Source organism: Benincasa hispida, chromosome 5 (genome assembly GCF_027475165.1).
Source record: "Benincasa hispida cultivar pf3 chromosome 5, pf3_genome.v1.1, whole genome shotgun sequence".
Classification (NCBI taxonomy): Eukaryota; Viridiplantae; Streptophyta; class Magnoliopsida; order Cucurbitales; family Cucurbitaceae; genus Benincasa; species Benincasa hispida.
In genome coordinates, this window is record NC_143482.1 from 66,162,303 (window position 1) to 66,234,391 (window position 72,089).

At 34.9% G+C, this 72,089-nt stretch overlaps 1 protein-coding gene and 2 pseudogenes across 4 annotated transcripts; all 3 read left to right on the forward strand.

The window, feature by feature from the left end:
* Positions 1-17,525: 17,525 nt before the first annotated feature.
* On the forward strand, positions 17,526-18,520 carry LOC150036349 (uncharacterized; annotated as a pseudogene).
* Positions 18,521-23,197: 4,677 nt separating this feature from the next.
* LOC150036350 (wax ester synthase/diacylglycerol acyltransferase 11-like) lies at positions 23,198-34,716 on the forward strand. 4 transcript variants are annotated; one of them, XM_090313769.1, is made up of 6 exons: positions 23,198-23,214; positions 23,845-24,073; positions 24,767-25,354; positions 26,336-26,695; positions 26,786-26,923; positions 34,373-34,716. In XM_090313769.1, the coding sequence occupies exons 2-6, from the start codon at positions 23,888-23,890 to the stop codon at positions 34,520-34,522; spliced, it is 1,422 nt and encodes a 473-aa protein (XP_090169895.1). In that variant the 5' UTR covers positions 23,198-23,214; positions 23,845-23,887; the 3' UTR covers positions 34,523-34,716. The 4 variants fall into 4 exon arrangements, with proteins under 4 accessions (XP_090169895.1, XP_090169894.1, XP_090169896.1 ...); XM_090313768.1 differs by having other exon boundaries at positions 23,200-23,263; XM_090313770.1 differs by lacking the exon at positions 34,373-34,716 and adding an exon at positions 27,448-27,903 and having other exon boundaries at positions 23,200-23,263.
* Positions 34,717-69,333: 34,617 nt separating this feature from the next.
* Positions 69,334-72,089, forward strand: part of LOC150036351 (uncharacterized) — a 6,841-nt pseudogene continuing 4,085 nt past the window's right edge.

The following is a 72,089-nucleotide window of genomic DNA, read 5'->3' on the forward strand; positions in this document are numbered from 1 at the left end:
TAGTTACATGAAATCAATTAACTCTATGATAGAATTAGGTTAATCTATATAAATCCCCAAGATCATATTTCCATTGAAATTCTTACATAATTTCTTGCATACTCTCTCTCATTAATCTCATTGCCAAAATTTCATATCAATCCTTGTTTTACTTTTACTTTGTTTCTTAATAACCAAAGAGGTACCGTATGGATCGACCTCATACTCACTATTTCCACTTGTTTGAGAAAGTTGTTGTACGTGTTTAGAAATTTTATTTGTTTAGGGCTAAGCTTGAAACTAACGTCGTCATTCCTTGTTCAAACAAATTGGCACCGTTGCTGGGAAACCATGCAATTGGCTTATTTGAATTTTGAATTCCTTTCAAAAAAATATATATAAGAGAAATAATAAACCTAAAAAATAGCTAGTGTGATTAAATTCCTTTTGTGCATGACTTGCTCTTCTCGGAGTATACTTAGTGATTTGATTATAGACATGGACCACGAGGAAAGGTGATTTCGAAGGAAAAGAATAAGAAGAGAAGAAGAACAATTTGAAGAGATAAGACAAGAAGAAGAAGAACCAACTCAATCAAATATTATGGGAGAAGCAAGGGAACAAACCTTGTGTGAGCTTATAGAGTCGAATTACAACCAACAATGATTGTGCATAGTGTACCCAGAGACTACCTTTCCATTCGAACTTAAACTGGGACTTATGCATCTCGTGCCTACATTTAGAGGTCAACCTGGGAAGGATTCGCATAAACATATGAAATAATTCCATCTAGTATGTGTTAGAATGCGCCCATATAAGGTAACCCAAGAACAACTTAATCTTAGGGCCTTTCCCTTCTCTTTGAAAGATGTGGCCAAAGATTAGTTGTACTATTTGCTGGCAGAATCCATCACTACATAGAATGGGTTGAAAAAGAAGTTCTTGGAAAAATTTTCCCTGCATCTAAGGCACATAATATTGTAAAAGAAATCTATGACATTAAGCAAGTTGTAGGAGAGTCACTTTAAGAATATTGGGAAAGATATAAACAACTTTATGCTTCACTCCCTCATCATAAATTTTTTTAACAATATCTTATCCAATATTTCTATTTAGGTTTGCTTTCATCGGAGAGGAGCAATATCGATGCTACCGCAGGAGGAGCTCTAGCTGAAAAGACGCCCACCAAAACTAGTCAGCTCATATCCACCATGGTGGAAAATTCTCGGAATGTCGAATCAAGGACTCTCGACCACAAAATTTCTCAATCCAAAGAGGTAAATGAACTTAGAACTCAAGTCTCTAATCTTGTGTCTCTTTTTACACAGGTTGCTCAAGGTGGTCTTCCTCAAGTTAAGACATGTAGAGTGGCCGGACATATTTCGAAGCTTCTCCACAAGATCAAGTGAATCAATAGGAGGCTTCTAAAGGAAGTATGATCCACATGTGTAAACCTACAATCAAGAGTGGAGAGATCACCCTAACTTCAAATGGGGATCTCAAGGAAAATTTGAAAATTGAAACCAATATTCCTTATCATCTTCCTCGGGTATGTCTTTAGAGGATGTTGTTGAAAGAAATCAGATATGAGGATTTCCATGAGCAGTGGAATGATCGTTCCAAATTTCATTCGAAATTGAACACAAGCCATTACAGTCAAGAAACAGAAACTTACAGGTCATGCACAATATGAAATTACAACTTGCTTAACAATAAGATCAAGGTAAAGATCATACATACCTTTGAAGACTCATGCTTCAAACTCTCTCAATCACGAATGCTCATTTAATCTCCAAAACTACAACACATGAACGCTCAAACACAGCGACTTCCAAGAACACGAACCCAACAAACGGCCTCCAAAAACCTCAACCTCAGTCGAGTTGAGTAAGACACCACCACAATGGCTACCTTGGTATTCTCGGTGTGAGAATCCAGAAGTGTGGGTTCTGTGTGGACTTAGATAGAGGAAAAGTCGAGAGGAGTAACAATCATGTACACGATTGAGCAAGTGGGAGATGACAAGAGTCTATCGTGTAGACGAATGTTCAATCGTATACCAAATGCTCCGTGATCGTATAAAAAATGCTTTGCAATCGTTTAGCTACGATCAGCTGATTGAACTATCGTGTAGTATCACTCACGATCGTTTAATCTCTCTTTCAACTATCATTTAGTGAATCCAATTCATTTGACAACGATCCATGAGTTATTTCCAAGAATAGCAACTCTTGCAAATCTCAAATCTACTAAATTTAGGAAAACATTTTTTCTTTTATCTCACAGTTACCATGAAACCACCGATAACCTCCCACTTCATTGGTTATTAGAGAAAAAGATATAATTATCCAATAATTAATATTATTATAAATATATATGATAACCAACTTACCATATTATATTTATAACCTATAGTTTTAATATTTCATCTCATGAAACATATAAACCATAGTTCTTTTTCTATTTCATGGTACTTAATATAAATCTTATTTACATTAATCCTCCACTTGATGTATCTCATACACCACACCAATCATATCATATATATGTTGGGGTTTGTGCCTTAAATTCTCAAGTCTTATAGTTTGTAAACAATTTTGTACGAACGCTTGTGATGTATAACATATATGATATTTACTTCACTTCTTGACTTTGCACATTTAGATGTTTTTATTTTACCACAAACCAATAAACTTAACATCCTTGGTTGTCTTTATGTAACTTAATCATGTATGTAGTGACATACAAGTGGATCATGTCTTAAGTGACAACGAAAATGGTCTGTAGTATATGGATATAGGAGGGAAACCTTATCCTGGTAACACTATGGACATAGCCCGATTTGTGGATTAGTTACAAGTGTTGTGACTTTTTACAAATGGTCTGATCCTAATCATTCGTGTAAGGGACATGCGAGCGGGGGCATCCTATACAAAGAGTTTGTATAAGATCTGACCTCAAAGTGTTAACGTCTCGTCATATAACTCTGTTAATGACAGAAAGTTCACTTCACTAGGATGACCATAGGTAACATGACTTCAATTCTGAGTGAGTTGGGAACTCCTATCATTAAGAGTGGTCCTTTTATTTGCATGGGTGCAAGTGACCAGAGCGCTAACTCATACCTACCACTTTGGGGATTCGTCTGATTTGGGAGCTGGGAACTTAGTTTTACAAGATCGTTCACTCCTTCCCTCAAGTAGGGGTAAGTAGATAGATTGCTCTCTTAAGGGCTGATCCCGGGGCTTGAACGATGTGGCATCACATACCTTCTCATGGCTCGAGAGGTGTTCACTCATAGTAGGACTATGTTGTATTGTTCATTGGAGGGATCAATGGTACATAAGGAGTAAGATGTAACTACAGGGGCAAAATGGTAAATTGGTCAGCTGTACTTACGAGCATCTATGAAGGGTCATCGCACTGATGATTGGTTATATCCAATGAACATAGAAATATATCTATGGTAAAAAGAGTTCAACTATCGGTTTTTAGTGGAATGCCTGGTAGTTAACGGATGCTAGATATCGTAGCTAAAGAGTCTAGTAAGTTATTCACGTACCGTTGGAGCTTCGAGCCATAGGTCCATAAGGTCCCCTTGGTAGCTTGGATACAAGTTGAGAATCACTTTTTGGGTCAGCTTGAAATGTTCAAATTGACAAGAGTGAGTTTGATTATATATGATATAATTAACTTTATGTATGAGATACATTAATTTGGAGAAAGTTGGATATAGATATGATTTATATCTAGTGGAGGAAAAATACTATGATTAATATATGATATTAATCCATAGGTTATGAATATAATGTGATTATATTCATTGTCTATTAATTGGACGGTTAAGGGATAATAAGTCAGCGTCTCTTCTGTTTTCATAATAGCATAGTAAGGTGAAGAATCGCTTTGAGACGTTTAAATAGCTCACAGTGTGTTAAGCATTGGAGGCACGCGAACATTATGTTGAAGTGTGTCATCACGTAATAAAACCAATGCCTATATGATAGTGCTGAACGATCGCTTACCTATACGATAATGCTGAGCAATCGCTTAATGCTTACACTCGTGCACACTATTTACTAAATGATCGTTTACCTTTTTCTAAATGATCGTTTAGCACCCGATATTTACTAAACGATTGTATAGATGATTGTTTAGCTTATCCTACACGATCGTTTAGACGATCGGTTACCTTTTCCTACACGATCGTATACTTCACTTAAACGATCAAGCATTTTGTCTATACGATAGATGAGTCCATCTCCCACTTGCTTGATCGTTGTATACGATCTCCCTTCCTCCTCCGCTCTATCAAATCCGAACAAAACCCACCCTTTGGATTTTCACTCCAAGAATACTGAGGGCTCTGAGTGGTGGTGTCGTTCCCATTTCTTTCTATTCGTGTGTAGACTGTTTGAGGTAGACAATTGGGATTTGCTGAACAATAGCTTATTGTTTCAGCGAAAGTGAGATTTGCTTTGAAGAATAAGTCTTCAACTGATATGATCTCTCGATCTCTTATTTATTGTTCCTTTGAGCATGCCAGTAATTTAGCATTATGAATGCATATTAGTATGTTAGAATGTATATGTGGAAATTCTGTCACAATGAATTGAAAAGATCTGCTTCCGCTCGTAGGTACTCTTGAATAAAGAGTTCCTTTAATATAATCTACTTTTCTCTTGTCAATTTGAATATTTCAAATCAACACCCTAATTCTCAACTTGAATCCATTGAGCTACCAAGGGGACCTTATGGACCTGTAGCTTGAAGCTCCAACGATATGCGAATAACTGATTAAACTCTTTAGTCACGCCAGACACTCCACTAAAGACCGAAAACTGCACTCTCTTTACTACAGATATATTTTGTGTCCATATCAACCAACCAACATTACGATAACCCTTCACAGATGGCTCGTAAGTACAGCTAGGCCAATAACCGTTATGCCCTCGTTGTTAAATCTAACTCCTTATATACCACTGAACCCTCTAATTAATATAAGTCATAATCTTACTATAACTGAGTCCTCTCTTCCAAAGAGAAGTTGTGGCCACTATGTTCAAAACCCGAAATCCCTTAAGGGAGCACTCTATCTACTTACCCCTACTTTCGGGAAGGAGTGAATTCCATCTTGTGTAACTGTTAGATAAGGAAAAAATTTTCTTTTTCTTTAAGGAAAAGGGAAAAAATTTATTAGGGATGGATGGGGTTGTGCACGCAATCATGCGTTAGACATGGCTTATGCGTTTACGCCCATGCATCTGAAGTCATGCGTTGGAGTGAAAATGCATTAATCTAGTATGCAATGACCATGCATTCCTATCATAAGTTTTCTTATGCTCACGCCAAGTATAACGCGAACGCAAGTTTCTCGGGTAATCCGAGATCGAACACAGGGACTTGTCACTCAATAATGCTTGTGAAGCAATGCATTTGAGGCGATGAATAAAAAAAGTAAAAAGAAGAAGTTTAATGGATTTACACACTACTCCTACTCCTAACTAAACAGATTGAGCAATAGAAGACTTGCGATGAGAATAAGTAGATGCACAACAACCATTAACGCATAGTAATGTTTATTATCTTAAATTGCCCAAGTAATCCCAGCTCATAGCACTAACACATCGCACACCTCTCGGTGGTCAGGCGCATGACTATATCTTTATAGTGCATGGTTGCATCAAGCATAAGATTGTGCCTACCTCTAGGAACAATGCATACTTTGGTTTAGTGCGTTCCATCTCTTACCTTCTCAGACAATTAGACGTGGCTACTTAACTTATAGACAAGTAATACAACATCTCGTAGACAGGCATTACTATAACCTTTCACCAAGCAAAGAGGATTAACTCACTATACTCGCACAACGCACACCTCTCGGTGGGTTGCTACATACGTCCTGTCTCTAGGCTACACGATTAAGCATGCGATCGCCTTTGATAAATACGCTGAAGATAAACAATGATAGAGATAAAGAAGATGAAGAAGATGGCAATGAAGGAATAAAGATATACATTGATCACAAAATGTCTTAATATCTCAAGCTAAAATGTAATACAATACAGAGATTAGAAGAGAAATGAAAGACTCTGCGTCAAGGCTGTCAGTGGTGCCATGGATGAATGGTGGAGATGTCTCTCTCGAGCTCTATCTCCGGCGCAAGCTCCGATCGTCACTGATCTAGTTTGTGGAGGTGAAGAATTCTCACTGAAAATCTTGCTCAAGCTCTCATCTGTGATCGCAAACCTTTGCCTTGAGGCAAAAGTTCGGATGTCTTGAAATAAAGGTCCAAAAGGCTATTTATAGGGTTTAAACGCCGATAGTTATCATGATTGTGTTATGGCTCAATAATGCTTTTTTCGCGGTATGGGCAATGTCACATCGTCTTATCTTGTTGATACTCTCAAGGTATGCGTTCGAGCTTGATTCAGCTGAAGCATCAACGCATCCTTCTCATCTTGTGATCGTTCTTCTATTATGGTTGACACTCTGTGGCCGCAATTCCCAAATGATCACCCCATCCATTTAATCACCATAACTTTCGTGCGATGGATGCATTCGATCACCGCAACTTCCATGCGATGGACGCATTTGATCACCGCAACTTCCATGCGATGGGCGCATTCGATTCAACTTTCAGCATATGCGTTGTCTTTTCGATCGTCTGGCTTCAGCGTATGCGTTTGTCTGCAATTGCTTATTTCAAACGCATGTGTTTGATTCCTACGATAGCTACTAAAATAGACACTTTGGCTTGGAGTAACACATAATATTGGGGTCAGCGAGGATTTAGGTGCTAATCGATGCAAAACTCAATTTTTCACAAATTCTAAGTATTATCACCGCGTTTTCTACTTGTTAACCCTCATAATTCTAAATAAAATACTTATAATAACTGGCATTTCTACTAGTTATCAAGATGCAAACTCAGTTCAATTCCATTCAAAGAAGCAAGAAAATGTAATCAATGAACAAGAGAGCAAAGTAAGTGAACCAAGGAGATTCTAATTTTTCCCGAGGTATGTCATTACTTTCCTCCTAAAGTAGAACCCTATGTACCTAAAGCACCATTCCCTAGTAGATTAGCAAGGCCTAAAGGAGAAGATACCAATTTAGAGCTTGTTGACATGCTTAAAAAGGTACAAATTAGCATCCCTTTAGTTAATGCTATTCAACAAATACCTAGGTATGCTAAATTTTTGAAAGACTTATGTACTAGGAAATGAAAAGAGAAGGGAGGAGAGAATAATTGTTATGCAAGAATGTCTTTGCTATGTTAAAGAAATATATGCCTAAAAAATGTAGAGATCCGGGAATGTTCACCTTGCCATGTAAAGTAGGAGAAAGAATCACTACGCATGCTATGCCAGATTTAGGTCCTTCAATAAATGTTATGCCTTACCATGTTTATGAAGACCTAAAATTGAATGGCCTACAAAAGAATTAATATTTTCATACAATTAGCCGATAGGTCATACATACAACCTCTAGGCATAGTTGAGGATCTTGTTAGGAGTAAGTGAATTGATTTTTCCCATTGATTTTTATATCTTGGAATTGGATGAACCTTACCCTATTTCTTCTTCTACTATCTTATTAGGAAGACTCTTCATGAAAATTGCAAAGACTAGAATTGATGTAGATAAAGGGTCTTTGTCGATAGAATTTGATGGAGAAGTAAAATCATTCAACATTTATGGTGCCATGAAATTTTCCAAAGGGTATTTGTCTCTATGTGCCATCGATACATGTGATATGATTGGTGAATTGTTGTTGTCTATTGATGAAAATTTTGATTGTTGGTTGCCCCATCTATTGATTTTGGCAATGATGACTCTTCAATTGAATCTTTGTTTACTTCTAATGACTTTTATTTGAACAATAACTCTTCTATTAAGGATGTTGTTGAATCTCAGGTAAGTGCATAAAAGAAATAGGAATGTGCATAAAAGAAATAAAGTGCAAGAAAAAATAAAGACAGAAACGCAATTAATCGAGATGTCCTAGCTCAGAGGAATGAGTTCACCTAATGTAATTAAGATCATTAGACCACATATGACTTAAACTTCTTGTTTATGCTTAGCCCAATTGATTGGAATCCCAACCAATAGTCCTAATTATCCAATTAATCAAATTGAATAGAAAACAAATATGCTCCATATAAATTGTTAAATTCCATTAAGTTTAGGGGATGATGCTAAGATGAGTGTTTAACTTCCAACGTCTAATTAAACATCCAATGTGGTTTCTCTTTAGATTGATGGGAGCAATACTATTCATTATAGACAATGAATTGCAAGCCCAACTAACCTATTGCTTCCTTTGAGATTAACCTATAATTAAATGTCACATATTACAAGTTATCTCCATGCATTCAAATTACATAACAAAATCTTTGGTCGTCAGTCAACAATAAAATCATGCAATTCATAAATGTAAAACTTGGATTGAAACCCATAAACAAGTTCATGTACATATATAGTTAGAATCTCCCAAAATAACATTGGGTTCCTCCAAAACCCTAATCTAAGAAAACCAAAATCTTACCTTCCTACGGAGAATGAGAAGCTACAATATGACATCTACTCGATTAACTACTAAAGAAACACCCAAAGAAGAAAGTGGAAAAGAGAAGAAAAGGGAAAAATTGGCTGGAAGCCCGAATGTGGGTAGTCGTTTTGCCCTAAATCAAAGAGACTTATTCATACTGCAGTCGCAACATTGCGACACTGCAATGCAGAGTTGCAAAGCTGCCTTGCCTCACGTGCGTGTCCGTCTCAAGTTTGTACCATTGCAACACTACATATAACATTGCAACCCTGCCCTGTTTCCATGAAATAGGAAACTTCTGCCTTATAGCGTTGTGACGCTTCGTCAGGGGCTTTTTTTGTCCTTTCACGTTCTTTTGAAGCCCGGTTGCTCAAATTAGCTCCTAATTACTCCAAAATCCTGAACAGCTCGTAACAACTGATTCTACCTCTAAGATGCTCAATACCTGTAAACCACTAAAGAAACACATTAAACATAGTAACAACCTAAAATTAAAAAAAGGAAACACTTTTTGTCCTATCATTTTCCAATTATCATTTCTAAAGAACTCACATCTTCTCAAGAATGCACCTTAGTGGAAACATTGAAATTCTACAAGAAGCCAATCGGGTGGACTTGGATAATATAAAAGGGATAAGCCCTTCCTTCTGTATGTACAAGATTGTTTTAGAAGACGGAGCCAAGGCCAACGTTCAACCTCAAAGAAGACTTAATCCTACAACGAAGGAGATAGTTCATAAGGAAATCATCAAACTCCATGAAGACGAAATAATATACCTAGTTCCAGATAGTCAATGGGTAAGTCTGATACACATGGTACCTAAAAAAACCGACATGACCATAGTGAAAAACGATCAAGGTGAAATGATTCCAATGAGAGTGCAAAACGATTGAAGAATGTGCATGGATTTAAAAAAATGAAACAAGGTAACAAAAAAAGATCACTTTCCTATTCCATTCATTGACCAAATGGTTGAAGGCTCATCGTGAAACCATATTTTTGCTTACTTGATGGATTATCATGATTCTACCAAATATAAATAGAACAAGAAGATTAAGAAAAGAAAACTTTGACATGCACTTACGAGACATATGCATTTAGGAAGATGGCATTTGAGCTATGCAATGCCCCAGATACATTTCAACAATGCATGATGAGTATTTCTCTGACTAGGTAGAAAAGTGCATAGAGATTTTCATGGATGATTTCACTGTGTATGGTAATTTCTTTGATGATTGTTTACACAACTTGAGTTTAATTTTAAATAGATGCATAGAAACAAATTTAGTCCCTAATTACGAAAAATGTCACTTCATGGCTTCACATGGCATTGTATTAGGACACCTCGTATCATCCAAAGGCATAGAGGTAGATAAGGCAAAAATAAATATCATTACTAACCTTCCCTATCCTAAAAACATTAAGGAAGTGCAATCTTTTCTTGATAGTGCAGGATTCTACAAGAGGCTTATTAACGATTTTTCCAATCATTGTTTACATTGACGATGCTGCCTTCAGGTACCTTATGAAAAATAAAGAATCCAAACCCAGATTTGTAAGGTGGATCCTTCTTTTGCAAGAATTAAACTTATCCATTAAAGATAGAAAAGGATTGAAGAATTTAGTAGCCAACCACCTAAGCCAAATTGTGTAAGAAGAGGAGTCAATTCCAATCAGAGAAGACTTTCCTGATGAACATATTTTCAAGGTATCTACTTTCCTACCGTGGTATGTCGACAGGGTGAAATTACCTTTTGATGGGTAAGTTTCCCTTTAATATGTCTTCATCTAGAAAGTCTAAACTCAAAAGTGACTCTAAATATTTTGAATGGGATCCTCCTTATCCATGAAAATTATGTTCATATCAAATAATTATGAATTGTGTCCCTGATGAAGAGTTTGATGTCCTTTTGTCACGAGCACACATGCGAAGGTCATTTTAGTCCAAAAATAATTGCTAGAAAAATTTTAGACTCGGGAATATTTTAGGATTCTCTATTTACTGACTCTTATGTATTTTGCAAATCTTATGATAAGTGTAAAAAATCTGGATCTTTATTAAAAAAAAAAAAGAAACAAAAGGCCATTTTACTCAATTCTTATATGTGAAGTATTTGATGTTTGGGGCTTAGATTTTATGGGCACATTTCCTTCTTCATTGAATATTTGTACATTTTATTTGCAGTAGATTATGTTTCGAAGTGGGTTGAGGCAATCCCCACTAGGACTAATGATGCTTCTACTTTGTCAGGATTTCTCAAAAATAATATTTTTTGTAGATTTGGAATTCCTAGGGCCATCATAAGCGATCAAGTAACACATTTTTATAATAGAACCATAGAGGCATTATTGAGGAAATACGGAGTGCAACACCGAGTTGCAACCTCATATCATCCTCAAATAAATGGCCAAGCCGAAATTTCCAATTGAGAAGTGAAAAGCATTCTTGAAAAGATGGTCAACCTAAAAAGGAAAGATTGGAGCTTCTGTCTTAATGATGCGCTTTGGGCTTATAGAATCGATTTTAAGACACCGATTGGAACACCCCATAAAAAATTGTATATGGCAAGGCGTGCCATCTTTCTATTGAGGTTGAACACAAGGCGCATTGGGCGGTAAAATAGTGTAATTTGAATTTAACTCAAGGTAGGGAAGAAAGGCTTCTATAATTACAATAATCGGAAGAATTAAGACATGATGCTTAAGAAAACTCCAATAACTATAAAGAGACAATCAAGTTTGTTCATGATAAAGGTTTGATAACAAAGGACTTCAAGGTTGGTCAAAAAGTATAGCTATAGAATTCTAGATTGCAATTGATGCCTAGAAAACTTTAAGTCCAAGTGTTTGCATCCTTTTGAAATTACTAATATTTTCCCTTATGATGCACTTGAGATTAAATGTTTTGAAACAGGAAAAAATTTCAAGGTGAACAGGCATAGGCTTAAATTCTACAACGAGGGGCATGTAAACCAAGTTCAATTGGACTTCCGTTGGACTAACCCCTCGTACATATGATTCCTCTCTTCACCAATATTGAGCAAGCGAGGCTAAACTTTGCAAAACAGGATTAATTTTCTCTTTCTTTTCATTTTCATTTTTCATTTTTTATTTGTTTTCCTTTTTTTTCCTTTTCTTATTTTTAAATTTCTTAGCATACTTTGTAACTAAACAAAAGAATGAAGGAATTGATTTTTCTCTTTCTTTGTAGGTAAACTCAAGAAAAAGGAAAGCTCAAACAAAAACAAGGAATTCTCTCAACCAAAAGAATAAGTAACCACAAAAACCAGGCAAATTTCTCTCTACATCCCTTACTTTTTATTCTTGAACTTATATACATATTTTAAATATTGAAGACAATGTTCAATTTTTAAGTTGGACGTGGGATACATTGCATGTTTTTAACATTTTTTATTATTTTTTTTTTTAGAATAATAGAAAAATGAGCCTTACTAAATATCTTGCTCCATAATGATGACTTTATTATTTTGAGACTGTGAGTCATGATTTCTTTTTAATGCTCCAAAAGATTATTTTGCTATAAATTAATAAATGTATGATTGGTTGAATGAATGAAAATACAAAATAAAAGAATCTCAAATTTTTTATGTTCTCAATTGATTTTTACACAATCATCTCTTTCTTATCAATGAAATTTTTATGATTCACTCTTTTTAGTAAATACAAACAAAATTTTAGACATTTTAAAATTTTCAGACAAAAATTTGAAACCATTTTTCAAAAGAAAAAAAATCTTTTCCTTTTAATTTCATTAAAAATCGAATGCTTTGTTTTTATGCTTATTTAGAATCTTAGACTTTTAGAAATGTAATGTCTACTTGATTTTCTTTGTCACACCGATAGGACAACTTTTGGTCTTGAGAACAACCAACTTGTTTTAGAAGCAAGTCTAGACAAAGAGGAATAAAAAGGGCCTAATGTTAAAAAAAAAAAAAAGTTGCTAGCATATAAAAAAATAAAGCAAGCTTGCAAAATAACATGCTTCATACAACTTTCACTAACGCGTGTGTGTGCATGGATAGAGATGAAAAGAGTTACCTCCATTTGTCTAGTTAGGACATATGAAAAAGAGTGATAGATTCCCAGCAGTGTGAGTGTGAAAACTATCTTTCTAGGTAAAAGAAATGGCAATTAAAATTTGTGTGCGTGAGTATAAAGGCACCATTGTCTTAGAATTGCCTCTCTCCAATACAAGTTTAGGTATATCTTGGACCCAAATGAGTTTGAATGAATTGCCTCTCTTTGCACACCTTTCTTTTATGATTTTGCTAGAAAAAGAGTTTTCTTTTGAAAAATAAGTTTCAATTATTTGTCAGTAAAATTTAAAATTTCTAAATGCTTGTTTGTATCAATACTTCCTTGATTTTGGAGAAAAGATTTAAGAATCAAATATTTGTGTAAGTCGAACGAGTGTGTATAAATAATTTGAATGAACAAACAAATAAATGAATAAACAAATAAGTGATTCATATTTCATTTGACTAAGTGTATGTTTCTAGTTTAACTAGCTAGGGACGATCAAGAGCTAAGTTAGGAGTATTTGCTTACACCTAACCGAACTAATTGGAAAAACCAATTAATCGTCCTAATCAACTAGCTAGTCCAAATTGAATTTGATGAAAAACATGCAAATTCAAATTTGTCCCAATTGCATTAAGGTCTAGGGCAAAGTTAAGTTGAATATTTAATTTTCAAGCGTCTAATTAAATATTCATTTGATTTAATCCTAGGTTGGTTAGAATAATAATTATCGCATTTGATTTTCAAGCTACCCTAAGTATAAGATCAACTGTCATGAATCATACATTAATAAAAAGCAATAATCATACAATCTCTAAGCATATGACGATATGATAATATACCATTAAAACAGAATTGAATCCAACATAAGATCAACATAAGATCAAGTGTCATGAATCATACATTAATCAAAAACAATAATCATACAATCCCTAAGCATATGACGATCTGATAATATACTATTAAAACAGAATTGAATCCAAAAATACAATATAACTCGATTCATGTACTCACTAGTACATGAAAGTAGGGGGAAATCCTAAAATCCAAGCTAGGAAGAGATATCTTAGCCAATAATTGACATGATGGACATCATTTGACTTGATTACAGAAAGAAGACAGAAAGAACTCTAAAAACTAATGATGTATATGGATAGAGGGCGAAAAAATGAAGAAAATGAGTTGTCATTCTGTTAGTATAATTACTTTTGAATAGATTAACCGTAGAATCATTCATGTCAAATTGCGAATAATAAATAACCTACTAGATTCCATTGAGAGATTGATAATAATTTCAAGATGATGATAGCTTTAAGATGAATATAGTTTTCCTCAACCAAAATTCTAAATGCCCTTAGTTGGATCTCTCTCTAAATGAGATTAAAACAAGACTGAGTGCTTATAGTTTTGGTATATTGGGGACTATAGCCCTAATTAACTAGGAATAGGCTTCTACCCATTATGTCGATACACAATTAGGAATCTAGATACTTAATTAATTAGATCACATAATAGGGCACAGTCTAATAAAATAAGTCAATGTGATAAAATATTATTCCACATACATAGCTTATACTTTAATTATACATATTATTATTTAAATATCTCTAACATATTCGCCTAAAACGACCACCCGGATCAAAATTCATAAAACCAAGTAACGACCTTGAATTAAGCAGAACAAGATAGAAAATTTGTTGTGCTATCAAATAATCACACATTTCAACAACAAAGCAAATAACAACGTACAAATTTGAGAAATGTTCGATATCTGACTTGTTATTGGTCTCACCACTCCAATCTCATCTTGGGTTATAGTCCACCTACTTATCTCTCAAATTAGTAGCTTTTATGTAATTTTTTCTTTGTCTCTTTGTTCCTTGCTTTCTATTTGTGGCTTTTCTCTAGCCCATCTCTCATCTGTATGGTTATTTTGAGCTCTTCTCTAGCACCCCTTTGTACTCATCTTTTTATAGAATGAAATCTTTGGGCCTAGGGTATCATGAGAGTGTTAAAAATGTGTCAACCTAGTTGAGATATCTTGATGCATCTACTGACCCTTACATCCTATTGTATTATTCTCTAAAAAAAGTCAACTTAAGGAATGTGAGACGTAACAATTTTTTCAATAAATGAATATTACATCACGTTAGGTTACGTTTTCCTATTAGGAATGAATACTATATTGCAATACTAGGGGTAAAGACCTTTCAGCTTATAAAAGATCTTGTATTAACACTACAAGAAAAACCACCTTTCTTGACATTTGAAATTTTAAATACTTGACATTTTTATGAAAAATGTCAAGAAATAGGTGATTTTAAAGAAAAAAACATCAAGAATTTATTTTAAAAAACGAGGATTGTGTATTTTTTCTGGAAAATACAATACTTGACGTTTTAAAAATGTCAAGTTTAATTAATGGATTCTTGATATTTTAAAAATGTCAAGAATTATAGAATATACAGGGTAGCGTTGCAACGTTACGTATTTTGATGGAAAATGAAAAACGTGTACGCCTCACGCACCCAATGTTGCAATGCTCTCAATAGCGTTGTAACGCTATGGGTTTTGACGGGAAAATTGCGCGCTCTTCAACAGCATTGCAACGCTATCAGACAGATTTAAAAGAAGTTCCAGAAAATTTAGTCAATTTTATTCTAAATATACTCGAAATCTTCTTAGTTTTTCACTTCCCTTTCATATATCTTTGTATTCCATCAATCTTGAAGAGATTTCAAAGTTAGGGCTTGATTTTCTTGGTTTGAAGCATAACTTTCAAAGTTAGGGCTTGATTTTTTTTGTTTGAAGCTTGAACTTTCAAAGTTAGGATTTAGTCTCTCATGTATATTCTTGAATCTCATAATAAACTCTTGTTTCATATCGTTCTTGAATGAGATTGAATTTTAGAGAACTTGTCAAAGTTGGGATTGCCACTTTGCCAAAGTTAAGGCTTTAATTTTAGAGAACTTGCAAGAACTTGTCACTTTTCTTTAATTAAATACTTGCCAAAGTTAGATATGTCAATGTGTCTAATTTGTTTGGTCTTTATGAACTAAGTAATGTTTTGCCAAACTTGGGTTCAATTTTTAGTTATTGGAATTAATATATGTTTAGCACATTAGAGCACGTGCACACCTTGTGTTCAATTTTTTTTATGTTCGATTACACCTTGGGTTCGATTTTTTTAGATTGTTTGTCTTTGTTCTCTGATTTGCCTTACTTTCTTGAGGTTGGAATGTTGTACAACTAGAAATGACAAGTTGTATGTATTGAGAACTTGTTTGTTTTCCACAACTTGTTTTTTAAAGTTGATCATTGTTTATCATCTTTTATTACTGAATTTACAATCATGGATAAATCATGGATGCACAAGAGTAGATTATCCAAAGATTATGAATTGGGTGTGGAAGACTTCATAAAATTTGGATTTTCTAATACAAATAGCTCCTATATTCGTTGTCCTTGTTTGAAATATGGAAATTGTGAAAAGCATAGTAGCAAGGATATTAGAGATCATTTATGTAATGTTTTCACTAACTTTTCAATGTTTAGGCCGCCTTTGTAATTAATACAAGATCTAGGAAAAACATTATGAAAACTACAGGCATAGCTTTTCATCAATTTAAGAATTGGTTAACAACAAAATACATTATGTCATTTAAAGATGAACCTCAACTTCTAATAAATCGACCAGAAAAGTATTCATCAAAGTCATTGAGAAGAGTTTGTAAGATCGAGATTGTGTGTAAAGTTTCAAGTAAATTATTAATTTAATTTTATAAATATTTGTTATGTCATTCCCTACTAATAATCATTATGTTTGTATAGAAAAAAAGACGCTTGCAACAAGAACGATGATCTAAGAATAAGTACAATCATCGAATTTCAAGGAAAGGTTATGCTAACTTGTTGAGGAGATGGTAAGAATTTAATATATGTTTTCGCGATTCCTAAATTTATTACAATATCTAGTTTTTTTCTTCATTTGAATATAGAAGAAAGTATCTTCAAATGAAAGTGATTTCGATTGAGCTAACTTGTGGAAGAAGACTCGACTTAATAAGAAAGGAGAATATGACAATAAAGATGTTCAAGAAGTCGTCAATCGAATAAGAAGACAAGTATTAAATTTACATGAAGTATCTGATATATAGCTTAATTATATTAAATTTCATTTCCTTTTAGAATGAGATCTCAAAGAATAATACAGATCCATTGTGCCACAAACATCATTTTCCCAATGTTATCTTAACGTAAGCTTTGGATACTCAAGAAAGGCACGGGCGTGTGCATGGGGTTGGTGGTTTTGTTACTACAACGGCTTACTTTCATACAGTGAAACGAAAGTCAAAACATGGGAATGATTGAAACAAGAAAATTGTAAGTGAGAATGAAGCACTTCGTCAATGTGTTAGAGAATTAGAAGCTTGTCTTCAAATGTCATATTCTACAATTTCTAGACATGGAAGTTGCTCCAAGCAATTTTTAGCAGATGAGATCGAATCTCAAGATAAACAAAAAGACAAGATGAAAACTGCATATGAAAAGAAACAGAAAGAGAAGATTAAGGTAGAAGAGATTAAGTCCCAGAGAAACGAAGAGACAAGATAAAAGTGAATGTAAATTGCAACGCAAAAGATTTGAAAATCATTAAGGTATGTGGCACTAATAAAATCAATTAAGTTCAAAAAATGTCTAAACTTTTTTGCTTTATATACTTTTGCTGCTATGATTCTACTGCATTAGGAGAAATCTTCAATGGAAATGACTAAGAAAAGAAGTTAATGACTCAACATCGATTCTTCCGGTATCTTTGAAATCCATTCTTAGATATGCTGGGAAGGTGATGGCCAAAGAGTCTAGTATTTTTTAACAACTTCCAGTTGAACTTTTTGGCATCAGTCGAAAGAGTTGTGTCCTGCGAGAGAACATAATTAACTTTTGTAACATGGATGAAGTCAAGACAATGACTTTGGTGGCTTACATGGCATAAGTAATGTTATTACTTTTGTAGACTTCAATTCTAACGTTTCTTTCCAATTTTGGGTCGTCTATATTTATGTTATAAATCTTTTGTATGTACTTGCACTCATTCATTATTGATTCAAAGGAAAGTTCATAATACACTTTTGTAGATCCATCTCTCATTTCCTTTAGACATAACTCTCAGGAAGTTAAAACTCGAGACCTGTGTAGTAGACTGATGGTCTCAGAAGCAAACCAATTAGTTCTTGCTCCTTTTAATCCTGGGTGAGTTAAAACACGTTTTGATTTTATCAATTTCCAATAGTAATAAAAATATTAATTATATTTTATTAACTAGTGGTCATTGGGCACTACTTGCTATAAATGCATACGATAATAATGTGTACTACCTAGACTCAATAAGGACAACATCACAGGTAGATGTATGATATATAACTGACATGTAAGTTAACCTTTTTCATCTGTAGTGTTTGTATTAAAGTATACTTTATCTTAGAATAATTTGTGGCTATTTCTTGACAAATAGGACAATTGCGATGTTTCAATCTCAAAAGAATATTAAAAAAACCAGAAACAAACCCTATGGAGAACCATAAATGCAAGTATAAATTAACAGTGACTACTTATTCATCATATTAAGTAGACATCTAGTGCATAAGGATTACTTCATTCTTATTTACTGGTTTTTTCTTTGTAGTGTCCTCTACAAGTTGGGAGCACTGAATGTGGATACTACGTCATGAGGTATATGAGGGATATTGTGACCAAAAGAAGCACTGTCATCTTAGATTTGGTATGTTATCATTATTTTGACATTTCAAATAGCATAGAGAAAAATAGAATCCATTATAATATTTGGCTTTTATTTTATAGATTGATACAAGGAAACTGTACTTACAAATTGAGTTAGATGAGCTGCGGATAGAGTTGGCTGAATTTTTAGGTTGCTACATGTGATCGTTATTGGTCATTTTGGATGTGTTTGCTTCAGCTCATCAATTTCTGGATTTACTTCATATCCATATAGGTATAAATATCTTTGGGTATTGTTCAAATATGCACTGGGGGAGGGGGATAGTTTTGGATTAATACATGTGTGGGTAGATGGATGGTTTTGTTGATAGAAGCTTTTGAAATGTATTTTTTGAAACTGTTTATATTGGGTTGACTGTTAGAATTATGTTCCTTATATTGTTTTGGAAGTGTCCATATGAGTTAATTGTTAGAATTATGTTCCTTAGGTTATATATATTGACAATGTTCAAGAAGTTAAGTTTTTATAAAGAGATATTGGTAGTTTTTTGTTGATATATAAGTTTGTCAATGCGTGTATATTGTTTATTTGATTGATGAATGTATGCCATATATATATATATATCAAATGTGGTTGTTGGATCAAAATATAGGAGCAATTATAGGTAAAAAAGTCAACATTGTAGATTTTCTAAAAAAGTCACAAACAATTTTTTTTGACTTTTTTTAAATGTCAAGTTCACAAAATTTCTTGACGTTTTTTCCTTGTCAAGAATGCTTATATTCTCGACATTTCAAAAATGTCAAGTGTTTATGTTTCTTGACGTTTTTTAAATGTCAGGTTCACAAAATTTCTTGACGTTTTTTCTTTGTCAAGAATGCCCATATTCTTGACATTTCAAACATGTCAAGTGTCTGTGTTTCTTGACGTTTTTTTAAATGTCAAGTGTCACTTTTCTTAACGTTTTTAAAACGTCAAGAAAATCGACATTTTTGACACTGGAAAGATTATTCTTGACATTTAAAAAAGTCAAGAAACATTGTTTTTGTAGTAGTGTAACATCTTACCGAACTTTCTTTAAAAAAAGTTTCACTTTGCTTGATGAGGTATTTACGTTGTTGAAGTAACATAATACATAAATTGCTTTAGTTATAACATTGAAGGAAGAAACAATTAGCAAACTAATGCAACCAATCGATAATTAAGGAAGTCTTCCCTAAAATGGAAAGATTATTATTGGTATGGTTAGCTGGCCTTAGTTCGTAATAATAAATATGAATTATAACCTAGAAGAAGAATTTTGGAGAACTCACTAACAAACAAAGATTGTAAAATTCGGAGTACATATTGGCTCATTTATTACAAAACTCACATATCCACGGGTAGAAATAAGATATGTTTGAAATACATTTTCAAGTATTTAACTGAGAAAACAAACCATTTTAGAAAAAATTAGAGTATTTGAAAACCATTCAAAATAGCTTTTAAAGTGTACTTTAAACCGTTTTGATAAAAAAAATGTTTAAATAAAAATGAATTTTTTGAAAAACATTTTTTTTAAAATTAATCCAAACGGGTCTATAGTACTCTATATCCATTGAATTTGAGCATAATAATAAATAATGTACACATGATGTATCTTTTTTTTCTTAGAAAAAGATACTAAAGGATAAAAGCATTAGTAGATGCACCAAAATATTTTAACTAGATTGATACATTTTTAGCACCTTCATTATCATATACGGACTCAAAGCAAATGCATACACAAAAGAATAATTACAAGAGGGAGTTGGAGAAGAGCTCAAAGTTAAAACAGAGAATAAAAACTAGCGGGACTAGGAGGAAAGCCAGACAGAAAAAAAGATCCAAAAGAATTCTTCTTTAAGGTTTGTTCATGCACGATGTGAGCTTCGTCGAATCGATAAATCCTTTTTTACTCTGAAAATCTATTATCAAGTTTTTCATATAGCTTAAAAAATGTGAAAAATAAAGGAGAGGCCAGAAGAAAGCTCCTTTTACCGATCAAGCTCTTTTGATGTTTCATTTTAAAAAATAAAATAAAATTTCATATAGGTTCTTCTCAAAATTTCTAAAAAAAATGGCTCGTCTTAATCAAACAAGCAGATTTTCATCATTGGAATTAATCAATGTTTTAAACAATAACCATCTTATGAATTATGATACTTTTCGTATACCTCTGTGAACAATTTTTTTTTGATTATTTATTTCTCAACTATATCTATATCTATACTATATTAAAAGGAACTAGAAAGGATTCCTCCCTTTTTACCCTTATATATTTTAATAATTCCCTTCTTGCCCTCCTCAATAAGTGGCTCTAGAATAAGTATCAGACACGTATCGGATACCGATATTTCCAATACTTCCCTGATACGTATCTGACACACAATTTAACGTATCTATACAGATATGTATCTGACACGCGATTTGACGTATCTATTTCTATGCGTATTTTTTTTTTAAGAAAAAGACAAGTAACTCATCTAATCTTTCCCAATCTAAAATTAGGTAACTTGTTTAAAAAGCTCACTACTTGAGTCCAAAACTAAAAGAAAAAAAATAAATAACGGACCAAATCCGAGACTAGAATCATCTAATCTTCATCTTCATATTTGAGTCCCCACAAAGTCCACCAAAATATAAACCATTTGGATATCTTCAACAATAAGTTCTTCGTTTATCTTCATACTTCTCCTTCTAATCTTTATCTTCTTTGCAATATGAATTACTTCTATTGCATTTATTAACTATTGTACTTCAACATCTTAGATGTTGCTTTTTTTGTATTGTATTTCGGTGTTTGTATTCTATTTTGTGCTATTATTATTAACTTGTATGCTAAAATGTATTTTCAACGTATCAGTATCCTCATTTTTTAGAAATATATATATTAAAAAATATATAAAAAGATGTCGCATCCTTAAACGTATCCGTATCTTAGTTTTTAGAAATTGACGAATCGCCATATCCGATTATATCCGTATTGTGTAGCCGTATCTGTGTCTGTGCTTCATAGAGTAATTCTCATGTTCTCATGTGTTTGTTGATGTTAAAGGGACATGAGTATTATTTGGACTTGATGACGAAGAGACGTGATTATTTTAATTTGATGACAATGAGACACAACTCTTTTATGGTAAATATATATAGATGTGTGATAGTACCTCTATAAGTAAAGAAATTGATGTATGCATTTATTATTATAAACAAAATTTGAAATTCGACAAAACATATTGAGAAGCAAGGTCTTTCAAAAAAATAATGGAGACTACATTATTTTGTTCTTGGAAGGAATACATTTTACCAAGTTAATGAAGAGGTAATGTTATCCATCATTTTTCTTTCTTTGTTTATTTATTTTTAAAAATTTATTTTCACTCCTAAATTGTGTTTTGAGAAAATTTTTGAATGAAAAGGTTTTTCTTCAAGATGTTATTCCATTAGAAGAAAAAAAAATAGAATATTTAAATGAAAAATATTTGGGACAAGTGTTTCACAACCTAATTAATCACTTGTTTATTTCTAAAGTGAGAAGTAAGTAAAATTTTGCAATTAAGTGAAATCATTCAATAAAATAAAAAATAAAATACGTACTTCAAAAATATTCTTCTAAGGCCGTAAGAAATTTTGCTTGAAACAATGATCGAAACCAGAGAACAAAATAGACTTTGATGGATTAGTGATGACCAATTTGTCCTTATTGGTTTGCATTTTATATAAAAGGATTTTGTTAGAGAATAAAGGGATATGGTGGGAGAGGTTACAAATTTAATTAGGGAATATGAATTGATGTGATTTTTTCAATAATTTAATAATTTTTAAATCTTAAATTCCATTTCCTTCTTTTTTTGAATAATGTGCATTTTTCTTTCTTTATTGTTTTCTCTGATTTGTTTTCCTCAATTTTCATAATTTCTATCCATTTATATTCTTTTATTTTTTTAAAATCTAATTGCAATCTATATAGATATGGCAACCGACACTAATAAAATTCAACTAGATTTATTTTACCTAATTTTATAAATGTTATTAACGTGAGAAAAATAGAAAAAAAAATTGATTGAGGTGAGGAAGGATGGAAAAAAAAATGGAAAAGATGAAGATAACTTGATTACATTAGAAAATTAGTCCAAGAGGAGCTATAGATAGAGTTCAGAAAATTAGGGAGTTACAAATGTGAAATTAAAATTATGAGGATTTTAGATCAGGAAAATATGTTTAATATTTTATTTTAAAATAGTTTACCTTTTTTTAAAAAATACATCTATTTTACATTAAATATAAAAAAAAATTATCAAAATTGTTCTAAAAAAATTGATAATGACGTATTTTTTTTCAAAAACTTAATTTTTTGGATTTATTTTTAACCTGTAAAACCTACATAATTTTTTATTTTTTAAAGAAACAAAATATTCGAGACCAAAATAAGAATAATAATAACTAACCCAATAATCATCTTTTTTAGTATGTCCAATAATCATTCTTATACATTAAATAACTAGATCCTAATATATATTAGAGTGATTGATGTTATTTAGTTCTAAAAATTACATTTTTTTATTCCTGAACAAACTGTGATATAATTTTAAAATTAGAATTCTATTAATAGGAACAAACAACACACGTAAATAATTTTAAAGAATTAAAATTTTTCCCAACTAAATAATTATAAAAACGGTTTTTAAAACATCATAAAGAGCCCTACCTAATCTAACCTACACAAGTGTTTTTTTTCTTCGAAACCCACGTGCATGCCAAACTTAAAATTATAATACATTTAATTTTTCCATCCATTTTCAGATGAACCTTTCCTCTATAAAAATGGGAAAATTTTCAATTTGTTATTCCATAATCATCGAGGCTTGGAATCTCATCGGTAATTACCTATACTTTTCTCTTAGAACTATACAGCGAAAAAAAAAAAGGTAAGATAATACTTATTACTATTTTGTTTTTGGATTTTAATTTTTTAAATTTATGGTTGTTTTCTTATAATTCTGTCATGATTTTCATTGTCGCCTATCTATTATTTAAAATTTGACTATATTTTGGATGCAATCATACCAATAATAATGTATTGAATTTCTCAAAATTTCATACACATATATATATAACAATGTACTAGTAGAGAGTGGGTCTAGAGGTACATCAACACATCTCAACTAGATTGGTACATCTTTAACATCTTCATCATATCTCGATTCCAAAAGCGACGCATTCAATAAAAAGATATATAGTTTAGTAGTTTAGTACATAAAGAGTTAGAGAGGAGCTTAATGCATTCAATAAGAGAACTCCGTAGTTAAGTATGTCTCGACGAGAGTAATACTAAGTTGGATGAAGGCTTTGAAAATCCTCGTGTTGCATCATTTTTTTACTAAATCAACTTTTTTTTTTTTTTGAAATAACTCATAAAAATAGATAAGAAAATAAAGAAATCAATAGTCATGAAAGGAGACAATTTAAGTGACTAAGTATAAAACATGGTGTTTGAACATTTTGGCAGGCAGTGAAGAATATATATACATTATTAATTTTGACAAATAATAATGGAGAATTATGAAGAATCAACGGCTCCCATGAGCCCAATGAGCCAATACTTCAACACTTCAGAAATGTGTGTATCTGTTTTGGGTGTGATTGAGCTTGAAACTCCAATTTCTGCATGGGAAGAAATATCCTCCATTGCCATTGATGTTCTCATCCCATCCAACCCACGTTTCACTTCCGTCATGGTTCTTTTTCTAATCTCTCTTTCTTCTTTTCTTTTTTTTTTTTTCCTAGGAATAGAAGTAGAATTGTTTAATTTATTGTAACACATCCGTTTAAGTTTTTAAGTTGAATGATAATTTAATCTACTATATTATTAGGACGGGTTGATGATAATTTGTTGGACTAATTTGTGCTAATCTTAAACCAACCAAAAGCTATAGTGAAAGCGAGATTTCTTAAAAGTTATATTGCTCGATAACTATTTTATTTGTTTAGTATCTTTTTAAAATTAAACTTGTAAACACTATTTTTACTTACGAGTTTCCTGATTTTGTAAGTTAACTATTTTTTACGAGTGTTTTCAAATAACTCCAAAGTCATGCTTTGGAAACTATATTTTAAGACTTGTTTTTAATGTTTTTAGAAACTATATATCAAATAATTATTAAACAAGACTTAAAAAGTCTTAAAAGGATTTTAGTCGAAGTTCAATAGTAAATATATGGAGGCTCAGAACATAGAGGAGAGAACAATGTGTTGCTAGCTATTATCTCATTTTTTAGAAGTCCGATGTTTAAATTCTCCTCATGTAATATTGTTCTACTAAAATGAAGTTTGTTAAGAGATTAGAGTGTTATAATATGAACAAAAAGATTAAGTTTATTGTAACGTATTAACTTAAACTTGGTGTGGGGATTTTGGCAATTAACATGCAGGTGAAAGAAAGCTCGAACGGGGAGAGAAAATGGAAGACAATTAAGATTAACCCAAAAGACCATATTTACATACCAAATTTCCCACCGGAGCTCTCACCATATGAATATGATGCATACTTTGATGAATATGCCACACAAACAGCCACAAAGCCCTTTTCACAAAGCATTCCTCTGTGGGAAATTCATGTTTTCAATTACCCTACAAGCCATGCAACATGTAGTATAATTTTCAAGGTTCATCATTCTATAGCCGATGGCTTTTGTCTTATGAACATTCTTTTAAGTTGCCTAAAGAGAGCCGACGATCCTTCTCTTCCTCTCACTTTCCCATCTCGACAACGGTCAAAACAACCTGAAAATGAACTCAATTTCCGTCGTCGTAGCTATTTCCCAGGTCATCTTTTCTCTTCGGTTTCAAACTTTTTATTGAATTTTGGATGGAGTATCATGAAGAACACTATTGTTGAAGATGATCCTACACCCATCAAACCAGAACGAGATTCCATGCAGCTTGTTAAGCCAATTGCCATATCAACCATCACCTTTCCTCTTGATCAAATCAAACAAATCAAGGATAAGCTTAATGCGGTATGTACTACTTGTACCTTTTCTTTGTAAATTCATGATATCTTTTTTCATCAACCTAGCTAGGATTATAACTCAGGTGTAATCGGTATTGAATATCATTCTCTTAACTCTAGATTCCCAATTAAAGTGTGGCATAACTCAGGTGTAATCGGTAGTTACATCTACTGATCCCTCAACTCTTTATTCTCTTATTCAGAAAAATGTTCAACTTCTGCTTTGATAATTTAAAAAACAAAAGATCTACATTTCTCTTTCTTTCATCCATCTCTCTCTAACTTCGCAACTCTCTTCTATGCCCACACATCTCTACCCTCTCTCTCCCATTCTTCCCACCCATCCAAATTTCTCTATCTCACATCAACTTCATTCTCTCTATTCAATTAAATGTCAAACTATTTATAGAAATAATGAAAAAAAATACTAATAGACATTGATATACTTCTATCAGCATCTATCAATGATGAAATCTAATAGAAATTTATCATTAATAGAGGTTGATTGAAATCTATAATACGTATCAGTGACAAAAACTTATAAACGTCTAAAATGATTAAATTTTAATATTTTGTGTACATAACTCCCTTATTTTTCTATTTTTGAAAATCCTCCTTAAATTATTCGTCTCTAAAAAATAATTTCAAAATTTTATTACATATATAGAAGGTTTTGTTTATTTATTTCAAAATTGTCTGAAATTTATAACCTTACTTTTAATAATAAAAATAATGAAGTTTAAAAAGTTCTAGATTGAAACTAAGAATGTAAATGATTTCACGCAATTGTGTTGGATGGGAATGCGATAAAAGTCCTAAATCGATGAAATAAGAGAATGATCGTGAGTTTATTATAAGGGAGGACAACTATGTTCAATGGTATGAAGTCTTTTGGGTGATTCTAAAAGCAAAACCACGAGGATTTACTAATTAAAACATGGAAACGATTTTGTTTGTTGGTTTGAATGTGATATTTATTATGAAACAGAGTGTTAATGATGTGGTCACCGGAATCATATTCTTGGGAATTCGATTGTACATGCAAGAACATAACCCTGAATCAAGTCAGGCCAATTCAAGTGCATTAATTCTACTCAATACTAGAAAGGCTAAGGCTTATAAATCAGTCAAAGAGATGGTCAAAACAAACACCGATGCACCATGGGGAAATAAAATTGCCTTTTTGCCAGTGCCAATACCAAAATTAATTGATTCTACTACTCTTGCGTCAACCCCTTTGGAATTTGTGAAGAAAGCCAAAGAAAAAATTATGTTGCAAAGAAGCCCCGTCTCTGTTTTTTTGGCTGCTAAGTTTTTTGAAATGGTCAAGAATGTGACAGGCCCTGAGGTGAAATTTTTAGCCCATCTTTACCTTATCTTTTTATATATAATTTCCTAAATGGATATATGATGATTCAAATATGTTTCTATGTGTTAGGTTGGAGCAAAGTTGTTCAAAAGGAAGCTAAAGAATTCAAGCATTATGATATCAAATATGATTGGACCTGTGGAGAAAATATCTTTGGTCAATCATCCAGTTAAAGGCATATACTTTACCGTCCCTGGCATGCCACAGGTATATATCACAACTTATCCTTTCTTTGAAAAGAAAAAAAAACTCACACCATGTCGTAGGGACATGTTAAGGAACTCACATTGAAAAGATAAGAGTATCTCATAAATCTTTATAAGATAAATAAATTACTCCTCCTATCGTCAATTAGTTCTGAGATGCAACCTTATGTTTATCTCAAATGATATTAAAGCTAGTAAAGTTTAAATGGATATTCAACAACAACAATAATAAAAAGGACAAAATCCTAGAATGGTAACCCTAAAAAAGGCATCATCTTGAAATTGGCATGTTGAGAATCTCGTATTAAAAATATAAGGAGACCTAGTCTTCTATTCCTCCCATTGTCAACTGGTTGTGAGATGAAACCTTTTGTTTATCTCATATGGTATCAAAGCCAATAAAGTCTAAATAGGTGTTCGTTAAAAGAAGAAGAAAAGCGATTGCATAAATACCTTACATAAAGGCGACATCATAATAAATCATGATGGGACATAAAGCTGATAACGGTCAATTTCGAAATACAGTTGACAACCGTTAAAGACCATACCACTACAAATACATTGAATTTCTGGTGACTTTCAGACGGCGCAACAGAGTATGGAAATTAATGCTGCCCATCTTTGCAATCATTAGTAATAAGAGCTGCTTCACCTTGAAATCTATAAATACCCAATGCTACCAAATCAAAAGAGGAGAAGATAGAAAGAATGAGGAGGCGAGGCGAAGCCGAGGGAAGGGAATCCTTGAAAAGAAATCAATTTTTGAAGAGGTTGAGAGACTGTCGGAAAACAGTACGATGGAGAGACATCCCACTCTTGCAAGAGCAAGCCTACAAATCGGAACAGAGTTGAAGTGATAAAGAGCAATGTAAAAGGCCACGGAAAGCAAGACATTGCTTACCTGGCTTGATATTTCCCACTCCATTTGTTGTTTTGTACTCAACACTTTATTTGCAAAAATGGAAACTTCATTTCGATTTATGTTCAGTCTCCCCACACCATGCATGAGTAACTAAATTTGTGAATGGGTTGAGAAGTACTTAGCTAGCATGACTTAAGCTATGTACTTTATGCGATCATCTTGTCTTATGTATGCGTCATTCATCATTTGGAGTACTTGAGAGAGTAGTCTAAAAATAGAATTTAGGCTTGAGAAAGTCGGATTAGATCGCATAAGTAAGAGTAGAGGCTTAGAAATAAGTTTTATCTGCTACATTCCATACACATTGCATGCATCCTAAAAATAGGAAATGTGGCATTATGCATTGAGAAATGTAGTACTTAATATTTGTGTATAGCATGATCGCATGACTTGTACAAATTCTTAAGAAATGTTAGCTAAATCTCTTCTCAACCCCTTCATCGCATACTTGTTAATACTACCCCTTCATCGCATGCTTGTTACAGCACTACCCTTTCATCGCTCCGTGTTTAACTCCATCGCATTAGAAAATTTAATTAAAACACCATCTACTTCTTTATCACCACTGCAATAGAATCAGAGAGTTTGTCGCAGATATATTTAGTAATCTCTGTGTTTGACCCTGGACTTACTAGGACCTTAAGAAGGCTTATACTTGAGCTTTTTTAGGAAAACTTATATGATCATCGCATCCACATATCATCACATGATAAACCAACGCATCAGCGCGTGTCAACCTTGCAATGAGTATCCCATACTCGACGATTGCTTACCCCATCGTTTACACAATCTGACCAATGCTTGGTCTTTTTCTTCCTCGAAGTAATGTGCAACACCATGCCTCGAAGCTTCATCACGAGCGCCTCAAAATAACTCAAACACTTTGAATTACAGACTCGATAGCAAGTTAATATGCCCAAAAGTACAAGGACCCTTACAATTAACTTTGAAAATGGATGTAATTCTATACAATAATGGATTTGGAAAATCAGAACCTGGCTCTGATACCAATTGAAGGAACTCTTATCCAAGAGAACCCATGAGCAGAAGCAAGATCTTTCCATGCCCATTGTCACAGAATGAAAGGAATTCACAAACATACAGAACAGTGGTGCATCTTCTAACAAATTACAGCATGCTTTCATAATTAAATACAAAAGGAACGAGAGACATACCTTTGAAAAACTCTTCTTCTACTAATCTCTCGCTCTCGTGAAGACTTGGAACAACAACCTCTCGTTGTCGCTACAATCGTCCAGCAAATCTTTCGTTGTCACTTAGATCATGAACAATCTTCTCCACAAACCAACCTCTTAGACACCACCACTCGACAACCTTGGTATTCTCGAAGTGAGAATCCAAGAGGTGTGGGCTCTATTGGATTTGGTAGAGGGTTGGAGGAAGACAACGATCAAACCAAACGACCAAGCAAATGGGAGAAGGAACTGTCTATCGCATAGACTTTGTGTGATTGATCATTTAGTAAATCTCGCTAGGTACACGATCGTTTAGTTAAACACTCTTGATCGTTTAATGAATCTCTCTTGGCACGTGATTGCTTAGTAAAACATGCAGGATCATTTACACGATCGTTAGTAAAAGGCGCTAGTACATGATTGTTTAGAAAAACACTTGAAGGCTATTGTGTAGTCTGTCGTAAGCTAAACGATAAGTCGTGAACTTAATGAAACAATTCTACTAAAAAATGAAAACATTTTTAATTTTATCCTTTAGTTATGAAAACTAAATATAACCTCCCACTTTCACGCACGGTTAAAGGAGAAACCACTCACAATTATCATATAATTGTTTTAATTATAAATGAATATAATAACTAACTTACCATATTATATTTATAACCTATAGTTTTAATATCACATCATATGTAATATATAAACCATAGTCCTTTTCTCCTTTATTCAATATAAATCATATTTATATCAAATTCCTCTAATGAATGTATCTCATACATCATGCAACTATATCATATATTATATATAATTAAACTCCATCTTGTCAATTTGAACACTTCAAACTTACCCAAAAATTGATTCTCAACTTGAATCCATTAAACTACCAAGGGGACCTTACGGACCTGTAGCTTGAAGCTCCAACGGTACGTGAATAGCTGACTAAATTATTTAATCACGAAATCCACCATCCGTTAACTGTCGAACACTCTAATAAAGACCGACAACTACACTCTTCTCACTACAGATATATTTTTGCCCCTATAGTACCATTGATCCCTCTAATGAACAAATCTCGGGCCATGAGAAGGTGTGTGGTGCCACATCGTTCAAGCCCCAAAATTAGCCCTTAAGGGAGCAATCTACCTACTTACCCCTACTTCAGGGAAGGAGTGAATTCCATCTTGTGTAGCTGAGTTCCCATCTCCCTAATCAGAAGAATCCCTAAAGTGGTAGGTTTGAGTCGACAATCTGGCCACTCGCACCCATGCAAATCCAAGGACCGCCCTCATAGGCAGGAGTTCCCAACTCACACAGGATTAAGGTCATGTTGCCTATGGTCATCCTAGTGAAATGAAAGTCTCTACCATGAACAGCATTATATAACGAAACTAAACATTTCGTGGTCCGGTCTTATATAAACTCCTTTGTATAGGACACTTCTGCTCGCATGCCTCTACATGAATGATTAGAATCAGACCATATGTAACACTTTACAACACTTGTAACATCTACAAAGCGGGCCATATCTGTAGTGTCATTAGGTAAACATTCCCTCCTTTATCCATATACTATAGACCATTTAGGTTATTACTTAAGGCATGATCTACTTGTATGTCTCCACATACATGCTTAAGTCACAACGACAACAAAGGATCATAGTTTATTGGTTTGTGATAAATGCAAATAAAATATCTCAAATTTCATAGACAACAGTGAAGAAAATATCCTATATTATTACATCACAAGTATTTGTTCATACAGATGTTTACAAACTATAAGACCCTACGAGAGTTTAGGGCATCAACCCTAACAATAAGGATTCTCAGAAATCCACTTCAGGCTCAGTGTTCAGTCTTAACGGAGGAGCTGTAGTATGGCGAAGTACTAAGTAGGGGCGCATCACTAACTCCACGATGGAGGCTGAGTATGTAGCAGTTTGTGAAGCTGCTAAGGAGACCATTTGGCTCAGGAAGTTTCTGACTGATCTGGAAGTTGTTTCAGACTTTTCTTGGCCCATCACCCTCTATTGTGATAATAGTGGTGCTGTGGCAAACTCTAGGGAGCTTAGGAGTCATAAGCGCGGCAAACATATAGAGCGGAAGTATCATCTCGTCCGTAAGATTGTGCATCGAGAGGATGTGATAGTCACAAAGATCGCTTCGAAGCACAACGTTGCTGACCCGTTTACGAAGGCTATCACGACTATAGTTTTTTTGGGGTCACCTTCAGAGAATGGGTCTATCAGACCGAGGCTGGACTAGGGCAAGTGGGATACTTTTGTACTTGGCCTTAGTCCTTTAGTTTATTGTTTTGTGCTTGTTTTTATCTTGTACACCCACTTAATTTAGGACAAGTGAGAGATTGTTGGGTTGATGCCCTAAATCTCGTAGGGTTCTGTAGTTTGTAAGCACTTGTATGAACAAACGTTTGTGATGTAATAATATGAGATATTTCCTTCACTGTTATCTATGAAATATGAGATATTTTAATTGAATTTACCACAAACCAATAAACTAAGATCCTTGGTTATCGTTGTGACTTAAGCATGTATGTGGAGACATATAAATGGGTCATGCCTTAAGTGATAACCCAAATGGTCTGTAGTATATGGATAAAGGAGGGAAACCTTATCCTGGTGACACTACGGATACGACCTGTTTTGTAGATGTTACAAGTGTTGTAAAGTGCTATAGATGGTCTGATCCTAATCATTCATGTGGAGACGTGTGAGCGGGTGTATCCTATACAAAGGAGTTTGTATAAGACCGGACCACAAAATGTTAGTCTCGTTATATAATGCCATTCATGATAGAGACTTTCATTTCACTAGGATGACCATAGGTAACATGACCTTAATCCTAAGTGAGTTAGGAATTCCTGCCTATGAGGGTCGTCCTTTGATTTGCATGGGTATGAGTGGCCAAATTTTCGACTCAAACCTACCACTTTGGGGATTCGTCTGATTAGGGAGTTGGGAACTCAGCTACACAAGATGAAATTCACTCCTTCCCTAAAGTAGGGGTAAGTAGGTAGATTGCTCCCTTAAGGGCTGATTTTGGGGCTTGAATGATGTGGCACTACACACCTTCTCATGGCCCGAGATTTGTTCATGTAATAGTCATAGATGTTTTAGTTTATTGGATTTATTTCTAAAATGAAATAAGCAATTCATATATTCAATAACAACTTATTGAATTTTTAGAATAACAAATGTGAACTTTTCAGAGTTAACGGGCTTGAGATCTGACAAATAGTTCTTTTCACCATGCATATGTCAAGAGCTTCCACTACCAAAATACCAATCTCACTTGGTAGAAGATCTGAGTGATGTCAGTACAACATTTTACCTATTCTGAACATTCTTCACTCTCTAAACCTGTTTTACTTTCGATTCTCTTTGAAAGATGTTATGAGGGAAATGAAGAGCCTTTCTAAAGATTGTGGATCTGTGAAGAGTACTCAGTAATTGATAGCAAAATGGTTGTTTATAGCCCATTCTTCCACAATAGTGACAAATCCATCTTGGTCTGTAAATTCGGTTGACTTCCTTTGTTGAATAGCTAGAGGATGTAACTGTGAAACCATAAGACTCTAGATTCTGAGCTCTAACAAACTCAATGTTTTGCTTCCCTTTGAACTAAGACTGTTTATTATGCTGATTTTCACCTTCAGAAAAACCTAGCCCAGAATATCACCTGTTGTCTTTCCCTTTGTCAAAATTTTCTTCAGAGACTCGTAACAATGCTCAATATTCAGATATTTTTATATATAGAGTCTTTCTCAGCTCTAAGTTGATTCTCACGTTAGATCTGCAATAGTAGACATAAGTCTGTGATTATCAGCCATCAAAGACTCAATTCTTTCTTTGTGCACATCAAGTACTTTCAGAGAATCTTACCATTTGATAAAGAGAGCCTGATAGAAGAGCTTGATAGACCCCTTGTTCGGTAGTGTCATGAACATTTTTTGCATACACATCATACTTAAAAATCTCACAAGACGAGGTGCCAGATGAGATGTTACTAACAAGTGCTTTGACATCCTTCTCTAAGTCACTACTGTCTTTAAACTCATAATCAGATAGAGTTAAAACATAACTTTTACCATACTAATTAGAAGATTCTGCTTGAAAGTGACCATAGCTTTCACACTTTCTACATTTGAAGAACTTCTGTTTTTTAAAATTTAAGGCCCTTGACTTGTTAGCTTCCTTCCTACTACTTTAAATTTCAACTTGCTTGAGAGGAAGAGTACCATCAGACTTAGTATTTTATAATTAAAATTGATAAGCTTCTTTCTAAATCATTTGAGAAAATGATCGCATTGTTTTAAAAGGAATTTAATTAGAGTTAGCACACTATGTTTAAAATGTTTCTAACTAAGACGACTTGAAACTAGAGGCATAGGCTCATTTTATAGAATTAGAACCCATCCCCATTCTTCAATTTAACCAATGTAGGACAAACTGCACTTCTAATATGTTTCCAAAATCCAACAAGGACATGTTATGGATCCCACATTGGAAATATAAAGAGTATTTCACAAATCTTTCTAAAATAAATAAATTACTCTTCATTCCGTTGTTAATTAGTTGTGAGATGGAACTTTTTGTTTATCTCAAATCATATCAGAGCCAATGAAGTCCAAGTGAGTATTCGATGATGATGATGATGATGATGATAATAAGAGGATAGAACCCTAGAATAGTGAACCCTAAAAAGGCACCATCTTCAAATGAGCATATTGAGAATCCTACATTAAAAAGAAATAGTACATACAAGGAAAGGGTAGAGGAAAACCTTCCAATTAAGGGCATATGGGAAATCACATCACATTCTACTCCTCCCATTGTCTTTTTTTTTTTTTTTTTTTTCCCTTAACAAATCACAAAAGGCGAAACGGATCAATAGGTGCACCTAGATATAGGTTGACACATCTTTAGGACACTCATCATACTTCGAGTACAATGAAGATACATCGTTCAAAGCCACCAAAAGAGACAATACATTCAAGGAGAAGTTAGAGGAAAGTCTTCGAATTAAGAGCAATAGAGATAAATGTGTATTTAATTAAAAAAAAATGGAGAGAGAAAGATAGGGAAAAAAGGATAGAATCCTACAATCGTGAATCTAAAAAAGATCACCATCTTGAAAGGGTGATCATAAATAACCAATGACAGAATCCATGAAAGGGATATCCCACATTAAAAACATAAAGAGACCTACCATTCTTTAACGTGCTCTCAAAATGCATTTAAAGACTAATAATAGTTTATATAATATAATTATTGTTACACGTGTATATTTATGTTTAACAATTTTCTCTTTAATTGTAGAGTCTAATGATAACAATTGTGAGCTACATGGGGGACTTGAGGATTGTGTTTGGAGGTGAGAAGTGCTTCATAGATCAACAGAAGTTGAAAGTATGCATTCAAGCTGCCTTCGAAAGGATACTGATCAAAGCTGTTAAACAAAAGCTGTAATTTTAATAATTCAATCTAGGAGGTCTATGAAACCTAAAAACTACTTATTTTATGTCTTTCAATCCCATCGAAGAAAATTTTAGTTTTGATATAATAAACCCTTTAATTTAATGGAGAGTAGGTTGTGTGTCCCATGTATCAGCTATGTTCACGTTAGCTATTAATACTATTAAGGCAAGATACCATAACATTTATTATATACAATAATGTGGTTTTGATGAGTTCGTCTTGTTCCACGTTTAAAATTTTCAATTGATTTAATATTTATAAATAGGTAGAACTAATTAATATCCAACCTACTGGGAATTAATTTCATATCTAAGGCATTGTATGTAACAGCCACACACACAACTTAGATAAGATAGGCTGCCATTCTTACTGTGAATGTTTTATTTTCAAATACTAAATTTAAATTGTGATCAAACATATTGTTTCTTTATATATATATATATATAGACTAAAGATATTATTTTTCAATTTAATTAACTTTAGTTTTCGTGGGATAAGAACCCAAATTTTGAAACCCTTAATCCATTTTTTAAAAAAAATTGTAGCATTAAAAAAAAAACAAGAAACCCACAGCGACTAATGGAAAGCACGCTGAAAAAACATCCGAATCGAGGTAATCGTTTTCCAAGTTTAATGTCACATTTTCAATTTTGATAAAAATGAACCATTGCTTTTGCTAAAAAAATAAATTTCAAACTCTTTTCACTTTGGCCACAGTTTAGTCATTTTTTTTAAAACTATGAAGCACAGACACAGATACGGCTACACGATATGGATACGATCGAATACGACGATTCATCAATTTCTAAAAAATTAGTATACGGATACATCTAAGGATGCGTCATTTTTTATATATTTTTTAATATATATATTTCTAAAAAACGAGGATACTGATACATTGAAGATACATTTTCTTTTTCATTAAAAAAATCTAAGATATAGATAAACTTAGCATACAAGTTAATAATAATAGTATAAAATAGAATACAAACACTAAAATACAATACAAAAAAAAGTAACATCTAAGATGTTGAAGTACAATATTTAATAAAATGCAATAGAAAAATGACTCATATTGCAAAGAAGAAAAGGAAGATTAGAGGGAGAAATATGAAAATAAATGAAAATTTTCTTCATTGAATTGTTGAAGATATTCAAATGGTTTATATTTTGGTGGACTTTGTGGGGACTCAAATGTGAAAATGGAGATTAGATGATTCTAGTCTAGGGTTTCGTCCGTTATTGTTTTTTTTCCTTTTAGTTGGACTAGAGTAGTGTGTTTTTTAAATAGGTTGCCTAGATTTAGATTGGGAAAGATTAGATGAGTTGCTTGTCTTTTTTCTTTAAAAAAAAGTACGTGCAAAAATAGATACGTCAAATCGCATGTCAGATACGTATCTGGAAAGTATCTAGAAGTATCAATATCCGATACTTGTCTGATATGGATTCTTTGTCTCATATGAAGTATCTATGCTTCATAGTTGAAAGGGTTAGCACTTGTAATTTTCCGTCGGTTTTAATGAGGTACCATTAACCCTATTTCTAAAGAGTTGTCTTGTCATTTTAATTTTTCGGCTAAATAGTTTAGAGATGGTTGGTCGTGGCCATTAGGACGTTGTAAAAACCCCACGATCTGAACCAAATAAATTTTGTACCTTACTCTATTAAATATAGCAAAAGAAAGTAAGGAGTCGATCCACAAGGAACCGACAAGATTTCTAAACCACAAAACTTATAGAAAGTAATCGAGGGGGGATTTGTGGTTGGTGATGCTAAATAAATGTAAATTGCACGAAATAAAGTAATGCAGAATAAATTTAATGAATGGAGTGGGAGTTGAGTGAATTGAGTGTGAGTTAATCAATTAACAAACACCTAGCTTGAGTTGGTGTGGTTTTTCCCATTTCTTATAATTCTATTATAGACTTAAACATTTGAGCATGCGAGCTTCCAATTAAAACTTAACCAACTCACTTTTAATGTTTAAGCAAGAATCCTCACATAAATAATAAAATAATAAGCATTAAGCTTAAGAGCATGCTAAGTTGAATAATCAATTTTCATCGTCTAATCGATTACTCAATGTGAGATTCATCTAGATTAAAAAGAGAATGCTTATTAATTGGAATCCCAAATTAACATCGCAACCTTACTTAATCTTTGCTTCTAGGTGATTAACAAACTAACAATTACAAATTAGGGCTAATCGAAAGCAATCAATAAAACTAACACGGCTAATTTGTCAAATATTCCAATAAAAGAAAGATTGAAAAATAATTGCAAGATGCAATCTCTATTATAGAAGAAAATCTCAACAAAATACAAACACAAGTCTCAAGAATCCTAAAAAAAATGAAATAAACAAAAAGATCTAAGCTAAGTTCTTACCTCTTAGCTCTTAATCATCTTCAAAATCAAATTGTTCAAGTTCAATCTTCACCAAAAAAGAATAATCTAATGTTTACAATGGAGAGGTGGAGATTACAAGTGAAGAAAATGGAAAAACAGCATGATGATACTGAAAATCGACCAAAATGATGATATAAAGCAGCGTCGCAGTATCCAATGCTATGCAAGAATGTTACAATGCTGGGTGAGGAGTTGTCATAGTGTTGTAGCACAACGTTTTGACACTGCTGCAAGCAGCGCTTGCTTGCGCTGACGCGCTGTACATGACGTCCCTTAAAATCCAAAGCATTGCAACACCGACGTTGCCCTGGTTTGCCCAAAAAAACATCACTTCTATCTTCAAATGTTGTGCAATGCGTCTTTTGAACATTGCAACACTGCGTCCAGAGGCAGAATGTTAATTTCCTCGATCTTCTTTCACCTTTAATGTATTTTAGCTCCAAAGTTGGCCATTTTGACATCTTTTTGCACCGATGCCCCGCTTTACCTCTTATGCACTTGAGACCTATAAAAACATCAATTAAACTTATTAAAATGGATTAACGACCCCGATTTAAGAAAAGAAAAATAACACAGCTCTATCAATTATTTAGGGGATAAAATCCAAAATTTTAAATCTATAATCTGTATATATAAAAAAAAAAAAAAAAAAAGAAATCGTAGCACCAAGAAACATCACAATGGCCTTATTATTTATGTTTCTTTTTTAAAAGATATAAATGGGTATAGATACACTGGAGCGCTCTCGTAGTATCCTCATTATATCCCAACTTCATTAATATAAATGAGTACAAACATACAATTCAACTAGGTTGGCAAAATTGACAGCCTGCTTTGAAAGAAATTCAATCAAGGCCACGTTATTCAATTTTATTGTTGGGATATTGGTGTTTAATGAAAATGAAACTAGTTTTTAGTTTTTGTTTTAAAAAAATTCTTATTATTATTATTTTTTTACAACGGCCACAATTTGGTTTTTTTTTTTCAAAAAAAAAAAAGGGTAGCATTGGCCCTTACAAAAGAGCTCTCTTCTTATTTTAATTTTCAACTAAATTGCTTAGAGATTGTTCAGGGATAGAACTCCAAATTTTTATAAAAAAATTGTTGCACCAAAAAAAGAAAAACTACAAATTCCACGATAGTCAATTGAAACCACGCTTTGATTAGAAAAAAATACTAAATTAATTTTCTATATAGCTCACTTCTTGTTTTAATTTTAGCTAAATTGTTAAGATTTATCGGCTAAATAACTTTTGGTACCATTGACCCTATATAAGGAGCTCCATCCTTGTTTTTATTTTCCTTTTAATTGTTTAGAGATTGTCGAGGGGGTAGAACCTCATTTTTTAATATCCATAATCCTTAAATAAAAAAGAATTTGTGGCACACAAAGAAAACAATATCGCTATGGGTTTGTGACGTGGAACAAGCGATTTTGTTTCCAAGAGGAGGAAAATAGAGCCCTCACCAATCTTGATTTAGCGGGTGTGACTGCGCACCAAAATTATATCAAATTGATTTGCAAAGAAAAGATAAAAGGTTCAAGGGTCTTTTGTGTATTGGGTAGGTATTAGCACCCCTACAACATTCGTTAAAAGAATAAAATCTTATTTTTCTTTTGTTATTAAAGAACCTTTTGTAAAATAACAAAATAATCTTTTTCTTTTAATTTTCAAATGTCTCATGTTTCATTGATCGCTATTATTATAAATAATGAACAATAATTATGAGTGTCCAAAGACCATTTGAAATTTTTTTAAAAAATGTCTAAGCTTACTCATTTCTCTAGGGTGCTTTAGCTCAGAGGGAAACTAGGGGTGTCATAGCTGTCCCAGGTTAATCACATCCTTGAGAAAGAGGAGTAAACCTCTCCTTATTCAAACTTTCTAACATTTTTTTTTTAGATAAGTGCAACTTCAATTGATTACTTCTTAAAGTATGCATCACTAAATTGACTCTTAGGAATTCTAATGTCTATCCCTAAGGTCTTTTGAAGTGACAACAATCTTATGGACTAACAATTTGATTCAAGGTGAGCAACGGTTGAGATAGATAGATAAGGAACTTAAAGATGCATGCTAGAGATGAAGAAAAATTTTCAAAAATTCCTTAAAAATCGCAAATCCTTTTCTTTCACCCTATCTCATGCACACACAAATCGAATGAGGCATCATAGATCGGCCATAGCAAGGAACACAGCAAAGAAACAAATGATAAGAAAGCAAACAACATTGTCCGAGCTCAGCGCTCAAAGACTCCAAACTAAATTTTCACACAAAAAGAAATGCCAAATCCGAACACCCATCTCCAACTTTCAATACTCACATTGTCCCCAATGTGACTAAAAATAAAGCACGATGGATCACAAGACTTCCTTTAATTAGTGGGATGAAAAGAGGATTTGGCTCACTCGAATCAAGTTTCTCTCCACCAACTAACCTAGCAGAAACAAGAATGATAGAAATATTGGGTTCATGATAAAGGAAAAATTGCGAAAATGAAATCTAATCTAGAAAAACTTGTAAATTTAAAATATGGCTGCCTCTAGGAAGCGCAGATTTTTAAGGTTAGTTGCTCAACCATGGTGGCTTGTTTTTCAGACAAAATAATGAGTCCAACCGATAGGCGGGATCAAGGCATTCTAGTGAATCCCCCTCATGGAAGACCTTCAAACGATGCCTATTCACCTTCAAACTTTTTCCTATCTCAAGGTTCAAAATGTCCATTACATCATAGGGATAAATGTGAGAATCACCAAAGGGTCCAATCCACATGGACCAATATTTTCCAGGCATAAATTTTAAACAAAAATTGTATAGAAGAAGTTTTTGCCCTATTTGGAATTTCTTAGGTGCAATTATTTTGTCATGGAATTCCTTCGTCCTTTATTAGTAAATTAAAGAATTTTCAAAGCACCCTAACCTTAGCTCTTCAAGCTTCTAAAGCTGTAGAAGTCTGGCTTTGACCATCGCCTCGAGATTTCAATTGCATTTCTTTACTGACGTATGCAAGGTGCTGGATCTCCACAAGAATGTGGCAGTCCTTTCCATAGATCATTCCATACGGGGACATCCCGATACGAGTCTTAAAGGTCATTTAGTAAGACCACAATGTGTCATTGAGTCGAAGACTCCAATCCTTCCTCTCAGGGTTGACCACTTTCTCATGAATGGTCTTCACCTCTATGTTCGAGACTTCTGACTGCCTGTTCATCTGGGGATAATATGAAGTGGTGATACAGTGTTGTACATCGTATTGCTTTAAAAGAAAGGTGATGATTCTGTTACAGAAATGAGTCCCCTCACTGATGATAGCTCTAGGAAAGCTAAATCTACTCAAAATGTTAGACTTTAGAAATTTTGCAGCAGTCTTAGCATCGTTAGTAACAGTGGGCTTTGCTTCCACCCATTTGGAAATATAGTCCACAATTAACAATATATACTTAAACCCACAGCTAGAAGGAAAGGGTCCCATGAAATCTATCCCCCATACATCAAATATTTCACAAAAAAAAAAAATTGGGACTTGAGGCATTTCATTTCTATGAGACAAACTTCTAGTTTTTTTTTACAATGCTCGCAAGTTTTACAAAATAAGTATGCATCTCTAAAGAAAGTATCCCAATAAAATCCAAAATCCAAGACTTTTTTTTAGTGGTTTGCTGATGAGGAGAATTTGTAAGCGCAATTATGCGATGCATGTCTTAGATTATGTGTTGGTTCTCATGCGTCGGTGGTTATGCGTTGAAATGGAATGTATGCTTTGATCTCATATGCAATGACCATGTGTTCCTGTCACAAGTTTTCTTGCACTCTCGCCAAGTATAACAAGAATGCAAGTTTCTCAAGTGATTCGAGGTCGAACCCAAGGACTTGTAGCTAAATGGTATGCGGTAAAGTGTATGCGGCGAATAAATAAAAGAATGATGAGGGTTATGGGCTAAGCACTAGTCCTACTTCTAACTAACGGATTAAGCGGTGGAAGTATGAATAAGAGATAGAGACACGGAAACTGTTGACGCGTAGTAAAATGCATAAAAAAAATAGATAAAATGGTGAGGATGTATTCATCGCAACCCTAAGCTTGACCGCAAGGGTAACCCCAGTCAACGCATGTTATGCGATCATGCTATACACACTTGACGAAGACGCATGCAATGTATATGCGATAGTGTCAAGAGGCCTTATTTCTAAGTCTCTATTCCCACTCACGTGCTTTCACACATAAGCAAGATGACCACATACCACCATATTCTACTTAAAGGGTGAATATGATGTGTAATAGCAAAAGGAGCTTATTTCTAAGTCCCCATTCTTGCTTATGCAGTTTCTAATATGACTTTCTCGAGTTCTAGATTCTAACCTAGCTCTCTCAAGTCTTAGGTTCTTTCTTTAGATTCTCTCTCGAGTAGCTCTAAAGGGGTGATGAACGCATGCATAAGAAAAGGTGATCGCATACAACATGGCTGACGTAAGATTATTCTTATCTCTAGTGAACACTTGCTTACGCTATTTAATGCGACCAACCACTTACCCTCCCGGGCAGTGAGTTGCTTCTGATTCTACTCATAGACAAGCATTGCGTCTGCCTATAGACAGGTGTTGCTATAGCTTCACACCAAGCAAATAAGGTTTTCTCACAACACTCGCGCAATGCACACCTCCCAGTGGTTTGCTACATGCTTCATATGTCTATGCCGCATGATTAAGTATGTGATACTCTAACAGTCTTACTCAGTGATGCAATGAAAGTAAATGATGCTAAGTAAATGAAGATTGAGATGGAATCAAAGGAAATATAGGAATGTGTTGATCACAAAATGTATTAATTCCTTCACCCAAAATGTAATACAATGCAAAGAAAGAAGAGAAATGGAGAGCCAGCTGGAAGCAATGTCTTGCTTCCAGCAGATGCGTGTCAAGGCTGCAGGTGGTGCCACGGTTGAGTGGTGAAGTAGATTCTCTCGAGCTCTAACTCTAGCGAAGGCTCCGGTAGTCACTCAGAATGATTGAAGGGGATGAACAACTCTCAAGCTATCTTTTCACGCTTTGGTCTTGATCACAAGGATCCACTCTAAGGCATGGAGCCTCAGGCGAAAAACCTTGGATAATCTGAAGTTCTGCTCAACGGCTTCTATTTATAGAGCTTGATCGTCGACAACATTAATGAACCTGCTCTGATTTTGACATTCGCGACGTGATGGTCCTTTTCTGAATCTCTGCTGCTAACGGCGTGGTAGGTGAAATGTCAACATCATCTTTTTTATAGTCCTAGTGTATGCGTTCATGTTTGCATTCCACCAACATATGCGTTTGCTTTTGCGATGAAGAGATTCCCCGCATGTGGTTGTCTTTGCGATAGCCAGGCTCCCGCGCATGCGATCGATTCCTGCGTTAGCTACAAAAACAAACAATTGAATGCATAATAATACATAATAGTGGGTTAGCCGAGATTCTTAATGCCGATCAACCCAAACTCGTTTTCTCATGATTTCCTAACATAATCGCCGCATATTCTACTTAACAACCCTCATAATTTTAAATAAAATGCCTATAATGACGTGCATTTCTGCCTGTCATCACACCCCCAAACTTAGAATCATGTTTGTCCTCAAGCATGCATTATACTCAAGAAATTCAATATTCACCCTCAGGCTTTCCTTTGCGAACCAGCCTCTCAGAATAAAATTCTCTCATACCTCTAACCATGGTCGCAATACTCTCCTCTACTTCGGCTACTTCTTCAAAGAGATATTTTCTAAGCTTAATTCCGGCAAGCCTTTGCACAAAAACTTTTTACTCATTCCCCGCAATTTTGCGATTAGCTTTTAAGAATGCATTCGTTGAAACAATTCGAAGCTTTGCGATTTTATTATTAGAATGCGGCGTTGAACCTTTGCACAAAAACTTCGAGTAAGTGCCTTTCACAACTTAACTCATATCAGCATGGATTTCCCCATTGAGCTGACAATGGAGTTTTTATTCCCGAACTTTTTTTTTTTAGCATCACAATGTAGTGAACGCATTTCTTCGAAACAACTGCCACCCCCAAACTTAGAGATTGGCAGCGTTCTCGCCGCAAAGCTAGAGAAAACTCACCAAGAATGCGATAACAAATGTTTTAGCAAAGGTTTGCACGTAATAAAGCTTAGACTGCCAAATTTTGAAGAAGCTATCAAAAGTAAGGTGAGCCTTGCGATACTTAGTTAGCAAATGTAGTGAATTATATGTACCATCATAGATGTATCACAAAGGAAGGCAAGTGGACAAAGAGAATTTCAAAAGGATAATGCATAAAAGATAACAAGAAAAGAACCATGAGTAGAATAACACTTGCGATCATGCTTCAGAATTCATGCGGTTGAAGCCATGCGTTGAATGATGGAGAGGATTCTTCCGTTGTAACTGCGCATCGAGGAGAATTATTGTCACACCTACAAGGAGCAAATGCACCATCGCCAAGGAAGCAGCCTTATATCCAAAATAACAAGTAAAAATAAACTAACTAGGAAAGCAAGGTAAAGATAGAGTAGAAGACGTCCTTGGAAAAATTGAAGTGAGGTCACCGTAAGGAGTCTTCCATGCAGGAGATTGCTCTCGACTACTTAGGTCAAGAGGCTCGCCCTGACCATTAAAACATCCGGCAATTGTTGGGCGCATGTTGGCCTCCATGTGCTTAGAACTACCTTTAGCTCATGCGACTGATTGCCCTTCTATCTTGGGGTCAATACTGGCTTTCGGCGCATCACCTCCACTTCAATATTGTTTGCAGCTTGGTCGAACAAGCTACAATACTCCCAAGGTAAAAAGGTTGCCTGCGAAAACAAAAAACTCAACAAACTATTAGCTGCCAAGTCCTCGGCAACGGTGCCAAAAAATTGATGACGAGAATTTGTGAACGCAATTATGCAATGCATGTCTTAGGTTATGCGTTGGTTCTCATGTGTCGGTGGTCATGCGTTAGAATGGAATGTATGCATTGATCTCTTATGCAATGACCATGTGTTTCTGTCACAAGTTTTCTTACACTCTCGCCAAGTATAATGAGAACGCAAGTTTCTTGGGTGATCCGAGGTCGAACTCATGGACTTGTAGTTAAATGGTATGCGGTAAAGTTTATGCGGCAAATAAATAAAAGAATGATGAGGGTTATAGGCTAAGCACTACTCCTACTCCTAACTAACAGATTAAGCGGTGGAAGTATGAATGAGAGGTAGAGACACGGCAACTGTTGACACGTAGTAAAATGCATGGAAAAATAAATAAAATGGTGAGGACGTATTCATCGCAACCCTAAGCTTGACCGCAAGGGTAACCCCAGTCAACGCATACTATGCGATCATGCTATACACACTTGACGAAGGCACATGCGATGTATAAGCAATAGTGTCAAGAGGCCTTATTTCTAAGTCTCTATTCCCGCTCACGTGCTTTACCACCATATCCTACTTAAAGGGTGTATACATTGTGTAGTAGCAAATGGAGCTTATTTCTAAGTCCTCATTCTTGCTTATACAGTTTCTAAACTGACCCTCTCAAGTTCTAGATTCTAACCTAGCTCTCTCAAGTCTTAGGTTCTTTCTTTAGACTCTCTCTCGAGTAGAACTAAAGGGGTGATGGACGCAAGCATAAGACAAGGTGATCGCATACAACATGGCTGACGTAAGATTATTCTTATCTCTAGTGAACACTTGCTTACATTGCTTAATGCGACCAACCACTTACCCTCCCGGGCAGTTAGTTGCTGCTGATTCTACTCATAGACAAGCATTGCGTCTTTCTATAGACAAGCGTTGCTACAGCTTCACACCAAGCAAATAAGATTTTCTCACAACACTCACGCAACGTACACCTCCTGGTGGTTTGCTACATGCTTTATATGTCTATGCCTCATGATTAAATATGCGATACTCTAACAGTCTTACTCAGTGATGCAATGAAAGTAAAGAATGCTAAGTAGATGGAGATGGAGATGGATTCGAAGGAAATATAGGAATGCGTTGATCACAAAATGTATTAATTCTTTAAGCCAAAATGTAATACAATGCAAAGAAAGAAGATAAATAGAGGGCCAGTTGGAAGCAATGTCTTGCTTCCAGCAGATGTGTGTCAAGGTTGCCAGTGGTGCCATGGTCGGGCAGTGGAGTAGACTCTCTCGAGGTCTAACTCCGACGAAGGCTTCGGTTGTCACTCAGAATGATTGAAAGAGATAAATAACTCTCAAGCTATCTTCTCATGCTTTGGTCTGGATCACAAGAATCCGCCCTAAGGTAGAGAGCCTCAGGCGAAAAACTTTGGATAATCTGAAGTTCTGCTCAACGGCTTCTATTTATAGAGCTTGATTGCCGACAGCATTAATAGACCTGCTCTGATTCTGACATTCATGGCATGATGGTTCTTTTCTAAATCTCTGTTGCTAACGGCGTGGTAGGTGAAATGTCAACATCATCTTTTTTATAATCCCAATGTATGTGTTCATGTTTGCATTCCACCAACCTTGCGATTACCCTTTTATTATGGTATTCTCTGTAGCCAAAATCTCTCTACGATGACCGCATTCGCTTGACAGTCGCAACTTGTATACGATGGACGCATGCATTTGATAGTCGCAACATTTATGCGATAACCGCATTCGCTCGACAGTCACAACTTCTATGTGTTGGACGCATGTGGTTAATGGCCGCAACATCCATGCATCGAACGTATGCATTTGCTTCTGTGATGAAGAAATTCCCCACATGCGGTCGTCTTTGTGATAGCCAGGCTCTTGCACATGCGATTGATTCCTACGTTAGCTACAAAAATAAAAAATTGAACGCACAATAATGCATAATAGTGGGTTAGCCGAGATTCTTAATGCCAATTGACGCAAACTCGTTTTCTCATGAATTCCTAACATAATCGTCGTATATTCTACTTAACAGCCTTATAATTCTAAATAAAAGGCCTATAATGACGTGCATTTCTGCCCATCATCATTCGCTTAGGATTAAAGTGCCCCCCACAGCATGCTCGTGACAAGAAGCTAAAGCAAAAAGGAATTCATCGTTTGGGACACCTTCTAATCATTTGATCTGAGTAAATTTCCACAGATAATGATATTCCTATACATAGTATTTTGACTCCCTTTTAATCTTATCAAGTTTACACTTTTTGAGATCAGAGGGAAGATCGTCTGAGACCAAATTATTTACCAGATCTGCATACAATAGAGTCATGGAAAGACCATCTGCCCGACATTAATGTGTAATCTGGGAAGTCACCATCAGAATGAAGACATACCTTAGTTGTACTAAGTCTACATAGATGATCAACAATTACGGTTTCATACCCTTTTCTGTCCTCGAGCTTCAGGTTGAACTCTGAAGAAGTAGAACCCACCTCAACAAACGTTGGTTGGACTCTTTTTTTGACATCAAGTTGCAGAGAGTTTCATGGTCAGAAAATACAATAATTTTAGAAACAATATCATAAGTACGAAATTTTTCTATAGCAAAAACAACGACAAGAAACTCCGTCTTTGTCGTAGTGTAGTTGCATTGGCTCGAGTTCAGAGTCTTAGAAGTGTAGTAAATTACGTGGTGCTTTTTGTCCGCCTTTTGGCCAAGAACTGCTCCTACTGTAGAGTCACTCATGTCACACATAATCTCGAAGTGGAAGTCCCAACGAGGAGCTTGCATGATTGGAGCATAAGACTGAGCATTTTTCAGCACATCAAAACGGGTTTTGCACTTGTCATTAAACATAAATTCCAAATCCTCTTGAAGCAAAAAGGTCATTGGTCGAGCGATTTTGCTAAACTCCTTGATGAACCTACGATAGAATCTTGCATGGTCAAGAAACAAATGGACCTCCCTAATATTTGTGGGACAAGGGAGCTTAGCAATGATATCATCTTTTGCACAATCAACTTCAATACCTTTTCAGAAATAGTATGCCCAAATACAATTCCATGCAAGGCCATGAAATGACATTCTCAAAATTCAACACTAAGTTAGACACAATGCATCTTTTCAAAACTCTAGACAAATTTGGCAGACAATCAGGGAAAGAGTCTTTATATACCGTAAAGTCATCCATAAGATTCTCAATAAACTCAGAGAAAACACTCATCATACAACGTTGGAATATACCTAAGGCGTTGTATAATCTAAACGATATCTGCCTAAAGGAAAAGGTACCGAAGGGGCAAGTAAAGGTTGTCTTCTATTGATCTTCCACTAATTGTTCTTCTTGCTCGCTAGTTAAATTCTTTGACATCTACCAATTCTTGTGGGCTAATTCGTTTGATATCTACCAATGTCCAACTAATCACTGGTCTATATTTATGCAACACTTCCACTAATTGTTTTTCTTGCTCACTAGTTAAATCCTTTGAGAAAACCACGGCAATGTCTCGATTTCTCCAAGATCGGCAGACTTGAGATGGTGAAAGAGATCCTTCAATTCCACTTTTGGTGAGTGTTGGGCTTGCTCACTTAATTGCTTGACCAAGAAAAGCCCAAATGATGAAAATGTCTTCAACTGAAAAGGTCCATGATCTTCCAGTTGATGTGCAACACGTGGTAATCACTACTATCACTGCCTGATGGAAGTGACACCACTCTGATAGGAAAACGGGATAACAAAACAATCTGATTTTCTTTCTTTCTCTCATTTCAGACTTCTGTTTACAAAAGCTTTCTCTCTAACCCTCTTCTTGTTTAATCGTTTGCGTGAGTTTACTATGTGAATGAAGAAGAATATGAAACATGCAATGTGATAAAGAGAAAGAAGAGGAAAAGAGTTACACAGAGATGTACATGGTTCAGCAATGGAGTGCCTACATCCACGGAAAGGAGAAGAACTTCTTTTATTCAAGAGTTAAGTCACTTTTCTTTTACAGATCTTGTAGCTTCCTTGTAAGTTTGTAAAAAGATCTATCTACTAAATGTAAATGATGCATATTTATACTTTGAGCTGATACAAGTAGTTACATAACAAATTGTAAAGTGTAAATAGCCGTTGAAGTCTTGATTTGTATGCTTGAGCTTATTTTTATACTTCAAATCTTCACCTTAAGCTCAACATCTTCACCTTAAGCTCAACATGCAAGCTTTTCTCCTTCCAAATCTAACTGCTCTTCACCCCTTTTCAGGTAGCTGGAAGCCGATCTAACCAAGACAGTTGAAGAGCTTGAGCTTTGAAACAGGTTTGGTAAGCATAATAGTTGCATTCTCAGTGGTATGGGCTTTGTGAACTTCGACTTTAACTTTTTCTATTTTGTCCCTTACGAAATGATATTTTATATCTATGTGTTTGGTCCTTGAGTGGTATTAAGGGTTTTTGGAAAGATGAATGGCATTTTGGTTATCACAGTAGATCTAAATTACTGTTTGATTGATACCAAAGTCCTTCATCAACCCCTTTAACCATAATGCTTCTTTTATAGCTTTTGATAATGCCATGTATTTTGCTTCAGTAGTAGATAGGGCTATGATTGACGAAAGGTTTTCTTTCCAACATGGTAAATTAGGACCATATAAGAATAGATAACCTGTTAATAATCTCCTTTTGTCTTGGTCACCTGCAAAATTTGATTCAACATATCCATATATCTCTAATTCTGTTTCTTTTGTACTTTGATATGTTAATTTAGATTGTTTAGACCATATTAATTATCTTAATATCCATTTTGTTGCTTCCCAATATATTTTTCAAGGGTTAGACATGTATCTACTGACAAGACTAGTACAATAGGATAGGTCTGGTCTAGTTAATATCATTAGATACATTAAACTACCTACTGCTTGGTTGTAAGAGATTAATTGCATTTGAGTTAAATGTTCTATATCTGTTTTCTTAGGTGAATTAGGTTAGGAGAGTTTAAAATCACTAGCAATAGGTATAGTACTAGGCTTAGCATTAGACATATTGAACCTTTTAATAACCTTTTCACAGTAGTTTGTTTAACTGATGGTGAGGATAGAGGAAACCTTATCTCTGTTTATTTCAATCCCAAGAATCTTTTTAGACTAACCCAAGTCTTTCATGTCAAACACTCTCTTTAGAAGATCTTTGACATGTTTTGTATCCTCCTTGAATTTCCCAACTAGCAACTTTGTCCTTATAGGTAGTTGAATTAACATAAGAACAAATGTCGTAGGTACTCTTTTGAAACCCAATACTCTCTATGTAGTCATTGAATCTTTTGTACCAGCATCTAGGAAATTGTTTAAGACCATATATAGATTTGTTTAGGAGACAATAAAGATCTTCCTTTCCTCTTTCTTCAAACTCTTTAGGTTGAACCATATAGATAACCTCTTCTAGATTTCCATGAAGGAAATCTATTTTAACATCTAGTTGATCTAATTCAAGGTTGTAATGAGCAACTAGAGACAGCAGAAGTCTGATAGAGGTTTGCTTTACCACTAGTGAAAAAATTTAAGAATAGTCTATATCTTCCCTTTGAGTAAATCCCTTAGCCACTAACCTAGCCTTATACCTAGGTTTTTCTTCTTTAATAGAACTCTTCTTTAGTTTATATATCCACTTGGAAGCTATAGGCTTGCATCCTTTAGGAAGAGGGGCTAGGGTCCAAGTGTTGTTGACACTGAGTGATTTCATTTCTTCACACATAGCTTCAATCCAAGACTTAGCATTAGGGCAGCTCACTGCCTCTTCAAAAGTAGCAGGTTCTTGGTCATTAAGAGTTATTGTGGCATTTAGAACTAGGTTCATGTAATTAGTTTCAGTATACCTAACTGGAGGAACTATGACTCTTCTTTGTCTATTCTTAGCTAATTAATACTGACTCAAATCAAGTTGAGTTTCAGTATGCTTAATAGACTCACCAGAGTTTTCCTCTTCTTCTTCTTCAGATTCATTAAGAGGGTTGTAACAAGTGGATAAATCTTTAGGTGCCTCCAGCTCAATCTTAGAAGTAATAGGGCTTTTAGGAACTTCACAGGTTGTCTTTTCCTTTTGCATAAACATCTCTTTCTCTAAAAGTAACATCCCTGCTTACAAAAAATCTTTTCTCAATAGGATTCCACATCTTAAATCCTTTAACACCTTCTGAGAACCCAACAAAACATACACTTCACTACCCTAGATTTTAGTTTCCCCTGACTTTGGTGAATATAGCCTACACATCCAAATACCCTTAGATTATCTAGGGTAAGAGGATGTTTTGTCCATCTTTCTTCAGGAGTTAGGAAGTTTAGGAAGGAATGAGGACACCTATTTAAGGTGAAAACAGTGTAGCATGCTGCCTCAGCCCAATACTTTTCACTAAGAATAGCATCTAAAAGAAGACATCTAACCATTTCCATGATTGATCTATTAAGTCTCTCAGAAACTCCATTCTGTTGAGGAGTAAGTCTTACAGTCTTGTGCCTAGTTATGCCCGTTTCTTTACAAAACTTATTAAACTCTTCACTACAAAATTCCAGTCCATTATCAGTTCTCAGGTATTTAGTTTCTTTAGAAGTTTACTTTTCTATCATGAGTTTCCATTTCTTAAACTTATTAAACACTTGGTCTTTAGTTTTAAGGAAGTAAACCCAGTTTTTCCTAGAGAAATCATCAGTGAAAGAGAGTAAATACCTTAAGCCACTTAGGTTAGGAGTAGGAGCTGGACCCCTAGGTCTGAGTGAATATAATCTAGGATAGCCTTTGTGGTATGTTGTACTTTAGTAAAACTTTGTCTTGTAGCCTTTCCTAAAACACAATGTTCACAGAAAGTTAGATTATCTGAGAGACCTTTAGGTAGAATCCCTTGCTTAGATAAGACTTCTAGGCCAGGACTAATACGAGACAGTCTCTTATGCCAAACATCAGCTTTAATGATCTTATTTATGGCGGCAACATATGCCACTGTCATCATTTCAACTCCTTTAACCACAAATAAGTTATTTACTTTTTTCCTAACAAGTATTACCTTAGAGTCTTTTAGCACCTCAGGGTTCCTCCTTTGCCCCTGTATTCACACCCAATTGCATCAAGCATTCCTAAGGAAATTAAGTTTCTCTTCAGAAGTGGAACATATCTTACATTTCTAAGAATTTAACAGTTCCATCCTTAAGTTTCATAGAAACAAAGTTAATGCCTTCTATCTTACAGCCTTGGTTGTTTCCCATGTAAACCATTTCTCCTTTAATTTCTTTATAGGTGTTGAACCATGGTCTCATAGAGGTCATGTGATAGGTGCATCTAGAATCTAGGACCAATCATGTTTTCCTAGGGGATTTACATGGTTGGATTTATCTAAGGTTAAGGCTAGAGCATTTTAGTAGATATAAGATCCTTCTACCACAGAAGATTCGGGCTATTTATCTTTAGAGCCTTTATCTTTCTCTTGGTTTTTCCTTTTAAGAATAAAATAATCTTTGATTAAATGTCCTTTCTTTTTTCAGTATTTACATTTTAGTTTTTGTTTAGGCTTATTTTCTTCCGAATTATGTGGTTTTCTGTCCTTTGAGTGATTTGGTTTAAAATTTTCTTTAACAAATAACCCTTCACCACTAGAATGATCTTTGTTGTCAGTTTGTAACTCTAGCTCTCTAGTTCTTAAAGTTGATATTATTATATCAGAACTTATGTTATCCCTTTCGTATTTTAGAGCATTTTTTATTTTCCTATAAGGTTCAGGCAGAGAATTATGAAGCACATAGGCCTCATTTTCATCTCCAAGTGTCTCTCCTAAGGTTTTGAATTCATCTAGATTATCAGTTAAAGACTTTGATGAATCCATTTTAAATGTAAAGAATTTTTTTCCTAAGGTACATCTTACTAGAAAGATCCTTTATAGCATATAAGTCTTCCAATTTAGTCCATATACTATAGGCTGTTTCTTGATCTAGAACTTGCCTTAAAACATAATCATTAAGGTTTAGGACTAACGTACCATAAGCTGTCAACTCCCAATCTTCTTTTTCTTGAGTTGTCACTGAGGTTAGGAGTGTAGATGGGTCAAGGAGAGCTCTGTGAGCCTTCTGTTGGCCAAGAATTGCTTTGATTTTGTCCTTCCATAGACCAAAATCTCATTTACCATCGAACTTCTCTACTTTAAATCTTGCTACTGACATCTTGGAGTGAAACTTGAGTCTTGAATCTTCAAGAATTGCAATCTTGTAAGTCTTTTTGCTCTAATACCACTTTGTTAGGCTTGCCCACTTAATTGCTTGACCAAGAAAAGCCCAAATGATGAAAATGTCTTCAGTTGAAAAGGCCCATGATCTTCCAACTGATGTGTAACACGTGGTAATCACCAATATCACTGCCTGATGGAAGTGACACCACTCTGATGGGAAAAAGAGAAAAATAACAAAACAATCTAATTTTCTCTCTCTCTCATTTCAAACTTCTGTTTACAGAAGCTTTCTCTCTAACCTCTTCTTGTTTGATCATTTGCGTGAGTTTGCTGTGTGAATGAAGAAGAAGATGAAACATGCAATGTGATAAAGAGAAAGAAGAGGAGAAGAGCTGCACAGAGATGTACGTGGTTCGGCAATGGAGTGCCTACATCTACGGGAAGGAGAAGAACTTCTATTATTCAAGAGCTAAGTCACTTTTCTTTTACAGATCTTGTAGCTTCCTTGTAAGTTTGTAAAAAGATCTATCTACTAAATGTAAATGATGTATATTTATACTTTGAGCTGATACAAGTAGTTACATAACAAATTGTAAAGAAAGTGTAAATAGCCGTTGAAGTCTTGATTTGTATGATTGAGCTTATTTTTATACTAGACAAGGTGGAAGGCAGTAATTATCGCATTCTGGACAAACTGTCAGCGTCGCAATACCCCCCAATGCTCCAGCTCGATGCTATTAGATAGTAGCTATGGAATAGAGCAGTGTTGCAATGCTCAGCAAACTGTTGCAATGCTGTGAACTTTAACGGGCAATTTCTTCCTCGCACATGCAACCATGCATCGAAGCAGCGTTCTAGTACCTCCCTAATGCTTGAGTCTGATTCAGCCATAACATTGCAACGCTCTTTTTAACGTTGCGATGCTATGATCGTTCTACAAATAGGAAGCTTTGGTAGGGGGGAAGAAAAATACCAAATGGAGGACGATCTTGGCAACAATTTGGATGATTTCTGGGCTATTTCTCACCAGATTCATCATTCTTCCATCCTCGTACTTTGATTCTTTCGTATTTCTATGTAAGTTTAGGTAAATTCTTCCTTGGGTTTAGTTGTATGTTTAGTTTCTTGAAGATTTCTAGTTAATTATATTGAATTATGTGAACTCTTTGGGTTGATTTGACTTAAATTTAATGGAATTTTATTGAATTGATGAATCGATTGTATTAAAATTCTTGCTTGCAAAATCTTCATGGCACTATGCATAATTGATGATTTAGTTACACAAACTAGGATTGTAGGTGTTAGGCTAAGACATTTTCTATCTTACGCATGTTTGCCCTAGTTTAATCTTACTTAAATCAATCGTGCTATAAGATTAGGCAGGGAATTCTATTGAATACATTCCTCCGAGACTGATTTGTTTTCCGATCTTTTTATTACTTATTAATACGACTTATTTTCGTCTTCGACAAGTACAACTAATGTGAACCCTTTCGTAATGCAACTTAATTTTAACTTGGATTTCACTGAGAAAGAAGAGTTTTAAGTTAAATTGGGGCTAATTTGATTTAATATTGAATTTGGTTAATTGGGCTGTTAGTATCTCTAATAGGTTATGGACTTCACGGATTCGATGTTGTTAATTAGTATCTAATGATGGGATTGACATACATACTATTCCCAAGTTCCCTCTTATTGTTTGACTCCAACCCAATTGTTTAATCACTATCATTCAAACTTCTTTTCTTTGCCTGTTCCTTTTAAATTTCGTTTTCACAAAACAAACCAAAACCCTCCGTTAATGAATTCTTTAATCAACCTAGCTAGTCAATAGTTTCCTTGTGGATTCGACTTCGTTCTTATTGCTTTTATTACGTTTTTGGTATAAGTCTTAGGATTGGTGATTATATTTCTTTTTTTGGGGTCAATGATCATATGCAACAACATTTCTATTTAATCTGGGATGCTCGAACAAATTGGCACCACTCTTGGAGAAACATCGTAACTAGCCTAGGGAAAATTTTAGAATTCTGAATAAAAAAAAAAAGACCAAAAAAGGGGGAGAGTGCTGTTAATTTCCTTTGATTTATGACCTGCTCCTCTAGGAGTGCAAAGCTTACTTTTTTTCCAGATATTGCTCAAAAGGAGACGTGAATCCGAAGGGAATAAAGAAGAGAGAGACTGAATGAAGAAAACCATTAAGTTGCTGACAATTCAATAGAAGTCATGGCGTTAGTGGTTCGGGAGAAAACTCTGCAGGAGTTAGCTGAACCAAACATGGATCAACAGCCCCTGTGCATAGTCTTTCCTCCAACCACCACATTCAAACTCAAGCCTGGTTTGATTAACCCTTTGCAAATATTCAAGGGAATTTCTGGAGAGAACCTCCACAGTAATATCAAAGACTTCGACATGGTGTGTGTAAGTATGCAACCCCCTGTGGTTACAGAAGAACAATTAAACTTAGCCCTCAAGTTAATAACTACCTGAAATGAACTAAAAAAAATTCTTGAAAAAAAAAATTTCGGCTTCTAGAGCCAATTCAATTAGAAAATATATTTATGGAATTCAACATAATATTGGAGAAACACTTTCTGAATACAAGGAAAGATACAAAAGATTGTGTGCTATTTTTCTGCATCATTAAATATCTAATCAGTTATTAATCCAGTATTTCTATAGTGGCTTACTTTCTAGTGATAGGAGTTTAGTTGATTCTACTGCTGATGGACTTATTGCTGCTAAGATGCCTAAAGAGTCCCAAGAGTTAATCTCACACACGGCTGAGAATGATCGAAATTTTGGGACCAGAGCTATTGAGATTGATTGATCATTTATTTCTGAGGTAAAAGAGTTGAGATCATAGCTTTCTAACTCGACTACCTTTGTTATGCAAATGGCACAAGGAAGTGTAGCCCAAGTAAAAAGTTATGGAGCTCGTGGAGAGCCAGAACACTCTTCTGAAGCATGACCTCAAGCCCAAGTAAATGTAGTCGGGGGTTACCAGAGGAAGTATGACCCTCATGCCATTATATACAACCCTGGATGGCGAGATCACCCCAGCCTTAAATTGGGACGTCAAAGACAAGAGCATCATAGTTTGAACCATTCCAACCAACCATCATCATCTTCTACAAGTATGTCATTAGAGGACATCGTTAAATCTTTGGCTGACCATTCTTTAAAAGTTCAACAGGACATTCATCAATTGCAAAAAGGCTCCATCCAATTGTCACAGGACACCAAGACACTGCAACATGAGCCCATAACGGAGTTAGAAAATTTGGGTACTCAAGTTACTCAATTAACCATAGTGGTGTGTCATTTAGAAGGTAAAAGTTCGGGGAAGCTACCTGCTCAACAGGACCATGCGAATTTGAGTGCCATCACACTTAGAAGTGGGAAGGAGCTTCCATCTCCTACACCCTCCTCGGCTACCCCAACACCACCGGTTGCTATCTTGACACCATCGTGTAAGTCTAAAGAGGAAGTCCAACAAAATGAAAAAGTGAAGAAAAAATTGAGGCACCACCATTGACTCCCGAGGTAAGTATGTCTCCCTTACCTTCAGTTGAACCTTATGTACTTAAGGCTCCTTTTCCTAGTAGGTTGGCGAAACCAAAGTAGGAAAATAGGATGAAGAACTAATTGAGATGTTTAAGAAGGTTCAAAATCAATATCCCCCTCTTGAATGCAGTCCAATAGATTCCAAGGTATGCTAAGTTCCTCTAAGAACTTTGCGCAAAAAAGAGGATAGGTAAGAATAAGGAGCGCGTGGTGGTAAGTAAAAATGTTTCGGCCTTACTTAAACGAAATATTCCTGAGAAATTTCGTGATCCAAGGATGTTTATTTTACCTTGTGTCACCGGTAATAGAGTCATTCCACATGCTATGCTTGATTTGGGAGCCTCTATTAATATTATGCCTTATCATGTGTATGAGGTTCTAAAATTAAATGATTTGCAAAAAACTACCATATGCATTCAGTTTGCTTATAAATCTTACATTCAGCCTCTAGGAGTAGTTGAGGATGTTTTGCTTCAAGTGAAATTTTTTTATTTTTCCTATTGACTTCTATATTTTGAAAATAAATGAGATCTCTAGTCCTGCTTCTTCTTCAATTTCTTTAGGAAGGCCATTTATGGAAACTGCAAAAACAAAAATTGATGTTGATAAATGATGCCTTTCTGAGGAACTTGATGGAGAAGTTGTCTCATTCAATATGTATGATGCTATGGAATTTCCTAAAGAATGCCTTTCTCTATGCATGGTTGAAACTCATTATTTGGTGGATGAGATTATTTTGCATGATGATGATGATTCTAATAAGTTGATTGCCTCCTATATTGATTTGGATTCACATGATCTATCCCTTTCTTCTGTTGTTGTTAGCAACCAAGATAAACCTTCTTCTGACATTAGTCTTGTTGATTTTCAGGTACAAGGGATTGGGTTAAAGGCTCTTCCTAATCAACTAAATTACACGTACCTGGGTGAAGGAAACACCTTTCCTGTGATAATCTCTAAAGAACTGATGCCGACCCAAGAATGCTTTTTAGTGGCTTTGAAAACATACAAAAAAGCCATTGGGTGGACCCTTGATGACATCAAAAGGATAAGTCCTTCTCTCTATATGCATCGTATAACCTTCGAGGACGAAGCCAAAGCCACAATTCAACCTTAAAAAAGGCTTAATCCCACAATGAAAAAAGTTTTGCTTAAAGAAATCATCAAGCGCAATGAGGTCGACATTATTTACCCAGTTCCTGACAATAAGTGGGTAAGTCCAATTCAAATGGTACCAAAGAATGGTATGACAATTGTGGAAAACGATAAAGGTGAGATGGTGCCAATGCACATTTAGAACGGATGGAGGATGGGCATCGACTTTCGAAAGCTTATTGAGGTAACAAAAAAAGATAATTTTCCAATTCGTTTTCTTGATCACATGGTGGAACGACTTATCGGGAATCCATTCTTTTGTTTTCTTGATGGATTCTTAGGATTTTACCAAATCTCGATCGCTCAAGAAGACTAATAAAAGACGACCTTTACCTACACTTATGGGACTTACGCCTTCTGTAGGATTGCTTTTGGGCTTTGCAATGCTTCAGGTACGTTCCAAAGGTGTATGATGAATATGTAGGATCTAAAGGCAACACTAGAGGGGAGGTGAATAGGGTTTACTACCAATTTTTTAAAAAAAAAATAATTTTATCTTCAACCAATGCTCAATAAAGTTAACCCACTAATTTGATTAAAGAAAATTTATGTAAGACAAAACTTGAATCATGCAAGCTATGATAACTTCAAATTTAAAGACAATTTAATCAAGAATAAATTAAATAACACACTAAAAATTAAATCATGCAATTTGGAAAGATTAAAAGAATAACGGAGACAAAAAGCAAAAAATTTGAAAACAAGAAATAAAAGAGAGAGAGGAAGAGAAAACACTGGGAATTATAGTGGTTCGGCAAATTGCCTACTCCACTCTCCAAGACTCCTTCTTGGGTATTTCACTAAGTGATCCTCTTGCAGGTGAGGACCAAACCGACACACAACCCTCTTTTTCTTAGGCTAAAAAGAAACCCAAGATCTTTTTTACTGGTTCAGGATCAAACCAATTTCTTTTTCTCACAACCCAAGGTGTACCCACACCTTAATACAATTCCCAAAAATTAAAAGAAAACCTCACAAATTACCTCTTGAAGGCTAAATACACAATTTGAGCACTCAGAAAAAAAAAATTCACAAAAATAACTCTAGGCTAATTTAGGAGCAAGAAGAACAAGAATTTGAGAGTAGAGAGAATTGAGAGCTTAAGATTTGATAGTTTTTTGGTGTGTGTATATGAAGAGTAAAATCAAGTCGAATTTATAGGCGAGGGGGATAAATTTTGGCCATTGGATATGATTGCAAATGAAGGGTGGAGATTGAATAAAAATAGAAAAGGAAAGGATTTGAAAAGAAATTTTGAAAGATTGGAATCATTGAGATTTGAAGAATAAAAAAGGATTTGAAAAGGAATTTTGAAATGTTGAAATTATTGAGATTTGGAGAATAAAAAGGATTTGAAGGATGACAATTTAGGAAGGAAATCAAATTTGAAAAAGGCTAAAAGTTGGTGAGAATTTTGGAGAAAATTGGATCAGGAAATTAAAGGAAAATAAGAAAATAAAAATGAAAATAAAAATAGCCGGATGATATGAGCACCACGTGCACAGAGGAGGAGATTGAGCGTCACGCGCTGCATTCTGTGAAGAAACCGCAGGCACGTGCGGCGCACGCGCGCGTCCACGCGTGAAGCTGGGTGACCGCCACTTGTCATTATCTCATTCATCCACGGTCACCACACTGCAACATCATGTGTCACATCATCGCCACGTCAGCAAAAAGTGACTGGTTGGAGCATCACGTCATCCGCCACGCCAGTTGCCACGTCATCAATATTGATCGTTTGTGTGATACATCAGCCGCCACGTCGGATGCCACGTCAGTAAGGTGCCACGTGTCACTGCCATGTTGGATTTCCTCTCCAATCTTCTTTTGCTTATAAATTTCTCGTTTGAACTCTAAATTGAGTGATTCAAATTGCGTTGGAATCGTCTTTTCGAGCTCTACAAGATAGTGACTCTGAAACACTGAAAATGTTAGTATAAAAAATCTAAGTTTGTTATTATCAAAATACTTGGTTTGATTGAAGCCCTAAAGCTAACAGAATGATGAGTATTTTTTTTTCAGATTTCATAGAAAAGTGCATCGAGGTTTTTATGGATGATTTTATAATTTCTAGAGAGTTTTTTTTTATGATTGTTTGCATAATCTCAGTCTTGTGATGAAACGCTACATTGAAACTAATCTTGTGCTTAACTAAAAATGTCACTTTTATAGCCTCACATGGTATTGTTTTAGGACATCTAGTTTCTACTAAAGGCATTGAAGTAGACAACGCAAAGATAGATGTTATTGCTAACCTTCCCTATCCTACATGTATAAGGGAGATTCGTTCTTTTCTTTGTAGCGTAGGTTTTTACAGGCATTTCATCAATGACTTTTTAAAGTTGGTTCTTCCTCTATCCACATTACTATAGAAAGATGTTCCATTTGAGTTTAACAAGGAGTGCAATACGGCCTTTGATACTTTGAAGGAAAAGCTGAACACTACTTCAATTCTTCAGCCCCCACGATGAGATATCTCATTCGTGATAATGTGTGAAGCTAGTAATCTAGTAGTGGGAGTAGTTCTGGGGTAGCGGGTTGATAAAAAAAGTCATGTCATTTGTTTTGCATTAAGGATCCTTAATCCTACCCAAGTCAACTACACCACAACTGAGAAAGGGTTTTTGGCTATTGCAATATTATATTCTTTGTTTTCCTATTACAATTTATACTGACCATTCTACCCTTAGGTACCTCATAACCAAGAAGGAGTCCAAACATCGACTTGTTTGTTGGATTCTTCTTCTTTAAGAATTTAACTTGACCATCAAAAATAGAAGGGGGGTAGAAAATTCAGTGGCAGATCACTTAAGCATGACAGTGCAAGAAGAAGATCCTACACCTATACGAGGGGATCTTTTCGACGAATATTTGTTCTAGATAACCACATCCATACCATGGTATGCTAACATGGTCAATTTCCTGGTAATTGGTAATTTCTCTCGTGATATGCCTAGTTCTAGGGAAGCTAATTGCGCAGTGACTAAATACTTCGTTTGGGATCTACCTTACTTTTAGAAGACTTATTCTGACTAAATCATTAGAAGGTGTGTCCCAGATGAAGAATTTGAGTATGTTCTTTCATTCTGTCATGAGTTGGCGTGTGGTGAGCATTTTAGCCCTAAGAGAAATGCTAGGAAAGTTTTAGATAGGGATTTGATCTGGAACTCTTTATTTGCTAAACTGATATTCATTTTGTAAATCTTGTAAAAGTGTTAGAGGTTAGAATCTATTTCTAGGAGGAATGAAATGCCACTTAACTTGATTCTTGTCTGTGAGGTTTTTGATGTCCGAATGATGGATTTTATAGGCCCCTTTCCCTCTTCTTATGGATATTTATATATCTTGTTAGCCATTGATTAATGTGTCGAGTGGGTTGAGGCTATCCCCACTAGGACTAACAATGCTGCTGTTGTTTCAAGATTTTTGAAGGTTAACATATTTACCAGGTTTGGTATCCTGCATGCTATAATTAGTGACCAAGGTTCCCACTTCTATAATCTGACCATTGTGGCCCTTTTGAGGAAGTATGGAGTTCATCATCGTGTTGCCACTCCATACCATCCTCAGACGAATGGCCAAGCCGAGATATCAAATCTAGAGGTTAAAAGTATCCTTGAGAAGACAGCCAACCCAAAAAGGAAGGACTGGAGCACGCACCTCGACGATGCTCTTTGGGCTTACAAGATAGCTTTCAAAAACCCCACTAGGATAATGCCTTTCAAGCTTGTCTATGGCAAGGCAGGCCATCTGCCAATAGAAATTGAGCATAAAGCCTATTAGGTGGTTAAGTATTGTAATATGAGTTTAGCTCAAGCCGATTAGGAAAGGCTTCTAGAACTGCAGGAGCTGTAAAAGTTACGACTTAAAGCCTACGAGAACCCCAGACTTTACAAGGAAAATGCAAAACTAATTCCTGATAGGGGTCTTGTGAGGAAAGAGTTCAAGGTCGGTCAGAAGGTGTTGCTTTTCAATGCGCGCCTCCAACTCATGCCAGGTAAGCTTAAGTCCGAGTGGCTTGGTCCATTTGAAATTGTTAATCTTTTTCCCTATGGTGCAATAAAGATCAAGAGCTTGGAGACTAGAAAGGAGTTAGAAGTGAATGGCACCATTTCAAGGTCTACAATGAAGGGGAAGTTAGCCTAGCTTAATCGAGCTTTGTACATCACCCCCGTTCATTTGAGCCCATCCTCACCCAACATCGAGAAAACGATGATAAAGAGTTGCGCTTCCTGGAGGCAACCAGGCGTCAAATTTATCTATTTTCATTTTCTTTTCTTTATTTATTTTGTTTCTTTCATTTATTTTTGGCTAATATAAAAAAAGCAAGAGCAAAAACTAAAAGAATGTATGATTATCCTCCTTTCTTTTTATAGGAAATACTATTTTTGGCTCTATGAAGAGAGGTTTCCCCAAATTCACGCTCGTATCCTAGGGGAGTTTTCCTATTCCCCTAGCTCCCTCTCTTTGTCCTTTCACATGAATTTTTGCTTAGTTATACTTTTTAAGTTAGGGGTAGGTGCGAAGCATGCTTCTTATTTTCTGATTCTCTGCATAACATTTTCCATCTAGTTTTTTCTTAGGATAGTTGAAACTTGGTATACTGGGTATAGTGAAACATAGTTGCTGAGTTTTTTTTTTTAATTGAATTGATTCTTTTATTCATGCGTTCTCAGGTTAGCCTTGAGCATCTGAGCTTGGCTTTTTATAATCTGAATAATTTTTCATTAGTTGTTGTGTTATGGAATAAGCATTTCTAGGCTGAATTTTTGTTTGTTGAGTGGTTTGTTCATTCTGTTTGTCGTTTCCTTTCGATAAAAAGTTGATGATGACTCATTGGGTTGTATGTTTTCAAAAAGGAAATTCTTTCATGATTTTGAGCTCTTCATAAAAACATTTTCATTAAACCATGCATAATGAACCTATGTAAAAAAAAAATCATTATAAATCCCTAAAAAGTCTTAGAAATGGGTTATCCATCTCGGATTTTTATTGTCACCTCGAAATACCCCCTTCTAGCTTAGGAGTAACTTTTAGAACCAGAGAGAAAATTAGACAATGAGAAAATAGTGGCCTAGTATGTGAATAAAAAAAAATAGAAGCAAAACAGTTGCTGAAAAAAATAAGGCACAAGTCGACGTGCCTGCAAAAAATAATGTGCGTGTGTGCATGGACAGAGGAGAAAAGAGCTACCTCCACCGTGTCTAGTTAGGGCCCGCGAGAAAAGAGCATTAGGTTCCTAGCAGTTGAGTGTGAAAGCTACCTTCTAGGTAATAATGTCCTCTATGTTTTGTGTGTGTAAGTTTTAGGCACTCTTGACTAAATGTTGCTCTTTGATTCGCAAGAACGATATGTCTTAGGCTGATAACTGAGCTAGAGTAGAAGGAAGATGAAATGGGAGTAGGATAAAACTTTTCTAGGTACTTTTCAATTTATGAAAAAAATTTCATGCCTTAATGTTCATTCATACATGATTCAATTGCAAAAGCCCATTTTATAATGAGTCTCAATTGAGTGATTAATAGAATTTGGATTGTTATGTGATTTATCGTGTAGCCCTAAAGACTGTTAACACTTGAGATAGGATTTGGTTAATAGAATGAACAATTTCTTGCCAATTTCATGATTGAGTGTTATGATCTAGCTCAAGAAGATCAAGAGCTAAGTTGGAGGTGTTTATTAACTTTCAAAAAGAGCTAATTTATATCTGTAATCCAACGAATTTTAATAAATCTTATGCATTAATTGTTTTATTATGTAAATCGATCTCGGAGAGCAAGTGGGTCTTTGGAATGAAAACCGGGCCAAAAAGAAGCAAAACCAGAGTTGGATGTACCATATTGAGTAGAGACGTTGAAATGACAAAAATGCCCTTGAGGGCAGCGTTGCAACCCTCCCCTGACCATCACATGATGCTAAAAGGTAGCAAGCATTGCATTTTGGACAAGCAGTCAGCTTCGTAATGCCCCCCCCCCCCCCCCCAATGCTTCAGCTTGATGCTATTGGACAGTAGGAGCATTGCAACACTAGGAACTTTAATAGACAATTGCTTCCACACATGCACAACTAAGTGTCGAAGCAGAATTGCAATGCCTCCCTGACACTTGAAGTATGATTCAGTCATAGCATTGCAATGCTCTTTGTAGCTTTGCGACGCTGCAGTCGTTCTACAAATAGGAAGCTTTGCTTGCTCCTGAAGGAGGGAAGAAAAATACCAAAAGGAGGATGATTTGGGCGACATTTGGGATGATTTTTGGGCTATTTCTCACCAGATTCATCATTCCTCCATCCTCATTCTTTTATTCTCTCATATTTATATGCAAGGCTAGGTAAATTCTTCCTTGGGTTTAGTTGTATGTTCGGTTTCTTAAAGATTTCTAATTAATTGTACTGAATTCTATGAACTCTTTGGGTTGATTTGGCTTAAATTTAATAAAATTTTATTGAATTGATCTGACGAATCGATTGTATTAAAGTCCTTGCTTGCAAATTCTTCACGGCACTATGAATAATTGATTATTTAGTTGCACAAACTATAATTACATGTGTTAGGTTAAGACATTTTCTATCTTATGCATGTTTGCCCTAGTTTAATCTTTCCTAAATCAATCGTGCTATAAGATTAGGCTTTCCAATTTGTAGTACGTCTCAACGCGTGAATCTTTCGTAATGAAATTTAATTTTAACTTGGATTTTGCTGAGAAAGAAGAGTTTTAAGTTAAATTAGGGCCAATTTGGTTTAATATCAAATTTGGCTAATTGGGCTATTTGTATCTCTTGTAGGTTGTGGAGTTCACAGATTTGGTGTTGTTAATTAGTATCTAATGATTGAAATTGACATTCATATTATTCCCAAGTTCCCTCTTATTGTTTAACTCCAACCCAATCATTTAATCACTATCGTTCAAACTTCTTTTCTTTGCATGTTACTTTTTAAATTTTGTTTTCACAAAACAAACCAAAACACCTTGTCACATGAATTCTTTAATCGACCTAGCTAGTAGAGTAATTTCCCTCTGGATTCGACCTCGTTCTTACTGCTTTTACTGTGTTTTTGGTATAAGTCTTAGGATCGGTGATTATATTTCTTTGTTTTGGGTCAATGATCGTATGTGACAACATTTCTATTTAATCTGACATGCTTGAACAAAGGTGGAGAGGCCTACTAGTGGAATCAAGTTGCTTGAGTCATCCTCCTCATCATCGTAGACGTCCCATATGACTTCCTGCTCAAAAGAATCATACACATCAATCTGGTATAAAGAATGTGCGTGTTTAGTGGTGGATGACTTCATAGCAAAAAAAATATTAAATTTAGCTACCTCCCCATTAAACTCTACAGACAATGTACCTTCATCTACATCGATTTTGGTTTTGGTCGTCTTCATGAAGGCCAACCAAGCAAGATCGATGTACATGAAATAGATGTGGACTCTTCCATTTTAAAAATTTTAAAATCAATAGGAAAAATAAGTTCATTAACCTTGACAAGGACATTCTCAATGATTCCTAAAGGATGGATAAATGACCTATCAACTAATTGAATTACTACCTAGTTTTGGTTAGGTCATTTAATTTAAGATTTTGGTAAATATAATATGGCATAATGTTTATAGATGCACCAAGATCTAACATCGCTCTTTCAGTTTCCTTATTCCCTATCACATAGGGGAGGAAAAACATACCTGAATCCTTTTGTTTTTCAGGCAAGTTTTTCTGAAGGATCGCAAAGACGGATTGACTTACCACCACCCTCTCTTTTTCTTTTGTCTTCCTCTTCTTTGTGCACAATTCGTTAAGGAACTTTGCATACTTAAGGATTTGTTTTACAGTGTCTAGGAGAGGGATATTGATCTCAACCTTCCTGAAAGTGTCCAACAATTCCCTATCGTTGTTTCCCTCAAGATCCTTCGTTCTGGCAAGTCTTAAAGGAAAAGGAGGTTTAGGCATATAACCATTTAAGGAAGGAAAAGGGTTAGTGGGTACTCCCTTTTTCTTTTCTTGAGGTGGTTTACTGAAGAAGTACTTTCTTTTTCCAAATTTTATGGCCAAACTGTCGTTGATGGTAACTCCAACTCTTTGCCACTATAGAGTGTAATTGCACTCACATTCTCTCTTGGGTTTGATTTGAGCTATGACGGGAGCTTTCCTGATTGCCTCTCGAACTTGCTCACTGAAGTGGCAGGCTAAGATACTTGAGTTCCAAAGGCGTCGAGAGCATTCTTGATGTCCTGTTGAAATTTCAAAGAGTTATCAGCTAAACTCTTAACAATATCCTCCACGGGCATACCTGAACTCGATGACGCTCCATTGCTAAGTTAAGCTTGCTCGTTCTGTCCACCCCATTTGAAATTTGGGTGATCTTGCCACCCCTAGATTATAAGTCTAACTGAAGGGGTATCTCCATCTATTTTTTCCATTAAAGTTGAACTCTCCAATAGCATTTGCTTCTGAAATTATCCCTTGTTGAACATTAGGGCATACATCGACCGTGTGCCTAATTACCATGCATACTTGGCAAACTACATTGAGTTTGTCCTTTTCTTGGACCATCTATTTCACAACATCAACCATATCACAAACTTAACTTTTAAGTTCACTTACCTCAAATACAGTCTTTACATTAATTGAGGCCCTTGTGCCAAATTGTTGGGAGTTCCCCACTATGGTAGCTATGAGCTTCATCGCTTCGGAGGGAGTTTTGCTAACCAGGGCTTCTTCCACTGCGACATCTATGTTGCGCTTGTCATTATGCAATAAACCCTCATAAAAATATTGGATCAACAGCTGATTTGAGATCTGATGATAAGGGAACTTTGCGTAGATCCTCTAGACCTCTCCCAATACTCACGAAGCGTCTCTCCATAAAATTCGAGGATTCTATAAACTTCTTTCCATGTGTTTGTAGCTCGTGAACGGGAAAGAAATTTTTCAGGAATTGTTGCTACATTTCCTCCCATGACATAATACATCCTAATGGTAGGATGTAGAGCCAATCCTTCGCATCTCCTTTCAAAGAAAAAGAGAATGCTCTCATGTTGAGTTGCTCTTGAATCACTCTATTTGACCTCATCCCACTACAAATGAGATGGAACTCCTTAAGGTGTTTCTGTCGGTATTCACCTACCAGAGAAGGAATGGAGTAAGTGAATTCATCTAAGATTTTAGTTTGAACGTACATGTCATCTCAGGATAGGCAATGCATAGGGACTACTGGGTAAAATTTAGTGCTACAAGCTCCCTCAATGTTTTCTTTGACTCTACCATTAGTGGAATTTCCTCTCCAAACTCCTCTTCTTAGGACTCTTCTTCTTCTGATGTTTCTTCTACATGGATGGAATTGTTTTGCGCGGCTCAATCCCTATTTTATCTTCTGATTCTCCTCTCCACCCGATACATTTTTGCAAAATATAATAGTCTGGACCCTTTAGGAACGTTGATCATGCATCAAAAGAGAACTAAGTAAGTCAGTAAGAAAGTATAAGTTTTCTAATAAATAAACCAATTGCTCCCTGGCAACGGCGCCAATTTGGTCGTGGCCATTAGGGCATCGTGATAACCCCATGATTTGAACCAAATAAATTTCTTGCCTTACTTTACTAAATATAGAAAAGGGAAGTACAGAGTCGATCCACATAGAGTCGACAAGATTTCTAAACCACAAAGCTTATAGTAAGTAAATAAAAGGAAGATTTGGGATAGATGATGCTAAATAAAAATAAATTGCATGAAATAAAATAATGCGGAATAAATTTAATGCACGAAGTGTGAGTTGAGTGAATTGAGTGTGAATTAATCAATTAAACAAAGACCTACCTTGGGTCGGTCTAGTTTTTCCCATTCCTTATAATTCTATCATAGACTTAATCATAAAATGAGCATGAGACCTTCCAATTAAAACTTAACCAACTCACATAGAATCCTAAGTGGCAACCCATAAGATCAAATTAATTTAAATTTTAAGCGAGAATCCTCACAAAAAAAAAAAATAACAAGCATTAAGCTTAAGGGCATGCTAAGTTGAATAATCAATTTCCATCATCTAATCGATTACTCAAGGTCAAAGTCATGTAGATTAGAAAGAGAATGCTTATTAATTAGAACCCTAAATTCATGTCATGGCCTTACTTAATATTTTCTTCTAGGTGATTAACTAACTAAATTACAAATTAGGGCTAATTAAAAGCAATCAATCAAACTAGCACGGTTAATTTTTCAGATATTCCTATGGAAGAAAGATTGAAGAATAATTGCACAATGAAATCTCTATTTATCAGAAAATCTCAGCAAAATACAAACCCAAGTCTCAAGAATCCTAACGTTTAACCCTTAATTATCTTAGAGCTCAAGTTCTTCAAGTTCAATCTTCACCAAGAATGGAATAATCTAACGTTTACAGCAGAGAGTTTGAGATTACAAATGAAGAAAATCGAAAAACGACATTATGATACTCAAAATGGACCAAAATGATGATATAAACCAGCGCCACAGTGTCGCAAAGCTAAAAAGAGCTTTGCAACGTTGGGCGAATAGTTTTCGTAGCATTGCGGCACAAAGTTGTGATGTTGTCACAATGCTTGCTTGCGCTCGCGCACAACGCACGACGTCCATTAAAATTCGAAGCATCGCAATGCCGCATGTAGCATTGCAACACTGTGCTATTTTGCCCAAAAAGCATCACTTCTGTCTTCAAGTATTGCAACGCTGCGCCTAAGGGCATAATGGTTATTCCCTCGGCCGTTTTTCAACCCTAATGGATTTTAGCACCAAACTTAGCCATTTTGACATTGTTTTGCACCGAACGCCCCGCTCTACCTCTTATGCACCTGAGACCTATAAAAACATTAATTAAACTCATTAAAATGAACTGATGACCTCAAATTAAGAAAAGGAAGATAGCATATTTTCGGTGTGATCAATTGTTTAGGGATAAAACCCCAAATTTTAAATCCATAAATAGAAAGAAAAAAAATTGTAGCACCAAGAGAAAAAAAAAACCAAGAAACACCATAATGGCCTTATTATTTATTTTTTTTAAGAAGATACAAATGGGTGTAGGTGCACTGGAGCACCCTCATAGTACCCTCATTATATCCCAACTTCATTGACATTCAATAAATTAGTACAGATATACAACCCAACTAGGTTGGCAAAACTAAAAGCTTGCTTTGAAAAAAAAAAATCAATCAAGGTCATGTTATTCAATTTTATTGTTGGGATGTTCATGTTTAATGAAAATGAACACAGTTTTTGCTTTAAAAAAATCTTATTAATTTTTATTTTTTTTATTTTTTTTTTTTGCAACCACGATTTAGTTAATTTTTAAAAATATGGTAGTATTGCCCCATACAAAAGAGCTCTTTTATCGTTTTAGTTTTCAACTAAACTGTTTAAGGATTTTTCATGGGATAGAACTACAAATTTTTAAACAAATAGTCCCTAAAAAGTTGTTGCACCAAGAAAAAAAACACTACAAACTCCACAATAGTTAATTGAAACCCCACTTTCATCAAAAAAAAAAACTAAGTTAATTTTCTAAATAACTCACTTCTCGTTTAATTTTTAACTAAATTGTTAAGAGATTTTTCAGCTAAAATTTTTTGGTAGCATTAGCCCTATCTAATGAGCTCCATCCTTGTTTTTATTTTCCTTTTAATTGTTTAGAGATTGTCGAAGGGTAGAACCCCCATTTTTAAAATCCATAATCCTTAAATAAAAAATAAATTGTAGAAACTATACCATGCCCTAAAACTCGTAGATAGTAAATGTTACTAATTGACCATCAACAATACAAAGTTATAGATGTTAAATCAATAAAGTTATTGTTTGTATTGTTATTTATTTTGTCGTAATAACCCTAAATTCAATAAACTAACATCCAAGGTTGTTTTATGAGCCTTGAACTGTATATTGAGACATACAGGAATCAATGTCTAAGATACAGCCTAAAAGATCTATAGTATAGGGATAAGGCTGGGTACCTTATCCTAGTATCACTATGGATACGACCTTTTTTGTATTTGATCTAAACATAATGATCCAATGCGTTCGTGTAGGTGACACGCGAGTGTAGGTATCCTACGAAATGTGTATGCATAATACTAAATTGTGAAATAGTAACCATTAGATGTAACACCATTAACTAGTTAGGTTTCTATTTCCATGATGACTGCACATTAGATTATGGAGTCCCTCCAAGAGATGTTTGGACAACCCTCTGCTCAGACCCGACACAAGGCCTTCAAGTACATTTATAATGTGCGATTGAAAGAGAGCCAATCAGTGAGAGAACATGTTCTCGACCTGATGGTCCATTTTAATGTTGCCAAAATGAACGATGTGGTCATAAACGAGTAGAGTCAGGTCTCCTCTATTTTGAAATCTCTCTCGAAGAGTTTTCTTTAATTCCGCAGCAATGTGGTAATAAACAAAACACGGTACAATCTGACTACCCTTCTAAACGAGTTACAGACTTTTCGATATCTTATAAAAGATAAGGAGCCAGTAGTAGAAGAGGAAAATGTTACCCATTCCAAAAAGTTCCATAAGGTTTCATCTTCTGGAACAAGTCTATTCCATCAACTTCTAGTATTAAGATGATCCAGAAAAAGGAAGGAGGGAAAAGGAATGCTCACACTCCTGTCAAAGGCAAGGGCAAAGCTAAGGCTAACAGGGTAAATGCTTCCACTGTAATGTGGATGGTCATTGGAAATGCAATTGCCCCAAGTACCTTGCTGAGAAGAAGAAAGAGAAGAATGGTAAATATGATTTACTAGTGCTGGAAATTTGTTCAGTGGAAAATGACCATGATGCTTGGATACTTGATTCATGAGCCACTAATCATGTTTTTTCTTCTTTACAGGGAATTAGTTCCTTTCAGTAGCTAGAAGAGGGTGAAATGATGCTCAAGGTTGGAACGGGAGACGCCATTTCAGCTCGTGAAGTGGGAGCTGCTAAGTTGTCTTTTGGAAATAGATTTCTGTTTTTAGAAAACTTATACATTGTTCTCAAGATGAAGAAGAACCTTGTTACTATTTCTTGTTTAATCGAACAATCATATTCTGTCTCTTTTAATTCAAATGAAGCATTCATTGTGAAAAATGGTGTGGTTATTTGTTTAACTAAACTAGAAGACAACTTATATATGTTAAGACCAACTAAAGCAAAAGCACATTTAAATCATGAGATGTTTAAAACTTTTAATACTCAAACTAAAAGGCGAAGAATTTCTCCAAGTAACAATGATACCTACCTTTGGCATTTGAGATTAGGCCACATAAATCTCAATAGGATCAGGAGATTGGTAAATAATGGACTCCTAAGCAAGTTAAAAGATGATTCATTACCTTCATGTGAATCCTGTCTTGAAAGAAAAATGACTAAAAGACCTTTTAGTGGGAAAGGTTATGGAGCCAAAGGGCAGTTAGAGCTCATACATTCGAACCTTTGTGGACCGATGAATGTAAAGACTAGAGAAGGGTATAAATACTTCATCTTTTTTATAGATGATTATTCAAGGTATGGTTAATTATACCTAATAAAATATAAGTATGAAGCTTTTGAAAAGTTTAAAGAGTATAAGGCTGAAGTTAAAAACTTATTAGGTAAAACAATTAAAACACTTCAATCTGATTAGGGTGGAGAGTACATGGATTTAGAACCTTATTAGATATGATTCATTCTATGATGAGTTATGCTCAATTGTCTAAATCGTTTTAGGGGCATGTAGTAGAGACTGTAGTTCACATCTTAAATATTGTTCCCTCGAAGATTGTTTCTGAAACCTTTCGAGTTATGGAGGGGACGTACACTGAGTTTACATTACTTCAGAATCTGGGGTTTTCTTGCACATGTGTTAGTGACAAACCCTGGGAAGTTAGAACCTCATTCAAAATTGTGCCAATTTGTAGGTTACCCTAAGGAGACGAGAGGTGGTCTATTCTATGACCCTCAAGAAATAAAGTGTTTGTATCAACAAATGCTATAATTTTAGAGGAAAACCACATGAGAGATCATAAACCATGTAGCAAAGTAGTATTAAATGAAGCTATTGAAGAATGAAAAAGGGTTGTTGATGAAGCTGGCCCTTCATCAAGGGTTAAAGAAGAAGTCAACACTTCAATCAGTCTCAACCTTCTCAATCATCGAGAGAGCCTCGACGCAGTGGGAGGGTTTTGATGTAACCTAACCATTACTTGGGTTTAATAGAAACTCAAGTTGTCATACCAGATGATGGTGTTAAGGATTCATTATCCTATATACAGACAACGAATGACGTAGACAAAGACTAATGGGTGAAAGTTATGAACCTTGAAATGGAGTCTGTGTACTTCAATTCAGTATGGGAGCTTGTAGATTTACCTGAAGGTTTCAAACCCATGGAGTGTAAATGGATCTACAAAACCTAGACTTGTAGCAAAGGGTTATTAACCAAAGGAAAGGGGTTGACTATAAGGAAACTTTTTTCCCTGTTACTATGCTTAAATCTATAAGAATTCTCTTGTCCATAGCCACATATTATGACTGTGAGATATGACAAATAAATGTCAAGATTGCTTTTCTAAATGGAAATCTTAAAGAGAATATCTTTATGTCTCAGCTCCTGGGGTTCATAGCCCAAGGTCAGAAGCAAAAAGTTTGTTGGCTGAATAAATCCATTTATGGATTGAAACAGGCATCCAGATCTTGGAACATTAGATTTGATACAACGATCAAATCTTTTTGTTTTGATCAAAATGCTGATGAACCTTGTATCTACAAGAAAATCATCAATGATAAAATAGCTTTTCTAATACTTTATGTGGATGATATCCTACTCATTGAGAATGATGTAGGATACGTTACTAACATTAAGGAATGACTGGAAACCAAATTCCAAATGAAATATTTGGGAGAGGCGCAGTATGTAGTTGGGATTCAAACCATAAGAGATTGCGAGAACAAAATACTAGCTCTGTTTCAAGGAACTTATATCGACTAAATGTTGACTTGATATTCGATATAGAACTCTAAAAAGGGTTCACTTGTCTAAGGCACGTGGTTCACTTGTCTAAGGAACAGTGTCCTAAGAAACCTCAATAAGTTAAGGATATGAGATGTATTCCCTATGCCTCAGTAATGGCTAGCTTAATGTATGTCATGCTTTGCACTAGGCCAGACATTTATTATGTAATAGAAATTGTCATTAGTTACTAGTCCAATCTAGGGTTAGACCACTGGACAATGGTTAAGAACATCCTCAGGTATCTTAGGAGAATAAGGGACTATAAGTCGGTGTATGGAGCTAAAGATTTGATTCTTACAAGATATACAAACTCTGATTTTCGAACTGATAAGGATTTTAGAGAATCCA

Bases quoted from the DNA above. Each gene is read 5' to 3' on its own strand.
- LOC150036350 (XM_090313769.1), top strand. From the start codon at position 23,888: ATGGAGAATTATGAAGAATCAACGGCTCCCATGAGCCCAATGAGCCAA. The intron at 24,074-24,766 runs GTTCTTTTTCTA...ATTAACATGCAG, and splicing joins CACGTTTCACTTCCGTCATG to GTGAAAGAAAGCTCGAACGG. The intron at 26,696-26,785 runs GTGAAATTTTTA...TCTATGTGTTAG, and splicing joins AGAATGTGACAGGCCCTGAG to GTTGGAGCAAAGTTGTTCAA.